The 60,288-nt window shown below is 39.7% G+C and overlaps 2 protein-coding genes and 1 long non-coding RNA gene across 5 annotated transcripts; 2 read left to right on the top strand and 1 right to left on the bottom strand.

The window, feature by feature from the left end:
* The first annotated feature begins 3,050 nt into the window (after positions 1–3,050).
* On the top strand, positions 3,051–9,471 carry sc5d (sterol-C5-desaturase). 2 transcript variants are annotated; one of them, XM_069896097.1, is made up of 5 exons: positions 3,051–3,154; positions 4,966–5,183; positions 6,098–6,230; positions 7,097–7,197; positions 8,319–9,471. In XM_069896097.1, exons 2-5 carry the CDS (start codon positions 4,974–4,976, stop codon positions 8,766–8,768), a joined length of 894 nt encoding a protein of 297 aa, XP_069752198.1. In that variant the 5' UTR covers positions 3,051–3,154; positions 4,966–4,973; the 3' UTR covers positions 8,769–9,471. The 2 variants fall into 2 exon arrangements, with proteins under 2 accessions (XP_069752198.1, XP_069752199.1); XM_069896098.1 differs by having other exon boundaries at positions 3,090–3,132.
* A 6,554-nt stretch (positions 9,472–16,025) lies between these two features.
* LOC138741840 (uncharacterized) lies at positions 16,026–59,826 on the bottom strand. Its single transcript, XR_011343805.1, has 4 exons — positions 59,679–59,826; positions 49,330–49,566; positions 47,829–47,959; positions 16,026–17,969 (listed from the first exon to the last, which is right to left on the bottom strand). It is a non-coding gene; the product is annotated as an uncharacterized lncRNA (long non-coding RNA).
* On the top strand, positions 17,755–44,558 carry LOC138741839 (junctional adhesion molecule-like). Of its 2 annotated transcripts, none has more exons than XM_069896096.1 (8): positions 17,755–17,952; positions 28,564–28,618; positions 33,891–34,060; positions 35,001–35,217; positions 38,317–38,470; positions 38,558–38,612; positions 41,290–41,412; positions 44,067–44,558. In XM_069896096.1, the coding sequence occupies exons 2-8, from the start codon at positions 28,567–28,569 to the stop codon at positions 44,127–44,129; spliced, it is 834 nt and encodes a 277-aa protein (XP_069752197.1). In that variant the 5' UTR covers positions 17,755–17,952; positions 28,564–28,566; the 3' UTR covers positions 44,130–44,558. The 2 variants fall into 2 exon arrangements, with proteins under 2 accessions (XP_069752197.1, XP_069752196.1); XM_069896095.1 differs by having other exon boundaries at positions 33,891–34,066.
* Positions 59,827–60,288: the final 462 nt, after the last annotated feature.

Below are 60,288 nucleotides of genomic sequence, written 5' to 3'. Positions count from 1 at the left end.
AGGGGATCAATTTTGTCCCTTACTATCATTTTGCTCTTAAAATATCTCAAGAAACCCTTAGGATTTTCCTTCACATTGTCTGCCAAAGCAACCATATGTCTTTATGTAGCCTTTCTGATGTCTTTCTTGAGGTTTTTCTTGCATTTTTTATACACCTCAAGTACCTCATTTGCTCTATGCTGCCTTTACCTGCTATACACCTCTTTCTTCTTCCAAATCTGATCCACAATATCCATCAAAAACCAAGGTTCCCTATGCCTGCTAACCTTGCCTTTAATCTTGACAGGAACATACAAACTCCATATTCTCAAAATTTCACCTTTGAAGGTCTTCCAATTACCTTTCACATCCTTGCCTGGAAAACAACTTATCCTAATCCATTCTAGGTGCTTTCTCATTTCCTCAAAATTAGTCTTTGTCCAATTTATAAACTCAACCTGAGGCCCAGACCTATTCTTCTCCATAATTAACTTGAAACTGAAGACATTATGATCACTGGACCCAAAATGTTCCCCTAGATCATACTTCTGTCACCTATCCTGCCTCATTCCCTGAAAGGAGATCCAGTATTGCATTCTCTCTAGTTGATACTTCCATATATTAATTTAGAAAACTTTTCTAAACACATTTGACAAACTCCAAGCTGTCCAGTCCCTTTACAATATGGTAGTCCCAGTCAATATGTGGAAAATTAAAATCCCCTACTATCACAAGTTTCCTGCAGCTGTCTGCTATCTCTCTACAGATTTGCTCCTCCAATTCTTGTTGATATTGGTTGGTCTATAATACAACCTCATGAGTGTGGCCATATCTTTCCCATTCCTCAGCTCCACCCATATAGCCTCAGTGGACAAGCCCTCTGTCTGACCTGCCCGACCACAGCTGTGATATATTACCTGGTGAGCAATGCCACTCCTTCCCCTTTCATTCGCCCCCCCAACTCCCCCACCCCCCACCGCCCACACACCCAACCCCGTTCTATCATGTCTAAAGCAACAGAAGTCCAGAAAACTGAGCTACCAGTCCTGTCCCTGCAACCAAGTTTCACTAATGGCCACAATGTCATAATTCCATGTGTCAATCTGTGCTCTAAGCTTGTCTGCCTTTCCTACAATACTCCTTTCATTGAAATAAATGCAATTTAGAAACTTTCCACCATGTACAGATCATTGACTTCTAACAATGCATGCAATTTTCACATAATCTTTTCTTCCTCCACTCAAGATAAGCCAAGTCAAGTCACCTTTCTTTATCGTTTATACCATATTTGCACAATAAAGATGAGATAGCATTTCTCCAAGACTATTAAAAATACATTAGCGATTGTTAAGAATTTTACAGAAAAATATTTAATTCAACTGTAACAAATTAAAAGGGATGGGAAGAGCAGATGGATACAGAAGAAGAGAGAGGGGACTCATTACTCAAAATTAGAAAATTCCATGTTCATAACATAGGGATTCAGAGTGCCCAGGCGAAAGATGAGGTGTTGTTCCTCTAGTAGACATTGGGATTCACTTTGACAGTGGAGAACAGACAGGTTGGTGTGGGAATGGGAAAGGAGCTGAAATGGCACCCAACAAGGACCTGAGGATTACTATTTCATTCAGGGAGGAGACTACATCGAGAACATTGAATGAAGTGGACGAGGTTAGAGAAGGTGAACATGAATCTTTGCCTCACATGTAAGGCTGTTTTGGATCCTGGATGGTGGCAAGGGAAGAGAAAGTGTTACAATTCCTGTGGTTGCCTTTCCCCATTTTTTAAAATCTCTTTTCCCAACCAATCTCCTGTCCTTTCTCACCCCCTTTGCTTTAATTCCATCTCCATCCACCACCATTTCCCATCTTGACTCTTCTGCTTTCTTCTCCCAACTCTACCCCCCCCCCCCCCCCACCCATTCCATCTGGCCTCTCTTTAGATCAGCATTTTTCAACTTTAATTTGGCTATGGACCCCTTAGGACTCTTCTCAAAGTTTATGCTCCACTCCCGCCCCCCTTCCCTGTGAAGCAGTGTTTAGTTAGTTTCTTCCATACTTCTCTCTACATAATAATATTTAATGATTTTGGTCCCTATCCCCTTTAAATGTGCCAAGGGGTTGGGGGTGGGGGTGTACAACCCCCATCGAGAATGGCTTTATACCATTATTCTCACTTTCTCTTCTTATCAGATTTCAACATAGGCAACCTTTATCTATCTATTCACTCATTCCACCCTATACGACTCATCTTCCTCCGCCTGACGTGACCCCTTCCCTCTCTCTTGCCTGACATCTGCCAATCTTCTGCCTCTGTCCATCCCTGATTCAACAACCCCACTTGGGACCCCTCACCCCTCCTACCCTGTTCTCTTTCCACTGGCTCCTCCTCTACGTCTTCCCAATCTCGATATAGAGGCCTTGAAAAGTCAACCATTCTTTTATCTCCCAATGATGGTGCTCGACCCACTTAGTTCCTCCTGCAGAGGAACTGTTTCGTTTCAGATCCCAGAAACTGCAATCTCTGAGTGACTCAATGGTGCAGATCAGTATGAGATTTTATTGTCATATACATAGGTACAGATTCACCAACATTCTTGCTGCAGCCACACAAAATACACCAACAACAAAATTATTAACTTAATTTTCATAATGTGTCATGAGACAAAATAAGTAATAAATATAAAATGATGGATAAATAAATATTCACAGATTATGGTAATTCTCAGTGCTATCAGCGAGCGCTGTGGTCCAGGATCCGGCCCTTTAATTCTAAGGTTTACTGTTCTTGCAGAGAGAGCGGCTGGTGGTTCTATTCGTGATGTAATTGGTCAGGCGACTGCTCAGCCAATCACAGCCGAAGCTGAACAAACGTCATGTGCGTGCCACCGAGCTCGACCTTGTCAGATCTGATTCGTCCGATTTGTTCCCACCCTCCTTCTATCATTGGCTACTTCCGACCCTCTTGAGCAGGCGGTGCGGTCCAACCGAACAATCAGTGAGAGGCTTGGAATGGCGTATTTCGATTGGCTGCTTCCAGCTGTCAATTTGGGACCGGGAGGGCGGGTCTTATTGTCAGCTTCGGGGTGCTCGTGGGAGGTTGGGAATTTGGTGCTCGGTTCAGTGACAAGGACGCAGCCCTTTGATCCGCAAGGTCCGAAGTTGCCTGTGGGAAGGTGGGTGTTTGGCGAGCGTGGATGGAAGTGGGTTGTAGGGAATGTGTGAACAAGCTTCGACCCGATGAGCCGAACTCCCTTCTCCCATATCGGGAGGCAATGTGTGTGCAAGTGAGGGTGCAGAGCTTTTTGTGTCGTTGCGATCAAGCCATTCGTGAGGAGCCTGCCGTTCTAACCGTGGTTACAGACACCCTTCTATTCTACGTGTGCGCGTGTATGGGTGCTCATCTGCGGGTATGGGTGCTCATCTGCGGGTATGGGTGCTCATCTGCGGGTATGGGTGCTCATCTGCGGGTATGGGTGCTCATCTGCGGGTATGGGTGCTCATCTGCGGGTATGGGTGCTCATCTGCGGGTATGGGTGCTCATCTGCGGGTATGGGTGCTCATCTGCGGGTATGGGTGCTCATCTGCGGGTATGGGTGCTCATCTGCGGGTATGGGTGCTCATCTGCATGTGCCCTGCATGTATTTTTCGTCTGTATGTGTGTTATGTCTGTTTGTGTGTCTGTTTTGCACCAAGGAGAAGTTGTGTATCTCTCTTGGATGCAATTTTTACTAGGTAGTCCTCATTTACAACATTGTGAAGTGCTGCATCAAACATGTCCTTCTGTACTCCAGGGTGGGTCCTTGACTTGATTGTAATAGTGAAGATTATGATTGACTAAACTTTGCTGCTGATGGCTCACGGCATCTAATGGATGTCTAGTTTTTATCTGCTAGATCTGATCAGTCCAGTCCTATGTGCTGAAAGATGTCTTCACTATGATGTCTATAAAGACTGGTTATTGTTCCTACCAGTGTTGAAAAGGAGGACTATATCTGCACTAGATGCATTGATGAGAATGAAGTTTACCTCGTTGGTTTACCTCTGGCCCAATCTGACAGCTATTTCTCATGACTTGACCAGCTCAGTCAGAGGCAATGTTTCAGTCAATTATAAGCACTCATGTTCTCTGCCCTCGTGAGGAGGGTTTGCAAGATGAACTGTCGTGCAGGAATCCAAGTGGTGCATGTTAAAAGTTATTGTTTAAAACCCTTTTTGGAAAGTTTTTAAAAGTCAATGACATTAGTGCAATGGTTGCAAATGCAAGACTTTTTTTTCAGATGATGTGATTAAATAAATATATGTATCACATCTATTCAGGATTTGAATTAATATGTCTGGATTACTAGTTATTTAAAAAGTGTTGCCATCAGGACAGTGCAATCTATTGTGCAAAGTAATATCGTTAATTTGCATGATAGTCAATGTAGATCACCCATCATAATTTAAAAATTGTCATTTAGTAGAATTGTCCTTACTGCATTTTTCATTGTGAGAAAAACTTGGGTAACCTGCATGAGCTGTAATTGAGACATAGCTTCCATTCTTTTTAAATTGCTAACCTTAAGTGAAATCCTACAGATAAGATCAATCTTGCTATTGTGCATGTGTGACATTCTGCAGTGTTTTATTAACAGCTTCCAGGCAAAAAATGCCTCTTGACAGTTGTAAATTTTGCAAGTTTTGGTAAAGTAATGGAATTGTTCACAGTTAGCTTAAACTCTTTGGTCTGAATTTTCTTTTGTCATTTTATACAAGGAAACTGTAAATGATAAAGTCACAGTCTTTATCAAAACCGATGTGGATGAGTGTGTCTGAAATGAACAAGTAATTGAGTTGAAATGCAGAGGGTATGTTATACAGTATTCCGATCAAGTCATTTGAGTAAACCATGGTCAACGTTCTGAAACAGGTGTGATACCTGGAATCTCCATTGTGGATTGACTCAGTACCTAATTAACTACTGAGACCTTCTTTTGATTTGCAGGTAATGCCATGGACATCGTATTACATTATGCAGACTACTACATTTTCACACCATATGTATACCCCAGCTCCTGGCCAGAGCAGGACACTCTACGCCAGCTAATTAGCCTCCTGGTTGTAACTAATCTTGGAGCTACAGCTATATATTTCTGTTTTGGAACATTGAGCTATTATTTTATTTTTGATCATGCACTGAAGAACCACCCACAATATTTGCCGGTAAGTGTTATATTCATGAAAGTTACATGAAAATTTTTGTGCAGGAAATGGAGATTTGATTTCAGACTACTGGGTATTGTCCACACTGTGTGTGGGTGTTAGACCACCCATGTCCCTCAATTATATTTTCTGATCCAGTGTAATTTGCTGTCTAAGTTGTGCTTTAAGGGGTCTCTTTCTCATTTCAAATGTGATTTGAAAACGTGGAGCAATTCTTCCACTCCTTGCTCCAGCAAATTTCTAACCTTTTGTCTGTGTTACCTCACCTGTGATGCTATTTAAATTTGTCTATCTTTATTTTGTGAGTGTTATAGGACATAAGTTGAGATATTAAAAGTTATGGTTTTGCTTATTTGAAGATTAATAGGTGTAAAGATCCATCTGCAGATTAATTAGTGTATTAATAGTTTCTGTAGTTGCAAAGATGTGCAAAAATATAGAAAGTAAACCTGAGAATCAAATTTAAATGTGAAAAGACTGTTCCTAATTGTTGAAACAGGATGAGACCATACCTAATTCCATAGAGAGAGAGAACCTTACCCTGACCCACAATTTGAAAATATTTTTGAATTGCTTGGGTCATTGTGAATTTTTTGGAAGCTGTCAACTTAAGTAGGTTTAGTGTGGTTATTGAAACAATGATGGGCAATTCCTGCATTATGGAGGGCTTGCATTCCTAGAAAATGGTCTACATTGCAATTTTACATTACTGAAGGTGCATTAACTGTGTATGATTATCTGTTGGGTAAAAAAGTTGTCATTTTATTTACTTTTTACCCATAAATTCTATGAAAGTGAATGTTATTTCATCTCTCAAATTATTGGGTAATGATTTCTCTAAGGGAAAATATCCATTACCCAATTGCAGTAATATGGGAGCAGCCTGTGATGAACTTGTTTTCTCTCTCCTGTAGAATCAAGTGCAACGGGAAATAAAGTATGCGATGCAATCACTTCCATGGATAAGTATTCCAACAGTTGGACTTTTCTTTGCAGAAATCCGTGGCTACAGCAAACTGTATGATAATATCGAGGATTCTCCTTATGGTAAGTTTGTGGTTTTAGAAAAAGCCTGCAACAGAACTGGGATATGGGCTAATCTAGAGGATTTTCCACTTGGAGCTGGATGTTTACCACTTTTACTTCATCTCGTTGCACTGTTGAAATTCATCCTTTAACAGCAAGGCAAAAGTTGACAGTTACAATGCTGAGCTTGTTGGTTTAGTTGAGGGGCTAGTTTTTCATCAGGGGCAGAGCATCAAATAAGGGGATGGGGTACAAGGCATAGCAACAGTTTTCGAACTGAGATGTATGGATTTCATCCACACAAAGGATGACAGAGCTCTACTCTCACAAGTTGTGGAGATTAGAGGTATTTCAAGAGGATGTAGATAAATTGTTAAAAATTGGGTAATTAAAGACTATGGGGAACTGACACTGAAGAGGAGTGGAGAACAGGAGAATGTCAGGTATGATCATGTTGAAAGATCAGATGATCTACTCCTGCTCCTATTTTCTTGTATGACCCTGAGTTAGATTTGATTCGACCTGTGAATGCTCTGAGATCTGGATTTTCTTTAAGCCACTCTGTTTAATGTTCAAAATAACCCTGCCTTCTTGTTGAAATGTTAGAACATGTTACCTTTCCTGCTTCTGTCAAACTCTGTTTTATCATGGTCTTGAAAGCATCCTTGAATGTTTGAGAATGAATACTGCATTGTTAAAATGCAAGTTAGTGTAACTGCAAGGAATAAGTTAAAATGGCTATGGGTATCAAAAAGGAGACTTTCATCCATAAGGAAAGTTCTTAACGCCCACTCACTTGCCAAATCTGAGTCCAAGACACTGATGTTATGTAATGATGGACCACGGTTGAGTAAAATGTATACTGAGCCTACAACCTTTCTTTTCAGGTTGGTTTGGAGTGGTGCTCAGTATGATCTCCTTCCTCTTCTTCACAGACATGTGTATCTACTGGATCCATCGGATTCTTCATCATAGGCTCATCTATAAAGTAAGAATATTGGCTTTAGATGACTAGTTTTATTTAGTTGAATAGATCTTGGGATGGCCATTGGTTGATTTATAGGACAGAAACAGACTCTTCGGCCCATATCTTTGCCCCAAACTTGATGCATGTTAAATAAATTCTCTGCTGCTTGCATATGATACATATCCCTTTATTCCCTGCATATTCATGTATCTGTCTAGAGGCTGCTTAAATGGTACTGCTTTTGTGCTTGCACACTACGCCTGACAGGCCATTTGGAGTACCTGCCACTCTTATGTTGTAAAAAAAAAATTGCCCCAAAATCTTCTTTAAACTATCCCCTCCCTACTTTAAATGTATGTCCTTGAGTATGTGACATAACTTGCCCTGGGCAAAAATTTTCCAACTGCCTACCCTATCAATGGCTCTCATAATTCTATAAAGCTATCAGGTCTCACCTCGGCTTCCACTTCAGAGAAAACAACCTTAGTTTGTCCAGTCTCTCCCCATTGCTAACACCCTCTAATCCAGGCAAATCCTGCTAAATCTCTTTTCTACACTTTCCAAGTAAGGATGACTACATTTGGAGTATTCTAAACTCTCAGTACTCCTAGTGTGGTACAACCAAAGCTTTGTATAGCAGCAGGGTGACTTCCTCACTTTTATACTCTATGTACATTTCAGAGGTTTGTCATTGGAATCAAAGTAATCCGATTTGGCTAGTTGCTATCTCATTACATAGTCCAGCACATTTCCGATTTGGCTAGTTGCTATCTCATTACATAGTCCAGCATATTTCTCTTTTGCCTATGCTTTATAGGCTTTTCAGTTGCTTTCAAACCTCCAAATGCTGCTGCTACCCTCTGGACTCCAAATTCTGACTTTTATCTATCTATAAAGCCAGTTCCCTTTTTGAAAATTATCATTGAATGCATGCCTGAAAGGATATTCTTGACTTCATGTCCCTTGTACATTCTGTTTAAATAATAAAACACCAGGGTGTCATTTTATTATTTCAACTAACTTTGCTTTACTACAAGTGATTAATGGTCTGGAGGGTAGACTTTAAGAGTGTCACAAGAAACACATTTTTTATTGTGAGCATTTAATGTGTGAATTCTTGTAACAACTGGTATTGTTTGCAGCACTTACACAAACCTCATCATATTTGGAAGATTCCGACACCATTTGCAAGTCATGCTTTTCACCCAGTGGACGGTTTCCTACAGAGCATCCCTTATCACATCTATCCATTCCTCTTCCCACTGCACAAGGTGGTCTACCTGGGACTCTACATCTTTGTCAACATCTGGACTGTGTCCATTCATGACGGTGACTACAGAGTGCCCAGAGTTCTCGAGAATGTCATTAATGGCTCAGCTCATCACACAGATCACCATCTGTACTTTGACTATAACTATGGACAGTACTTCACATTGTGGGACCGCATTGGAGGCTCCTACAAGTACCCCTCAGGCTTGGAAGGCAAAGGGCCACAGGATTACCTGAGGATCCTGAAGACCAAGGGAAAGCTGTTTGATGGAGCTTCCACTGATGCTCACTCTTCCAACAAGAGAGCCCAGAAAGAAGAATGAGTAGCTCTATTTCTCCATTGCTACCCATGCTAAATACCAGTGGTGCCCATTTACTGAGCCCAGAACAATTCTGACACACAATCTACCCAGTCATTTGCTAATATTTTCTGCATTATTGCAACAGACCAATTTGAAATGAAGAGAATAAACTTGTGAGATGTGGTGTGGATCCATATCGCTTTTCTGATTGGATATAGTTTTCTAGAAAGTATGAAGTTGGCTACATATTAAATGTAGCACAAAGTATCTGGAACTCTTGTGTATCATTCCTTTGATGTACTATTGAAACAAGTGCTTTAGTATTGCTCTGCACTTCTCCTTTTGGGTACAGGTGATTCTAGGTTGTCTATTTTTAATTATGAAAGATGTCATAATAAGAATAGTGGTTGATGAAATATCTGGATTATTGTGACTGTAATTATACATTAAAAGAAACTATGCTATAAAATTGGCCTTGCATTTCAAATGTCTTGGAAATGTACTGTTGCTGTTCAGTGATGAATAGCATTACATGTGAAATAAAATATTGTTAATTATTGGGTCCCAAACCATCTTGCTTTGACATGCTTGGTATTATCATTATGTTCTGTGCTTGTAATGAATTGTATAGTAAAATATCATGCTACTTGGATTGAAATTATTTTGCCTTTTTTTTGATTGTATATCCCAAAATGTCCCTGTATTACAAATTTTTTTTTTCCATTTAATCATTCAGCGCAGTAATAGACACTTTTCGCCCACAAGTTCATGTGCCCAATTACACCTGATAGGCCTACACCTATATTTTTGAACGATGGGAGGAAACCAGAGGAAACCCACATAGACTTGGGGGAGACAGTGCCAGATTTGAACCTGGGTCACTGGCACTGTAACAGCCTTGAGCTATCCACTACTTTAACCATGCTGCCCCTTAGCTACGGCACCTGGTATTCCCAGGTGGTCTTCCATTCAAGTACTGACCAAGCTTGAGTATGCTTTGTTTCCGAGCTCGGACGAAATCAGGATTTTTCAGTATGACACAGTATTTTTTTATATTTTATATTATGTATAGATATGTTTTTGAAAGGTAAATTGTGGGGTTTTAGTTAGGTCACAAACAGATACAAACACTTCAAAACAGATCTCATTTTAAAATGCAAGAGTTATGCATAAGGTGGTGCCTACAAGTCTGCAAAGACAATAGACTCCTGTGTTGGCGATTTTTCACAAATGGAAGGGCCCATCTCAGGAAACTGATAAGATCTCTCATGAATTGATTTTGGGGGTCAGCAAGCTGTTTTGGTGGTTTTGCAAACAGAGAGAGTCAAACAGGTTTTTTATCTAAGTGTGTGAGAAAGAGACTGATGTTTTCCTGCAGTTACTTTGGAAAGCTTGTTTGAAACCCCATTTTGAAGACGGGTTGTGAAATCTGAGTTCAGCCTGTTCAAAGCCCTTGTGGTCCATACAAGAGGCTGCATAATGTTTCACCTGAGATAAGATGAGCAGAGAAGGAACTCTGTGGTGACCTGAAAGAAAAAGGTAATCATCTGGAAAACCCTAATGGTGCAAGTTTCTTCGGGCAAGACACTGAAATGGCTGATCAGAAGGAATAAGTTTGTATGTGTCCAACGAGCAACAAATCTCTCCGAAAACCAACAAGAACCTTCCTGAGCGGTAACAATTTACCTTTCAAGCACCAAAGCCTGATGAAGATTCATAAATGTTAAATTCTGTGCACAGTATAAGGATTGCCTGATACTGGTGAACTTGGAGAAGTGAGATTGGACTGTGAATCAAAGAATTTTTCTAAACTTGCACACACATTACGTACACATGCACTTAGAATTAGGAGGGGCTTAAGTTAGGTTAAGTTAATAGTAGTAAGTTAAAAGTTTGATCCTGTTTTTACGTTTAAAGAAAATTAAAATTGCATTTTGTTTAAGTAACAATTTGTCTTGGTGAATTTTTATTGCTGCTGGGTTTTGGGGTCCTGTGGGCCCATCACATCAGGCCCATTGGCCATATTTAATGATGTATTATTCAGCACTGAAAGTTGGCTTCAAATCCAGTGCAGTATTTCCTTTACAAGTAATCCTTGAGCTGGACATCTAAAATCCAGAAAGCTCCAAAATCCGGTAAGTGGGGAGAGAGGCGGCCGGGCAGCCAGCGCTTGGAGGAGGCGGCCGGGCGACTGGGGGTGGATACGGCAGCACAATTCGGGTGGGCTATCTGAAATTCGGAACACACTATCCCCCAAGGGTTCTGGATAAAGGATCGTGTACCTGTACTTGCTTTACAAATGCTATGAAGTCAATGTTGTACAGCACAGGAAAGGGGTCCTTCAACCCACCACTATAATGTTCATGCTGACCTTGACATTGAAGGTTGTAGGGGAAACTTAACAGAATTGTGAATGAGTATAAAATAGTTTTCTTCATCAGAAAATCTTGGCCTTGGGTATGCTATGTTTACAAACTGTTGAAAATATCTTGGGCATCATCCAAGGAGTGAAATAGCTTGTGTTTGAACAAAAACTTTTCTCCAGTACTAAAAGCAAATTACATTAGTGAAGTAACCTACACTTCACTGGCATGTGGGAGGAAAGTGAAGTTTGTTAGGAAAACCTATGGATGCAGAAGGAGGATGCATACTGTACACAAACTGCAGCACTTAATCTGAAACAGGGTAACAACCCCAAATATTGACTGCTCATTTCCCTGCCTGAGCTACTGAGTTCTTCCAGCAATTTTTTTTTGTGCTGGAGATTCTGGTGTCTGCTGTCTCTTGTTTCCATTTTGCTGTCTTTACCTTGTGTATGCAAGGAAAAAAGCTATTCTCCAGTGATATCCAACTTGAAAACAAAAGTCCCACTTAATTGAATCATGGGTTATTGCACCATAAACTTTTGAAATATTTTGGCCATATTTTTTAAATATACCCTAAAACCATAGAAAACTGCAGCACAGAAAACAGGCCATTTGGCCCTTCTAGTCAGTGCTGGAACTTCATTCCTCTAGTCCCACTGACCTGCACCCATTCCATAACCCTCCAGTCCACTCCTATCATGTATCTATCCAATTTTTTTATAGAACCCCTCCAGTGATTTTAAAATCAGCTGCAATATGTGCTTTGTAAAAATCACAAAGAATGCTTTTGAAATGATTTTGCAGAACACAATTTCATTTCATCACTGACCAGTTGGGGGCAACTGTGAGCCTCAAGTTACTAATTAAAATGCAGAGGCTGGAATCAGCCTGGTTAAAGACAAATTGGATTAGAACATTACAATGCAGTACAGGCCCTTTGGCCACAATGTTGTGCTGAATGTGGGGCCCAAAATGAATGCACGCCTAGAGCATTCACAGCCTGGAACACATAGATTGATGATAGAAATGTTACTGATTTGATATTAGGCAATATTATTACCTTGCATGGCATGTGTAAACTTTATGAATATAATGAAATAGAAAATGCTAGAAATTCTCAGCAGGTAAGGAAGTATCTGTGGAAAGAAACAAAGATAGGAGTTTCAAGTCCATGGAAGATGATTAACTGGAAACCTCTCTCCACAGCTACTGTCGGATATTCTGAGTATTTCCAATATTTTCTGGTTTATTTCAGATTTTCTTTATCAAGCATTTTAGTTTTTATATGCCTTTTTAATATTTTTTTCTCCCGAGTTTAGACATACAGTATGGTAACAGGCTTTTCTGGCCCATGAGGCTATGATGCTCAAATATCACAATTGGCCTACAATCCCTGTACATTTTAAAGGGTGGGAATAAACCCATACAAATACAGAGAGAACATACAAACAGTACTGTAATAGTACCAGGGCTTCCCAAACTTTTTAACTCATGGAACCCTTTTGGGAAGCACTTGGATATCGCGGAACCCTGTAGTTACTGACCAAAAGTAGAATGACATCAACTTACAGTTCAAGCGTGGTTGTGTCTAATTTAAATTATTTTTCTTAAACAGTAAGCAATCTGAGCCAGAGCTTGCAAGATCCCATTTCTTCAGAATTTGATTATTTTGTTTCAACTGAATATTAACCAAATTGCAAATACAAATATCACCGACGTCCCAGACCCCAAATGCCCACCATCACCGTCCTTCCAGAAGCAGGTTTCCAACCCGTTCCCAGCTGCCCACAGGCTGGATCTCAGAATGCCTCTGATGCAGGTAGTAAGTTAAAGTTTGATCCTGCATGTGGAGTTCCTGATCCCTCAGATATGGGTTTGCATCCTGGCTCCTGATGCCCACAGGCCCAAGCTTCTGACACCTCCATCACTAACCCCCATCCCCACCAACCAGGTGCTGATTGAATATAGCATCTTGAGACCTGACAGTCTTCGCTGCTAAAATCCGTCTTCAGGACTCCATTTTGTTAGCATTGAGGCAACTGTTTAGAAATATAGGTAAAAAGTAATTTAAATTAAATAAAAACAGTTATTACAAGTTTTAATTATCACTACCCATTTTTTCCGCAGAACCCAGTTTGGAAAACGTTGTCCTACACAAACTATACTGCCTTTTGACTTTTTTTTTCTTTAGTTTTGAGGAGGAATTATTTGCATTCCAGTTTTATGAACCACAGACTAAAGCACTGGAGTATCTGACATATGACGTAGAGTGGAATTCCAGTATGGGACTGTTGAGATTGTCTACAGGGATCGTGACATTCCCAGTCCCAAATTTCATATTAAAGAGTGGAAGTTGCTAGTGCTGTTCAGGTGCAGTTACACCAGCTATCATACAAACTTCTCAGAGAAAACGGAAAAGGGGCTACAATAAGTGGATCCCACTACCAGACACATTTTAAGATATTTTAGATATACAGCACAATAACAGGTCATTTCAGCCCATGAGTCCATGCTGCCCAATTTACACTCAATTAAACTATACCACCAGTATGTTTTGAATGGTGGAAAGAAACCAGAGCCCCCAGGAAAAACCCACACAGGTGCAGGGAGAAGGTACAAATTCCTTACAGCAGTGCGGGTTTTCCCCCATCCACCTTCTACAGGGAGCACTCCCTTTGTGACTCCCTCATCCACTCTTCCCACCCACTGCCCCCTTGGCACCTACCCCTGTGACTGCAGGTGATACTCCACTTCCACTCACACCTCTTCCCTCACCACCATTCAGGCACCCAAACAGTCCTTCCAAGTAAATCAACACTTCATGTGAATCTATCTTCTGTATCTGGTGCTCACGTCGTGGCCTCCTCGACATCGGGGAACTGAACTCAGACTGGGCTCTCACTGCCTCAATAGTGGGAATCTCCCAGTGGCCACCCATTTCAATTCCCCATCCCATTTCCTTGCTGACATGTCTGTCCATGGTCTCATGCACTACCAGACTGAGACCACCCACAAATTAGAAGAACAACACCACATCTTCTATCTGGGCACCCTCCAACTAGATGGCATTAAGTTAGACTTCTCTGGTTTCCATTAGCCAAAACGCCCCCTCCCCCTCACCCCCCACGAATCCTTTTCTGTAGCTCTATCCCTCTCTTCCCTTTTCCCTCTGTCTCCTTTAACTCTGCTCCTCATTCACAGATCCAATTGTTCCCCCATCAATTGTCAACTTTCCTTTCTCCTGGCTTCCATATCCAATTAACACCTTTTGTCTGTTACTCCATACTCCTCCCCCTGTCATTTCTTTTTTTGCCCCAGACACTGCCTGCTCTTGAAGAAGGGCTCGGGTCAAAAACATCGGTAATATATCTATCTTCTATGGACGCTGTGAGACCTCCTGAGCTCCCCCAGCATTCCTGTGCTTTTACTACAATTGCAGCATCTGCAAACTTTTGTGTTTCATTAAGACAAGTGGAGACCAGTCTCTGCTCTGTGAGAATTAGTGGGCATACTACCTTGTACATAGACACAAAACATTTTCCCACGTATGTACTTTCCTTCACCTTGGTTCTAAATGGCTAGCAACTCATCCTGAGACTGAACAACAGCAGTTCAAGAAATACCTCATCACTCTTTGAAGACAACCTCTTGATCTCATGAATAAGTCAGAAAAATGCTTTAGAATACCTACTGTAAATTATGTTGATCTGCAGGAGACTGGATTAAAGATAAGCACCAAGTTGGATATTGGTACCTTCTTTAACCTGGATATCTACAGATCTATTGCAATTTAACCATGTTCCTAATTAAGCATCTTTTAAATTTTCCTTTGTTCGGTTTCCTTTTTGTGATGTATGAGGTGATGTATCATGCGCTTGTGATGTACTTTTACTTTAGTGAGTTGCAATATAGCTGAAAGCAGTACTGGTGTACCCAAAGCCAGCAGAAACAGACTCCTGTGGTCTACCTGTAATTTCCCCCGCTGGTAGTTCCAAACTGATTTCTTTAGCTCTTTTTCCACTGGCATCCCCTTTTAATTGGCCGTTCAGTGTCCCAGGATAGGAAGCAGTTTTTGCTGCTTCCACTGGGCTACTTTTTTTACTCATCCCTGGGGATTGAAGAGTCTACATTCGAATGGAATGGATGGAAGTTGTTCTTTTTCCACTGGTTTAATCAGCATGTTAGGATCCACTGTCATTGGGGATATGAGTTGGGGTTGAGGTCTCTATCCCTGGTATGATTTGATATCATTTTGATGCCGGTGTGTTGATTATTTTCCTTTTTCACTGGCCCCTTAACCTGTTAACTCCTTGTTAATTCCTGGGACCAGGTGCTAGTGGAAAAGGGGGTTGTAATGAGGTGTGGGCTGGCAGAATTGTTCTAAAAATGGGCTTTTTGATCAAAGAAATCCAGTCATTCATAGTCTTACACCACAGAAACAGGCTCTTTGGCCCAACTTATCCATGCAGACCAAGTTGTCTCAAGCTAGTCTTATTTGCCCATTTTCGGTATGCATCCCTCTAAACTTGTCCTATTCTTCTTAGAGAAGTTCTATGTTGGCTTGGTGACCAAATTTAATGGTCAAAGCAAGTTGAATTGTCAAGTGTCAAGCACTTACTGGCACTTCAAATATGCAATTTTAAATTGATAATAAGTAACAGCCACATTAATAATTTAATAACATGGAGCGCTGCTGTCGAAGAACAGCAATAGTCATCGAGGATCCACACCACCCAGCACACTTTGTTCCCAGTGCTGCCATGATGAAAGGGGTGTAGGGTGCCACAAGACTCGGACCACCAAGTTCAGGAATTGTTGCTACCCCTCCGCCATCAGACTCCTCAATAGTAAACTCAGACACATTGAAGGACTCTTACTTTGCAAATTATTTATTACTGAATAATACAGCTTGTTTACATTTCTTTCTTCGTTTACATTTCTCTCATTGGTACATGCATCTTGAGTACAGTTTTTTTTTTGTATGTTAATAAATCTGAAATTTGAACATTAAAATTGAGCATCCAGGCTACAATTTCCAAATTTGTAAATAACAATATCTTGGAAATGAACTAAGAGGAATGAGTCGATAGATAGCAGATCGAATGTAATGCTGAGGAAGAAAAGGCATTACACTTTGGTAGGAAGGATGAGAAGGGGCTACCTAATCGTGAGGACACAAGAACAGATAGATCTAGGGTATACATGCATTGTTTGTTGAAAATGGCAGGGTAGGTTAAGGAGGTAATAGAAAAGAGCATCCAGACTCTATAAAGAAAAGCACAAAATACAAGAGCAAGGAAATCAGGATGAATCTTTCTAAAACACTGGTCCAGCCACAACTGAAACCACATTTAGGAAATGTAAAGGCTTTAGGGAGGGTGCAGAAGCTTATTTGAATGATGGAAGAGAGGAGGGTCTCCGATTATATGGATCGATTGGAATAATTCTCTTTGGAGGAGAGAAGGTTACAAGGTGATCTGGTTGAGATGCAAGTCATGAAAGGTGTAGGGTGTAGACAGAGAAGAAATAATAACAACTGTTGGTGGAGGTCAAGAACTTTGACCAAAGGATCAGAAGTAAAATGAGGAAGTCTTTTTATTGCAGCAAGTCTTTAGCTGGGCTAATTCCATCCTATCATCATTTTCTGATACCATGACCACAGTAGAGGATCACTGAGATCTTTGTTTAGCATCTGAAAGTACATTTCACTGATTAAAATGGCCTAAGGCATAACTTTGCCATGTCAGTTCTGTACTAAACTGCACCAAAAAATACATATAAGCATCAGATATGGCTCAGTGTATCATTTTTGCCTGAGTTATATGATCAGGTCCAAGACAAGCTCAAAAATCTAGGCTGATGTTCTATGGTGAATATTGAGGGGGAATTATTACCTTGTGGGAGATCTTCTACTCCATCAGATAAACACAAATAATCACAAGGCACTATTTCAAAGAAGAGCCATTGTAATCTTGGCCTAAGGAGCATATTGTTGCAATGGGAGGATCCCCTGGCCAAATTTTCCTATTTTCTTGTAACAGGGAGAGACAATAGTTCTGCCTGTACACACCACCTCTCAGACCATTCCAATCAGCCTTGTTCTCCCAGTTGTTTCCCTTTGGTTACATATTAATACCACCTCATTCCCTCACCAGCCACCTTCATTAACAGATAATTTCTAGTGGCCAATCTAATGATCAGCATGTTGTTGGAATGTGTGGAGTAAATGCAGCACCTCTGGAACACTCACAGTCCTCTGGAAACATGCAAACTCCACACAGACATCACCAGAGATCAGGATTGGGCCTTGAAGGTGTAAGAATTTAACACCACTGCTGAATTGTGTGTCTTTCATTATTACAATAACTGATTTTGAAAGTACTTTCAATGGATGTCAACTGCCCTGATGTTTTCTCTCTCTGGTGTCTGTAATGTGTCTGATATCATAAAACATCAAAAATTTTCCACCACCTGTAAAAACTGTGAAAGGCACCATGTAAATATTAGCTTTAAATTTATTGAAATGTTTTTCTCTTAATTAAAAGGAAGATTTATCCCCAAACACCTCCACTTTTCAGAAAAGAGGCTTGTTTAAAAAGGAGTAAAACGTAACTGAAACCATTTTCTTCACTTCTGGTGTGGTTTCCTGGACGCAAGAACCAGTAACAGAAGTACAGAAGTTCAACAGACTACCTTGCAGATGGCAAATTAATATTCTGAGTAAAACATAGCAGGTCTCTGCCCTGAAGAAGAGCGGCTTCAGCTGGACACAAAGCATTGGGCGCGTTAAGATTGTGGCAATTTCGCAGCAGGATTTTTGGTGGCGAGATCAACCTCTTGTAAGTTCCTCCTTGCTCTGAAACAAAAACAACAAAACAACCTTATGGCCAAATACTTCTGTTTTGATTGTGTTTCTAATGTAATAGGTTTGTATTTAAAGGTATCAGAGTTAAAATATAGTGTGGTGGAATTTTGAGTGGGAACGCTCCAAATATTGATGTATTTCCTCTGACACTAGCAATAATTCACATTTATAATATTAGCTTCATAGTAAAATTTTCTGGGGAAGTTCAGATGTTTGTTATCAAACTAAATTTAATGATTGACAGCCTGATTGGACAGAAGGCCAGAACATTAGTGGATTTTAAGAAAAAACAGAAAGCCAAAATGATTTGAAAATATGTTACAGAACTAAGGGCCTAGAAAGTTTAAAGCACCAACTCTGATGGTGGGTAAATGAAGTGGTTTTATTTATTAATCCAGAGTAGAAAAGTTGCAGATTGTAAGGTTTCCAGAAATGTGGAAGGAAAGGCTGCAGGGAAACAGGGATAAACATATTAAAAATTCAGAAGTTGTCAGACTGTGAGCCAATGAGGAGCAATGGGCACTGGAATAAGAAATGAAGGAAGAGGCTCGATCAACTGTGATGTTGACAGGAGTGTCAGGTGAGTTTACAGAAGGCAGTAGGTGTGAGAATGGCCAGGAGAGCAATTAAACAAGTTGAGCAGAACAGGTTCTCCAATAGCTTAGTGGTTAGAGCACTGGTCTTGTAAACCAGGGGTTGTGAGTTTGTTCCTTGCTGGGGTCTCATTTCTATGAGGGGCACTGGATAAAGTGGTGACTGTATCTTCCTTACAGTAGATAAAGTTAAAGAATTTCATGTATGTTACATTCTAAATGTAGTATTTTGTGACGATAATGGATCCTTGACCTTTATCATGTCAACTATAAATAAACAACACAACACTGGGACAATGGTCAAAACCGAAGAATGAAGATGATTACAAACTCTCTTAATGCAAAGCTGTACTTAGTTAAAGACTCTTCAAAATGGGGGAAAAAAATTATACCTGTATATAAACTGAGCTAATCACCACCCAAAATTAACCAGTGATATGATGAACTGAAGGATCACCGGCTACTCTAGTTTTCCAGAGGCTATTAATTGAGAACTTGCCCACCTCCCCTCTAAAAAGTAACCACCTCCCCTGAGTGTCTGATGATGCTCTTGTGTTTGCTTAATGGTGAACTGGATTTTTGTAACAATTACATGGACAGAATGAGAGCAGACTAAATTCAGTTAAAAGATCATTTCACTTTAAACATTTTATATCCTTGCTTTCTGTCCCCACTAAGGCTTTACCCTCTCTGTCTCTGTAATCTTATCTAACAACATTCTTTGATCCATGCATTCCTGGATTCAAAGTTCATGCAAATCCCCAATTCCCTTTGCACCCACCTTTATCAGTGTTTATTTCTTCAGCTTGAAGCCCTGCAATGCTCTCCCAGATCTCTCCACCCCTCTACCCTTTGCTTGCAGAGGTTTTCAACCTACTTTGACCAATCTTCTGGTTACCTCTCCTGACATCTCCATAAGTGAAAAACTCTGTAAAGCACCTTCAAATTTCAGATTTATTGTCAGAGTACATACTGTACATGACTTGGCATACAACCCTGAGATTCTTTTTCCTGTGGGCCAAGCAGAATTTCTACTTGTTAGTTGTGCAAACTGTACCCAAGAAAAAGTCTACAACAGAAGAAAAGTGTGAACAAAGAAATTTAAGCAAACTGACTGCGCAAAAACAGAAAAAAATATTCAACAATAAATAACGTGCAAAGCATCCTTAAATGTGTCTGATTGAGTGAAGTTGAGGATTCTGCTGGTGAAGGGGGAGCAGCTGTTCCTGAATCTAGTCATGTGGCAGCAAGATCAGAGTGTTTGCTGGGTAGTGTGGATCCTTGATGATTGCTCTTGCTCTCCAATGGCAACGTTCCCTGTAGATGTTCTCAGTAGTAGGGAGAGTTTTGCCTGTGATGTCCTGGGCTGTGTCCACTACATTTTGGAGGGCTTTCCACTCAGAGGTATTTGTGTTCTTATACCAGACCATGATGCAGCTGGCCAGCAAGTCAGTAGGAGTTTGCCAACATTTCTGATATTATACCAAACCTCCTCAAATTCCTGAGAAAGTGGAGATGATGTCATGCAATCTTCATAATGGCATTAACATAATGGGTCCAGGAAAGATCTTCCAAGATAGTGACTCTCAGGGAATTTAAATTTGTTCACCCTCTCCAACTCTGATCCCACAATGATCACTGGGTCATACATCTAGTTTTCCCTTCCAAAAGTGTACAATCAGCTCCTTGGTTTTGGTGACTGAGTGAGAGATTGGAATTATAAAGCTTAAAATTATACAAAGTGTTGCTGCTACTATGACAGAGTATATAGATATGTTTTTAGGAGATAAATTGGGAAAGGTTTGATAGAGTAGATCATATACAAACACTTTAAAACAGATCTTATTTGAAATTCGGGAGCTCTGCTAATGCTAGACATATCAGCCCCAGAACCTTTGCAGAAGCTTTGGAGAGTGCCCAAGAGACTTCACTAATGGATTGTTGTTTACAAAAAGGGAACAGGTGAAAGAGCTTGTCGGAGCCACTTTCTTTCTGGAAGAGAACTTGCTGTTCTAAGAGGGTCATGTGATTTGCAAGCAGAGAAGTCAAACAGGCCTTCTCTCAGAGGGAGAGAGAGAGAGAGAGGGGGAGAGAGAGGGAGAACACATCTACAGCAGTCAGCAACAGCAGCTGAGACTGGAACAGGACAAGCTGGCAAGCTTGCGGAAAGCCCCATTTGGAAGATGGGTTGTGAGTTCTTAATTCAGCCTGGTCAAAGCCTTTGTGGTTCATCTAAGAGGAGAGGGTTGGCTGCCAAATGTTTCACTTGGAATATGAGAAACAAGAAGGAACTCTGTGGTGACCTGAAAGAAGGAGGTCATCATCTGGAGAACCCTGAGGGGGCAAGTTTCATCAGCAAGACACTGAAGTAGCTGATTAAAAAGGAACAACAAATCTCTCTCTGAAAACTGACAAGAACCTTCCTGAGCAGTAACCCCCATTTACTTTTCAAGCACCAAAGCCTGGTGAACATTATAAATGTTAAATTCTGTGCACAGTATAAGAATTGCCTGCAACCAGTGAACTTGGAGGAATGAGAAGTGAGATTGGACTGTGAATCAAAGAACTTTTCTGAACTTACACACACATGTGCTTAGAATTAGAAGGGGGTTAAGTTAGGTTAGTTAAGTCAATAGTGATTAAGTGCAATTCTGTTTTCATGTTTAAAGATAATTAAAAGCAACTTCAGTTTAAGTAACCATTTGTCTGGGTGAATATCTATTGCTGCTGGGTTTAAGGGCTTGTAACATTTTATGGGGCCTCGACCTTTTGAATCGACAATTGCAGTTTTTGTGATTTATTAGTTAATTGATTTTTTTAAGCTAATTTAAAGCTTGTGTGTGGAAAAACAGCAGCAATGGATGTTGATATATTTTTTTTTGCAACCATCACCTGCAGAGCTGCAGAGCAAGAGAAACTGACGGCTATTTCTAAGGCATTAAAACTGACTAAAGTAAGCATTGGATGAGGAAAATACAAATACAGAGGATTATAGTGAAATATGATATAGGTGAGGGAAAATTTGTTGAGAAAGACTTAAGAAGGGGGCGTGGCAAGAGATGGCGTAGGGAACAGACGTGCCTTCCAGACCTCTCCTGACTCTGATTTATTGTTTTGTCTTTAAGTGCCCGTTAAAGTTCTTTTAAAAGTTTATAAATAATAAGAGATGTTGGATTAGTGCCTAATGGTTTATATGCAAAAAAAAGGTAAAAGAAAACATCAACAGACTTAAAAAATTACATTTTCCGAAATTGTCTGAGCCTACTTGTTTACAAGAAGCCAGGACTCAGCGTAGAATGGATCCAGAGGAGGACGTGCAGAGTTCGGCATTGAAGCTCCGTTTTAAGCCGGTGAGGCTCTCTGAAGGTCGCACTCAACAGCTTTCAGAACAAGGGGCTGGACGGGTGCCAGTGTTTCGCACGGTGGCCACTGCAGGTGCTGTTGCAGAGGCTTTGACAGTTGAATCAGCTGGGGCGCCACCAGCTGGAGAGATAAAGAGCTGTCATTCGACTGCTACAGTGGTGGCGCTGAAAAATGCATCTTCAATTACAACGGTTTTTCCAGACATTGATTCAGTGAAGATGATTAAAGAGATTTGGCTTAAAGATAACCCTGATCTTCAGTCTCCTGGCATTGCTGGGGGGACTTTGAGAGGGATTTTTATACGAAGTCAAACTGCTAGAAAAGATACTAAATTAAGGGAAGGGACAGAAGATCCCATGGTCTCTAAGGAACAGCAAGACCCCATTATGCCTGAATCTACTTCTGTTGAAATGTCTGTTAAGGATCTTGAAGATAAGATATATTCTGTATTGAGTCACTTAGCTAATTTTGTGAACCTGTTTATTTCCAAGATTAATGCGATGGCGGAAGTCATTAATGGAGCTTATAAGCTTGAAACCATTGAAAGATTTGAAATGTGTGATCAAGGTTTAGTCGATGCACAGGTGAAAATAGAATAATTGAAACATTGCAGATCCAAAATAAAAATTTAGCAAAAGGTTGATTATTTGGAGAATCAATCTAGACGGAACAACGTGAAAATTGTTGGTTTGCCAGAAGGCATAGAAGGACCAGATCCAAGAAAATTTTTTACTGAATGGATTCCACGAGTGTTAGGACAGGATAAATTTCCTGAAGGTTTAATACTGGAATGTGCTTATAGAATTTTAAGAAGAAAATCTTTTTCAGGACAGAATCCAAGATCTGTTTTGATCCGTTGTTTAAACTATTGTGACAGAGAGACAATTGTACGTACGGCTATTAGAAATGCCCAGCAAAATAGATCTCCTTTGATGGTTCAGAATAATCCTGTTTTCTTCTATCAAGATTTGAGTCAAGAAATTATGTTTCAACGACGCGAATTTAATTCTGTGAAAGAACGGTTGTGGGAAAAAAAGACATAAGGCAACATTCAGGTATTCTGCAGTACTGAAGATTTTTTAGGATGGAAATTAGCCAAAGTTCTTTGACAATCCTAAAGAGGTTATGGACTTTGCTCAGTCTCTACCAATCATGCAGTTTCAGGAACGATGTAGTCCTTCAAGGTCTCCAAAGAGAGTAGAGATGTAAGGTGGGATCCAGTTTTTTAAAAGAAATGGAAGCAATGGTGACTGAAGTGGTAACATTGATTTAAAAAAATAATTTTTTAATCTTTTTTTTTGAGAAGAGTTTAAATAATGATGATAGTTTAATGAAATGGGAGTTGGGAGAGGGAACTGGGTGGGCACTAGTTTCCAGAAGTCATCAGCTACCTGTGAGTTATCTCACACCCAATATTTTGGGGGAGTTACCGCTTTGGGCGGTTTAAACAGGAGGAGGTAGTTGTGACCTCCGACCTGTCTTTTTTTTCTTTTTAATTTTTGAGTTAAGAAGTGAAGGTTTTTTTTAATTATTTTTTTTAAATAAATAATTTTTTTTTTTAACTCTTTTTGTTTTCTGATTGTAATTGAGAGGGAATTAGGAGGTTTTTTTTCTCTCCTTTTTTTCTCTTTTTCCGGTTTTTTTTTCTCTGTCACAGAAGATAATAAGTCAAAAATTGGGGCTGTTGAATTAGATGAAGAGGAAGTTGAGGGGAAAGGTGATAAGAAGAAAAAGGAGAAAATTAAGTACAAATACATTGAGGGAGAAGAGTTTAATAAAATTAAGTTAATTTCGATAGAGAATTTTGAAGATGTTATAAATGAAGAATATGGAGAATTTTATGAGTTTGAACTTTTTTCTTTTTTATACAAGGGGAGGGGAAGGGAATAAAAAGTTTATCTGATTGTTTTTCTAAGGGATGTTTTTGTTCTCTCGATGAATTATAAAGGAAACTTAGTATTAATGGAAATTCTGTATTTATGTATTATTAATTATGATTTTTTGTATAACAGATATGTGGTTGATATATGATTTTAATATTTGAACTTAGTTTTAAAGTGGATTTCATTTGTTAAATACATGTATTATGTTTGATTTAAATATATGTTTAAGGGTATTATTTTAGTATTGATATTTTTTTGTTGTTAGTAATTTTTGTTGTTGTTAAGTTTTATCCTTTTTTTTGTAAGTGGGTTTTTTTCTATTTTATTTACAACATTGTTAATTAATTCTTCACTCTTTATTTTGGGGGGGAGGGTTGGACTAATTTTAAATTAGATGATTAATGTTGTGTTATAATTATTGGGGGGGTTCATTTGTGTAGTTTAATTATGTAGTATTCTAATTTTTATTATCTTATTTTTTATTATTTCTTTAAATGTAATTTTTATTTTATTCATGTCATAAAATTTTTTATAAAGTTTAAAAAAAAAGAAAGACTTAAGAAGATTTTCCAGAGGATAGATCTGTTGAGTTGCAATTGGAATTGGAGAAATTAAGGGTGGAAAAAGAAAGAGAAAAATGGAAGGTGTTGGAGGCAGATGTGAGGCAGACCAAGCTGAAAAACAAAGAGGCTGAAAAACAGAGGAAATACAAGTTAGAGGTGGCTTAAAAATGGAGAGAAGATGATGAAAGTCAAAGAAAATATGACGTAAAAGGTTGAAAGGGATAGATGGTTTCAATTAGAGAAGTTAAAAGTTGAGATGGAGGGAGGTAAGAGAATTGAGGCTGTAACTCCTGGGGAGAGGTTTTTGGCTAGTAGAGAAGTAAATCTAGTGCCTCCTTTTGATGAGGGAGATGTATATACATATCTTCAACTTTTTGAAAAGGTTGCTGAGACAAAAGAAAAATGGCCTCTTATGCTCCAAAGTGTTGAAAGGAAAAGCACAAATTGATAACTCTAGTTTGACTACAGAGCAAGTGGCAAATTATGATACTGTTAAACAAGCAGTATTGAAAACTTATGAGTTGGTTCCAGAAACATATAGACAAAAATTTAGATGTTTGGTGAAATCATGGAATCAATCTTATATGGAATTTGCTCTGAAAGAATCTATATGCTTTGACCATTTGGTGCACCTCAGAATGAATAAATAATGATTTTGACAGATTGAGAGAATTTATATTAATTGAGGAAATTAAAAAGTGTGTTCCAAATGAGATTAAATTATACCTGGATGAGAGAGATGTGGGGACGTGGCGGCAGATTAATAAACCTATTCAGAAGGTGAATGTGGAGCAGACAAATAACTCTGAAATTAAGTCTGGGGAGAATGTTAAGAGAAAAGATGAAGGTAAGTTGGGAAAGGACAGAACTCTGGATTTGTATGTCATTTTTGTAAGAAACCTGGTCATGTTATTGCAAATTGTCTAGTATTGAAAAAGAGAAAAGAAAAGGAGGTTTTACCGGAAACATGTATTCAGACATTTGAATTAAAGGAGAGCATATGTTCCAAACGTGGTAAGGATGTCATGGATGTTTCAAAATCTTTTGCGTCAGAGGGCTTGGTTTCAGTAAAGGAGGGAGAATCACAGGTTCCAGTCAAAACTCTTAGAGATACTGGAGCTGCTCAGTCACTATTGTTGGAAAATGACTCTTGATCAAAGGACTGATACAGGGGAGACAACTTTGATTAAAGGTGTTGGAGGTGATGTTGAGTCAATATCTCTTCACAACATTGTGCTGAATTCAGAATTAGTTAAAGGACCTGTTGTTGTAGGAGCAATTTCAAAGTTACCCATGCAGGGTGTCTCGTTTTTATTAGGGAATGATTTGGCAGAGGATAAAGTTGGGTCAGTTTTGAGATTAAGGTTGAAGAGGATTGTGAGATATATCCTGCATGTGCTGTAACGAGGTCTTTGTCTAAGGAAATGATGAGAGCAGAGGAAGATCCAGTTGATACAGACTTGCCCAGTGCTTCTGAAATAGTTTTGAAAGAGAAGGGTAACCGTCAGAGTGAGGATTTCTCTTTGTCAAGGAAAGAGTGAATTCAGCAACAGAAAATAGACACAGATCTTGTTGACTTAAGGGACAAAGCAGTAACTGAACAGATTAAAGAAATGACTTGTGAATATGACTCCAAGGGTGAATTGTTGATGAAACCTTATTTAGAGGAAAAAGGTAGTGGAGAACAACCTGTATCAGAGGTGTTAGTTGTTGGCAGGGTTGAGGAAGTTATGGATCATAAGGTTATGAAAACAGAATCTTGTGAGGGTAACCTTAAAGAAACTGTGGTTCTTGTGCACCTGTCGAACTCAGATTGAAGTTCTCCTTGTATTCTGGTACCGAAACTAGATGGAACTGTTAGGTTCTGTGCAGATTACAGGAAGGTTAATTCAGTAACTAAAACAGATGCTTATCCTATTCCTAGAATAGATAACTGTATTGATAAAATTGGAAAAGCTAAATTTTTTACTAAGTTGGATTTGTTGAAGGGTTATTGGTGTGTACCTCTAACTGAGAGAGGAAAAAATGTTTTCGGCTTTTGTAACTCCATCTGGTTTATAAGTATAATGTGTTACCTTTTGGCATGAAAAATGCCCCTGTAACATTTCAAAGGATGATTAATTGATAATCCAAGGGTTAACACATACAGATGCTTATATTGATGACTTGGTCACAAACAGTGATACATAGGAAGAACATCTAAGGGAATTGAACAAATTGTTTGCAAGATTATCCAAAGAAAACTTAACTGTTAACAGCAAAAAGTCAATTTGCAAATGTCACTGTAACATACTTGGATTTTGTAGTTGGTCATGGCAAAGGTGGACCTATTCAAGCTAAGGTGAATGGAATTTCATAGTTTCCTATTCCCAATGGCAAGAAAGCAGTCAGAAGATTTTTATGAATGACAGGATATTATAAGAAATTTTGCTGAGGTTGCTCTTCCTTTAGCCAATCTTTTGAAGAAAGGGGAGAAATTTGTATGGACTAATGTTTGTCAGACAGCTTTAGAAATCTCCTGATTTTCACAGACCATTTTCTTCAGCAGTGGATGCCAGTGAGGGAGCAGCAGGTGCAGTTTTATTGCAAAAACAAAATGAAATTGACCAACTAGTTGCCTACTTTTCAAAAATATTCAATGTTCATCAAAGGAACTATTCCACTATTGAGAAAGAACTGTTATCTATAATATTTGCTCTGCATAATTTTGATGTACATCTCAGTAGCTCTTATGAACCAAATGTGATATTTACTGACCATAATCCTCTGGTGTTTTTGAATAAAATTAAGAATAAAAACAGAAGATGGTTAAACTGGAGTTTAATATTACAAGAATATAATCTTCAAATTAATAATCAGAGGTACAAATAATGTGATAGCAGATTGTTAAGATGTTAAAATTGATCACGTATAGAAATACTCTCAACATTGGGTTACTTTATTATAATATCTTATATATTGTGTATTGTTATCTTTTTAGTGATTTTAAAGAGTTTAGTTATGATTGAATTTTAACTTGAGTTAAAATTCCTTTAAAGGGGGAAAGTATGACAGAGTATATAGATATGTTTTGTGGAGATAAATTGGGAAAGGTTTGATAAGGTAGGTCACATACAAACACTTTAGAACAGATCTTATTTGAAATACTGGAGCTCTGCTAATGCTAGACACATCGGCCCCACAGCCTTTGCAAGAGCTTTGGAGAGTGCCCAAAAGACTTCACTAATGGATTGTTGTTTACAAAAAGATGAACTGTTCTAAGAGGGTCATGTGGTCTTGCAAACATAAAGAGACAGGTTTTATCTCAGAGAGAGAGAGATCACTTCTACAGCAGTCAGCAACAGCAGCTGAGACTGGAACAGGACAAGCTGGCAAGCTTGTGGAGAGCCCCATTTGGAAGATGGGTTGTGAGTTCTTAATTCAGCCTGGTCAAAGCCTTTGTGGTTCATCCAAGAGGAGAGGGCTGACTGCCAAATGTTTCACTTGGAATATGTGAAACAAGAAGGAACTCTGTGGTGACCTGAAAGAAAGAGGTTATCATCTGGAGAACCCTGAGGGGGAAAGTTTCTTCGGCAAGACACTGAAGTGGCTGATTAAAAAGGAACAACAAATCTCTCTCTGAAAACTGACAAGAACCTTCCTGATTTGTAACCATTTACTTTTCAAGCACCAAAGCCTGGTGAACTTTATAAATGTTAAATTCTGTCCACAGTATAAGAATTGCCTACAACCAGTGAACTTGGAGGAATGAGAAGTGAGATTGGACTGTGAACCAAATAATTTTTCTGAACTTACATACACATTACATACACATGTGCTTAGAATTAGAAGTGGGTTAATTAGGTTAGTTAAGTCAATAGTGATAAGTTAAAATGTGATTCTGTTTTCATGTTTAACGATAATTAAAATCAACTTTAAGTAACCATTTGTCTTGATGAATATCTGTGAGTTTATGGGTCTTCTTGGCTCGCAACAAAAACAAAACATACACTCTCTGCAAACTTTACAAGAACCTTCCTGAGCGGTAAACATTTATCTTTCAAACACCAAAGCCTGGTGAACTTTTTACAAATCAGTGAACCGGTGCGGACTAGAAAGGCCAACATGGCCTGTTTCTGCTCCGTAAATGGTTATATGGTTATATGGTAACACTACTAACTGCAATTCTTTGTGCTATCTCTAGACAATGAAGAGAGGAAGAAGACTGCACTTTCTCCTGATATTTCTCATATTCAATGGTATGTGAACTGTTTGTTAAGAACATGAATATTGGAGTGCTGAGCTGAACACTGGTATCTTGCTTAGCGATGGATTGCCAGGAACCTGAGTAATAATGGAATCAACATTAATAGGGTTATTATGATGTTATTATTAGGGAGATGCATCAGTGTGTTATTGACAGCTTTACTGTGCCAGTTTTTTTAAAAAAAGGATACAGCTATTCTGACCCATGAAACTCATGCCACCCAATTAACCTCCCAACCTTGAACATTCTTGGAGGGTGGGAGGAAACTGCAGCACCGAGAGAAAGCCCATGCAAGTCATATAGAGAACGTACAAACTCCTTTCAGAAAGCACTGGTTTTGAACCCAAATTACTGGTGCTGTAATAGTGTTCTGCTAATTGTGCAGGCCTGTGCATTCCATGTCTTCTGCTAGGATACCACCAGCAATAAACCATCCCTAGTTGAGGTTGCCTTAGGGACTGGAGGTGGGCTTGACTGAGGTGAGATGAGAGGTCACATCCTGTGCCCCACACCACTTGGCCAGTCCTGTCCAGTGCCAGACCTTACTCTCCAGACTAAGCCCCAAGTGATTCATTCCTGCAATGTCTCCAACAGTGAGCAGGGATTCTCACCATGTTCTTGGCATGGAGGCACAGAGACCAGGCAAACATCTTTAAAAGAAGAATTATGAACATATCTGTGACTGCTTGGACCGCAAGACCAAGCAGTATAATGCCGATGAGATTGAAGGTGACCATTGTGATTGGGTTAGGACAGATACTTGACCATATTCTTGGTAGGTTCAGGCATTAATCTTTTTATTCAGCCATTGGATCATTCTAGGTTTGCTCTGTGAAGTGGAGATGCCAACATTTGCTTGGTTGATCCTCATACTCAAACAGCTTTTCACTATAAAAATCCACATTTTTATAAGTTTTGAATGAATGAAAAATTAAAGAAACCTAATTTTTTCAAGTGTACTTTCTGAAGACTAATATTTAAATCTTGGAAACCAGCAACCCTAATTTGGTAAGGAACATAGTTGAGGTTATGATAACCACTAGGCTGCAAGACACATTCCTCGAAACAATTCTATGGCACCATTCTCTAATCATTTGAGCGATGCCATAAAGGTAGGTTTGGTTATATCTAACATTTGAATGTCTTGAATAGTGAAACACGTGCAAGTTGTATTTGAATTGGCATGTAAACAAGGGATTCTTTGGAAGTTTTAACATTAAAACAGCAGAGAAGAGTTGGTGATGTGATGAGGTATATTATATATTAATATGTCTTTAAAAGAAAGACAGTACCACTTCACAAAAGACATCTCATTTAAAACGCAAGAGCAATGCATAAGGAGAGACATCGTGTCCACAGTGACTTTACAGAAACTTTGAAGAATGCCTATGGAGACTTCACAAGTAGGTGTTAATTGGACTGATGATATGGAGTAAATGGATTATTGTTTTGAAAGCAACAGATGACCAGGCAGAAACTGATTCCGGTGCCAGCAATCTGTCTTCTTGCAGTTTGCTGTTCTAAGAAAGGTCATGTGGTTTTGCAGGCAGAGAGAGAGAAAAAAGATCAGACAAGATTCTTCTCTGAAAAGAGAGAAAAAAATGACCTGCAGTGGGTTTTGAGTCTGCAACATGGCAAGCTTGGTTGAAAACCCCATTTTGAAGACGGGTTGTGAGTTCAGCGTGTTGAAAAACCCTTGTAGTCCTTACAAGAGGAAATGGTTGGCTAGAGTGTTTCACCTGAAATAAGGGAGACAAGAGAAACTCTGTGGTGACCTAGAAGAAGAGATGATCATTTAGAAAACCCTGTTGGGGCAAGTTTTTTTGGCAAGGCACAGAAGTGACCAATGAAAGTAAATCAGTTTGTGTGTTTGTGTGTGTGTCCAACGAGCAACGAATCTCTCTCTGAAACCAACAAGAACCTTCCTTAGTGGTAACCATTTAACTTTCAGCACTAGAGTCTGATTAAAATTCATAAATGTTAAATTCTGTGCACAGTATAAGAATTGCCTGATACCGGTGAACTTGGAGGAGTGAGAAGTGAGGTTAGACTGTGAATTAAAAGAACTTTCCTGAACATATACACATTACATACACATGGACTTAGAAGTTAGGTTAAATTAATAGTAATAAGTTAAAGTTTGATCCTGTTTGTATGTTTAAATAAAATTAAAAGCAATTTTTGCTTCAGTAACCATTTGTCTTGGTGAATTTCTATTGCTGCTGGGGTTTGGGTCCTCTGGGCCTGTATCAGTGAAATAGGAACAGAAGCATGCCCAATGGCTCCAGGGACCAGTTTTACCATTCACTTTAGGTATATTATCGTAAACTCATTATCAGTAATCAATATCATGTCTTTTTCCACGTATGCACTTCATCCCTTTGGTCCCATAATACTCAAACATCATCAACCTCATTCTTGCATGTAGTCAACATGATTGCATGTAGTCTTGCATGATTGTGAGCCATCTTCCATGCAAGAAATTCCAACAATTTCAGCTTTTCCTCATCATTGTTCTAGGATTTTTTACTCACTCATTAGTTTTGGGTTTAGTTTAGTGCAGACTGTAATGGAGGGCTGCCTAATGAACAACATGTCTTGCTCAACTTCGTCAGCTCTTTATTTTATTGAAGGATTCAATAACCACCCCCCCCCCCCTCCAGTTTCAAATAACCGGCTAAGGGGATGAAGCCTCTCAGCTACAGGTTGGTAGCCAATTCAGCCTACCCAGAAATAAGAGGGAGAAATAGGTTGGAAAATAAACTGTAGTTATTGGAAATCTGAAATTAAAAACAGAAAATTCTGGAAATACACAGCGGGTCAGGCAATATCTGCAAAAAGAGAAACAGGGTTAATGTTTCAGGTCAACAACTGAAGAAAAGGGTTGCCTGTGTGCTATCAAGCACAAGAGAATAGGAAGTTTAGCAAGACCGTGGCAGGTGAAGCCATGCAGAGCTGAGAAATCTCAGCTTTAATATACAAGTCTGCACTGATTACAGCCCAGGCAAAAGTAAAAGAAAGAATGAACTTGCATTAATGTATCACATCTCACAACCCCAAGAATCCATTTACTGTTATAATCTATTTCCGCACAACAAGTTCCCGCATATAAATGAGTAAATGGATAAGATAATGTTTTGTTATTGATAGAATCATAGACTTACAGCACAGAAACACCTGGTTTGGCCCACCTCATGTCCACTGACTGTTGCATCTATCTATACCAATTCCATTCATCTGTATCAGGGCCATAGTGTCCCATGCCTTAGTGATTTTTAAATTTAAATGTTTAATGTTGACATTCAGCATTGTAACAGGCCAATGCAGCCCTACAAGTCAGTGCTGCCCAATTTACATCCCATTAACCTACACCCTGTACAGTTTTGATTCAAGCACTTATTTAGATACTTCTTAAATGCTGTGAGATTATCTGCACCCAGCTCTTCCTCAGGTAGATGATCCAGCTTCCAACCATTCTCTCTGTGGGGGGGAACATCCCCTTTTAAATGTACTTACTCTCATCTTAAACATATGGCATCTTGTTTAAGATAAACCAATTTGGAAAACAAAATTATTCCCCCTCTACCTTTCCTATCTCACTCATAATTCCAGTTACAAAAATTCAGATTTATTATCAGAGAACATACAAACCTAAGATTCTTTTTCCTGCGGGCGAGGCGGAATTTCTACTTATCAGTAGTGAAAAACTGTACTCAAGAAAAGGTACGTGTAGAAATGAGAGAAATGTAACAAGAAGAGTGTAAAACAAACTGCAGTACAGAAAATAGATATTCAATGATAAATAATATACTAAGCAAGAGTCTTTAAATGTGTCTCTGATTGAATTTGCTGTTTAGGAGTCTGATGGTGGAGGGGTAGCAACTGTTCCTGAACCTGGTGGTTCAAGTCTTGTGTTACCTATACCTCTTGCCTAATAGTAGCAGCAAGAAAAGAGCATATCCTGGATGGTATAGGTCCTTAATGATTGCAGGTGCTCTTTAATGGCAGGGATCCATGTAACTGAACTTATAATGGGGAAACACTGACATGACTGGAAGCAAAACTGATTTGATATCCTGCCAGATTTTGCTTACTAAAATCAATGGGAGATAATGTTTCTTTGAAGGAGGCCTTGTTTAGAAACTAAATTTATAGTCTATGGAAAAGGATGTCAAAATCTACCTTTACTGATATTTCGGATACTGCTGGCATGGTCAATCTGAAGTGATTCTCAATTAAGAAAAAAGTAAATCAAAGTTAATATTGACTTGTCGATGGTATATTATGTTAACTAACTTGATATATTTTTGAAGTTAATTATAGAGTGAAACATGAAACTCTGCAGACACCGTGATTGAAGTTAAAAACACAATGCTGGAGAAACTCAGCAGGTCAAATAGTGTACTTTATATAGCTATAAAGATACGTAACCAATATTTCGAGCTTGAGCCCTTCATCAAGGTCCGAGCAAAATGTAGGCAAGCACCTGAATAAAATGGTGTTTGGGGTGAAGGGGCAGGGGGAGGAGAACAGTCCCATAGGCAACAAGTAATAGGTAGATAAGGGAGGGAGGGCACAAGAGAAAATGGGGGAGGGAGTTTAGCTCTGTGATTAGAGAGGAAAGGGGTGGAGGAAATTGGAGGAAAAGAGAGCCAGGGACAGAGAAGAGAGGGAGAATGGGGAATGGGGTTGCAGAAACCAGAGAAGTCGAGGTTAAAGCCATTCGATTGGAGAGTGCCCAGATGGAATATTTGGTGTTGCTCCTCCATTTTATGGGTGGCAGTGCATGAGGCCATGGACAGGCATATCAGCATGGTCTTTAGGGTCTTTCACAGGTGCCTCACAAAATACCATATAATAGATATGTTAGTAATATTAAAATCCACAAGATTAAATTAAACAGTCTGATATTAACAAATAATCTGGATTTGCATTACTAACCAGATTGAATAGAGAAGTTAATGAAAATATTTAAGAATAAATTATAGACCATTAATTCAGGAATATAGGCATAAATATGGGAAGCAGGTATCTGGAAATGGAAACAGATGGAAGCTAACCATGTTTTGGACTTTAGAGTCAGAGAGTTCCAATATCAATTTACCAGTTGAAATCTAATTGGGAAGTTTGAGTGCACTATATATATAATAACCAATACTTGGTGCAATATCAATAAGATCATTGGTGGAAATTAACCCAACTCACTTGAAATACTGAGATATTTATCACTGTTCAAGTTCAGATGGTTTCTTTCTACATTCTAGATATTTGGTCAATCTCACCTGTTGGTATCTCTACCCCGGAGTATTTGGTTGTGAAACAGGGAGTAGATCTACGGTTGGATTGTATGTTCGACTACCAAGAACACATTCAAATGCACAACATCAAGCTGGAATGGTTCTACACCCCTTACAATGATAAGGAAGAAAATTCAGTGAGTGTATGTATATCCAGATACTTTCTGCCAATCCTCAGGCGACACATTTCCCCCAAAACCCACCTCCACCCCATCCCCACACAAGCTTGTAATGCTGGATATTGAATAAAGAAGTGTGTTTATACAGGATCTTTCACACACTGTTAAAGCCATCCTGAAGCACTTTACAGCCTACAAAATGCTTCTGATCTGCAGATGTGGTTGTAATATAGGAAGTGCACCAGTTTGCAAGCAGCAAGCTTATAAAAGCAGTAACTTTGTAATGACCAAATGCTTCATTTTTAGTAAAATTGAATGAGAGATTAATATTGACTAGGATACCAACAACACTCCACTTTTCCTTCTTCAGTTGCTACTAAGATATCCTCATCCACCTCAGAGAGCCCATATTGCTTTAACATCTCATCTAAAAAAAAATCTCAAAATACAAATAAGGAAGTGGAGGAATGAGTTAGCAAGTTTGCAGGAAAACACGCAACTTCTATAACCACCTGTGTACATCAGCCATGGGATTGCTCGTGCAACTTACTAGGGTTGCTTCCATAATACCCTCCAACATCTACCATCAAGGAAGAAATCATAGCAGGAGCAAGGGTTTGCCATCACCTCCATGTTCCCTTCCAAGTCAAACATGATCCTGATTTGGCAGTACATCTCCATCCTACAGAATTGCAGGGTCTAAATTCTGGAAGACTGTGCCGTGTACCACTGATGCTGCTCACCAACATCTTAAAGGATATTAAAAATTAACAATACATAGAGCACCTGCAGGATTGCACATTAAACAAGAACATTATCAGGAAATTTTTTAAAGGATAGGGTAGGGAGGATTCAACTCTACATCCAAAGAATGGAGTATCCATCGGGAAAATACAGAAATACTTTTTGTTTAACTGTTCCCTTTAAATTCTTTTTATTCTTTTATTCCCCCCAACAGATTTTCTTTTACTACCGAAACCTCAGTGTGGTGGTAGAGGACAGCAAGTTTGCCCAAAGGTTGAAGTGGGTAGGTGACATCCAGAGAAACAATGGCTCCATTCTCATAACCAATGTGAAATGCACCGACAGTGGGAACTTCATCTGCGATTTGCGAATCCCTAGATTGTGGAACAAAGTCCACAAAAACAAGACCCTTCTCATGGTTTGGTGTGAAGGTAATAAACACAACCATGGAAATTCTAAACAGTTGGAGTGAATATAAAGTAGCTCAATGCTTTTGAATTCTCTATTGTAGGACCCAAGTGCAAAGCAGTGATTGTTGTCTAACAATTCAATACAAACAAACTCAATGGGGAGGAATAGGTCTTTTGGGAGTCCATACAATAAGTGAATGGGAAGGAATTAATCTACTGGAAGCAACGAGAATAAAATCAAACAAATTTGTTTCTGGGAAATTCTACAATACAAATCGTAAGGCAATGAAAACGTACTTTGGGCCATTGGGATTCTGTACAATGGGGGTGAATGGGAAGGAATCAATCCAATAATTTTTGTTAGTGGAAGTGAACAGGAAGAGATTATTTTTGTATTCAATATAAATGAGTGAGATAAAATTGGTCCATTGGGAAAATGTAGAGTGGGAGTGAGTGGGAAGTGTATGCAGATCATTGAGAGCCTGTACATCATATGCAAATAGTAACACAGGAGCATAGAGCAATAAAACACAGGACTAGGCTCTTTGGCCCACAAAGTCTGTGCTGACCATAATGCCAATTTAAACTGCACATCTATCCTTCCATTCCCTGTCTGTCTAAATGCTTCCCATTGCATCTGCTTCCACCACCTCCTGGAAACACATTCTACTCGCCTGCATAAAAAAGAAATGTGTCATAAATAGCCTGTAAACTTTCCCACTCTCTTAAAGTTATGCACTCAAATATTTGAAGGTTTTAGTCTATTGGAAATCTAGCACATGAGAGTGAATGATATAGAATTGTGTGACTGGGGTTCCAAAGAAAGTAAGTGAGATCCAACTGGATGAAGAAGAACCAATTTAAAGGTCAGAATGGTATGGATGATTGAAATTCCAAAAAAGGAAGCTACATCAGAAGAGATTATGCAATTGGGATTCTGTTCAATGAAATGAATGGGAAAAGATTTGCACAACTTCCTGACATATATATTAATGGTCTTCCATCAACGTTTGAAGATCATAAAATCTTTTTTATTCATAAGACTGCTATCTCAAAATTATGTTAAATATTTAAAAAAATACATTTGTGTAATTCATCTACCTCCTTAAGCTACCTTTGTGTTTCCAAATTCAAGGCATATGAAACGATGCCATTTGAAAAAAAAAGGCAATTCCTCCGTATGTCTGTTCTAAGTGGACTCCAACCATGAATTTGTGTCTTCTTGTCCTCCTCTCCCACCAACTTTTCTACATCTACTCTGTCCATGCCTTTCAACATTCAAAATATTTAAGTCATTGATATACAAGGTAAAAAGAAGCACCCCCAATATTGACATATGTGGAATAGCACTGGCAGCCAACCAGAATATGATCCCTGTATTTGGACTCTCTGCTTCCTGTCAATCAGCCAATGCTCTTCTCACGCTAGAATGTTTCCTGTAAAACCATGGACTCTTCTCTTGTTAAGTAGTCTCATCTGTGGCAGCTTGTCAAAGGCCTTCTGAAAATCCAAATACATAACATCCACTGCATCACAACCACCAAGCCCACTTGGTTCTTCTTAAAAAAATTCCAAGAGGCTTGTCAAACAAAATTTTCCCTTAAGGAAACCATTCTGGTGTTGGCCTATCTTGTCATGTGCTCTCTTTTGCTTTGTCATCAGCTTTGACTTCCCTTGACAGCCACAGTTGTAACGTTTTTCTATTTGAATATTTCCTCTTTTTTGCTATGTATTTCTTCTGGACCTTCCTCATTACTGTTCTGCCATCTTCCCTACTTGTTATCTCTTTCAATCCACTTTGGCCACTGTAATACCCTTTACTGTATTGAAATATCGATTCATCTGACCTTCATTTCTCCTTGATAAATCTTAAATTGAACTCAATCATATTGTGATAACTGCCCCCTAATGGTCCCTTTACTCTAAGCTCTCTATTCACCTCTAGTGCATTACACAACACCCAATCCAGTTCAGTCGACCCCTTAGTGGGTTCATCAACAAGTTGCTCTAAAAAGCCATCTTGTAGGCATTCTACAAATTCTCTCTCTTGAGATCCAGTCCTAACCTGGTTTTCCCCCATCATCATCTCCTCAGCCATTCATTTGTCTGCAACATTTTCCTGTTCTGACCTTCCCAGCTCGTGGCACTGGGAGTAATCCAGAGATTATTACCTTAGAGGTCCTGGTCTTCAGCCTCTTTCCTAACTTTCTAAAATTATTTTGCAGGACCTCTACCCCACTCTTGCATATATCATTCTTACCAAAATCTTCCATGACCTTTGGCTGCTCATCCTCCCCTTTAAGAACATTCTGCAACCACTCAGAGATATCTTGGACCTGAACATCCAGGAGGCAACACACTATCTTGGTGTCTCTTTTGTGGCTGCAGAATCTATCTTTTCCCTGAACTATTGAGACCCCCATGACTATTCGTCTACCTAACTTAATTCTTCTCTTCAAAGGCTCATAGCTAACCAGATAGGACATCTCCTCTCAGCAGTAACCAAAGGGATATATTTGTTGCTGATGGGAATGGCCACAGGGTGAGATTGAACTGCCTTCTTTTTCCCCTTTCTTCTCTTGGTGTTCATCCATCTACTAAATGAATCATGCACTCTTTGGTGTAACTGCCTACTCAAAAGCCTTATCTATGACATGCTCAGCCTCCCAGTAGATCCTCAGTTCCAATTCCTTTATACAGTCTTTCAGGAGCTGATTACACTTCTTGCAGGTGTAGTCATCAGGGAAACCATCCGATTTCTAAGTTCCCACCTATGACAGGAGGAGCATTCTGCCAGATGAATAAAGTGGTTGGGGTGTCATCCAGGATGGCTTGCATCATTTTACACATTCCCTCGGGCAATTAAAGATCCTTAGGTTAAAGTCTCCAAATTACAGGAATCATGAATGTACAGTGGTTCCTCCATGTTATAATGAAGTGACATTGGAAAATGCAGGCTCACATTTACACAGCGCAGCTTGAATCACTGGTTTCCTCTGGAGGACTTTTGCTCCTTTTACATCCAAGTATCTTGGGCACCGTCAATATGATTGGCTCAATAGCTCCTCCATGTGATAAATTTCAAGGATTTTTGATTACTGGCAGTTCTTATCCCTACAGATAGCAATCGCTCGCGAGCCCTACAGATTCCTGAGTCCAAGGATGCGATACCAAAGAATATTATCATGTATACAACAGCCGGAATTTGCACCTTCTTCATTGCATTATCTATAATCCTTGTATTCATTTGGAAATATTCACCAAAGTGTCAGAGGTATACTCCTTCAGGAGAGAAATTTTAACACAATTGCATAATTCCACCTTTTTAAACAATGTACAAAGCTGAACTTTTTTCTTCCAGTGATCACTGTGATCCACCTAGAAGGAATGATCCTGGAACTCTTGAAAACATTGAGGTAAGGGCTGTTTTAACACATATCAATTAGGCCCAGATTTATTATCATGCAGAGGGATCTTCCAATGGTTGGCAAGCTACCATCATTTGTAAGTCATCATCCAGTCAAGCCAACTTTCTATGATTTTGTCACCTCAAGCCTACTAGTCGCCAAAGATGCCATTACAATTGAATGTTTGTCGATGTATTCAGCAGTCACATTCAAAAACTTTAGAGACCAATTAAAAAGTAAATAAGCATACTCAGCTAACTCAAAATGTACTGGGGTTGTAGGTTCATTGCTGTTCTTGGGCAGCACAGGCTCGTGGGCCAGAAGGGCCTGTTACCATGCTGTTTGTCTAATTTTAAAATGTTAATTAAATTTTAAAATTTAAATTAAACAATTTAAATCAAATTTAATAGAAATTACATACCATTCTTCTGCACCCACTTCTTTCCATTGAATTCAGTCAACCTGATAGACTACCTGGGACAGGACACGGAGAAGTCCTGGCCTCAAGAGCAGAATGTTGAGAAATTTCCAGTGACCTGTTAGATCTCTGAGAAGTTCACCAGCAATTAAAGTCAACATTCAATGTCAAAATCCAAATTTATTGTCAGAGTACATATGACATCACATACAGCCCTGAGATTCTTTTTTTGTTGGCCTAACTATAAACAGTACTCAAAGAAAGAAAGAACTGTAAACAAATTTAACTGCACAAATTCAGATGTCGGTATAAATCGACCAGATTAATTTAAAAGTTCCAAACTTCCACCCAGTTAAGTGAGTAAAAGCCAACAGATCCTTTGGGTTTTCAGCATAAAATCTGGTCCATTAAATACCCTGTCACATTCTCAGATTCTGAAAGTTTGACCAACATCTGAACAAAGCTTGAGTGTTCTTGACATATGTTCACTGAAGCCTCACCATCCACCAATCCACAACAATTCAGCGACTTCATGGTTAATTTCTACAGAAAACACAACAGTTCTACTTCATGTAGAAACAGGCCTTTCAGCCCACTGCATCATTGCTGACCATCATGCCTCTCTATACTAGTCCCACCTGATTGCAATAATTCCATAGCCCTCTATGCTCAGTACCCATTCAGATGCCTCTTAAATGTTAATATGGTTCTTGCCTCCACCGGCTCCTCTGGCTGCTCATTCCAGAAATCAACTACTCCAAGTGAAAAATTTACCCCTCTTGTCCCCTTTAAACCTTCTTCCACTCATCTTCGACCCATGTCCTGAAAATTTAGACACCCTTCCCTGGACAATAGACATTAATTATATGCCCGATCTAGGTCTTTCATAATTTTACTTGTCTATCACATCTGCCCTCAACACTCTAGAGAAAAATAGACCCAAACTCATCCCTGAAAGTGGCATCACAGGTAGATAAGGTTGTACAAGACATGGTGAGGCCCAATTTGGAGTACTGTGTGCAGTTTTGGTCACGTAACTACACAAAAGATGTCAATAAGTTTGAAGGAGTGCAGAGAAGATTTACTAGGATGTTGCTGGGACTTCAGGAACTGAGTTACAGGGAAAGATTAAACAGGTTAGGATTTTATTCCCTGCAGCATAGGAGAATGAGGGGAGATTTGTTAGAGGTATTTGAAATTATGAGGGGTATTTACAGAATAAAAGTAGGTAGGCTTTTTCCACTGAGTATTGGTGATATACCATCCAAAGCACATGGGTTAAAGGTGAAAGGGAGAAGTTTAAGGGGAACATGAGGGGTCGTCTTCACACAGAGAGTGGAGGGAGTATGGAACAAGCTGCCAGGTGAAGTGATGATTGCAGGCTCAATTTTAACATTTCAGAAGAATTTGGGCAGGTACATGGATGGCAGGGGTATGGAGGGCTGTGGACTGGGTGCAGGTTAGTGGGGCTAGGCTGAAGGACCTGTTTCTGTGCTATAGTATTCCATCCAAACTCTCCCAATAACTCAAGCCCTCCAACTCAGGCCACGTGAATCTTTTCTGCACCCTCTCTACTTAACCATGACCTTTGTGCAGTGTGGTGACCAGATAATACACATAATTTTCCAAGTCCAGCCTGACCAAACTTTTATACAGCTGTAGCATGATGTGTCCGTTCAATACCATGGCTCATGAAGGAAAGTGCAACTACCGGTGTTCTAGTTTTCAGGGAAGTATCTACTTATACCCCAAGGTTTCTCTGTTCAAGTGACTGCCATTCAATGAATAAATATTAAGTGGTATGGATGAGCCCATGACAATACTTCAAATATAAATCAGAATAATAACAGAGGTTATATATTGTATTTACAATCTATTTAAACAGGAGTAAAACATGAACGTCTGCAGACACTGTGATTGAAGTAAAAACACAATGCTGGAGAAACTCAGCAGGTCAAACTGTGCACAGGTACTTTATTTTTGCTCTTACCTTGATGAAGGGTACATATCTTTATTCTTGCTATATAAACTGTTTGATTTGCTGTATTTCTCCAGCATTGTGTTTTCACAATAATCATAAATCAAATGTGCGCATCTAATTTGACCCCAGCTGCCATAAGGAGAAGCTACTGATAGGACCCAGCACCGCCCTGGCCCACACTAACAAGTCCCCTGCTGCCTTCACTCAAGAAGCAAATCAAGTCAGGGCCAGAAGAAAATAGAATTTGAAGGAAGGAAAAACAGTTAATTAATCAAATCTATTCATAGGAAAAGGACTGTTACTTCACTGTATCCAGCCAATTAGCACTTCAGAGCGACAGAGAAAATGCACCCATGGAGGAGAAGAAAATGAAAGAACCAAAAGATGATAATGAAATCTATGTAACAATGGTAAGGTCGTTAAACATACAGGGGTGGCTTTGATGTTATCCATCCATTGGGTGCACCCAGTGTGTAGATACTTTGGTAAAAGATGCTGACCATTAGACGATTCCAATTCCATTTCCTCATATTGCCATCATATTTCTCATCCCACCTTCCTACTGAGACTCACAACGTCACCTACCCACTTTATCTATGGATCATACTCACCCATGGTACATTTTCTTACAATCTCACCCATCTCATTCAATCAAATTTAGCACCTCAATCGAGTCCTTCAAATTTCCTTCTCCAAAATGGACTTGAGGTTTCTTCAAAATTATTTATATTGTGCAATCCAAAAGCCTAATAGGTTGAATGAACATTAATAGACAATAGACAATAGGAGCTGGAGTAGGCCATTTGGCCCGTTGGGCCAGCACCGCCATTTTAGATCATGGCTGATCATTACCATCAGTACCCCTTTCCAGCCTTATCCCCATAACCCTTAACTCCGTTACCCACAAGAGTCTTATCTAACTCTCTTTTGAACATAGTCAGCAAATCCGCCTCTACCACCCTCTGTGGCAGAGCATTCCACAGATTCACACTTCTTTGGGTAAAAAAATGCTTTCTCATCTCCGTCCTAAAGGGCCTACCCTGTATTCTTAAACTATGCCCTCTAGTCCTCGTCTCCCCCATCATTGGGAACAAGTAATCAGACTTCACCTTGTCTATCCCCCTGATGATTTTATATACCTCAATCATGTCCCCCCTCATCCTTCTAAACTCCAATGGATACAAGTCCAGTTTTTCTAGCCTTGCTGCATATGACAACCCTGCCATCCCTGGAACTAACCTTGTAAATCTGCGCTGCACACCCTCTATAGCTAGTATGTCCTTCCTCAAGTTTGGAGACCAGAACTGGACGCAATACTCCAGGTGGGGTCTCACCAGGGCCCTGAATAACTGCAGAAGGGCGTCTCTGTTCCTATACTCCAATCCCCTCTTTATGAAAGCCAACATTCCATTTGGCTTCTTCACAGCTTTCTGAACCTGCATGCTAGCCTTCAGTGACCGGTGAACAAGTACACCCAGATCCATTTGCACTTCCCCACTCCCTAGCTTGTCTCCATTTAATTACAATTTATACAAGTTTCCTATGCTGTATCTTTTTATTCCTCAGCTCCCTTATCTTTATGTTCTCTGGAATTTAAACAACAATTTATGCAGATCAGCTTTTCTTTTCTTTTTACATACCTCTGTCATCTTAAGCATTTCATTGAAATTACCTCAAAGCTTTTTTTTTCTGCAAAATCAAGATGTTCCTCAAAGTGGTTAATATTTAAATCATAGATACTCCAGAACCATCCAAAAGGGATTGCAATTTCAGGTGTGAGGAATAATTTATTTGTCCATTCTGAGGATACATAGGTAAACACCAAAGACAATTCTTGCTTTTCAGAATGATTCTTCCCTAATGAAAGGTAATTGGGGCATCATTTTAACACCTCAGGCAGAAGAAGGCACTCCCGCAAAATGAACTGGAGTTCTGGCCTGAATTTTGAATTCTTCCTCAAGTATAACACTCATCCACAAACTTCTAAGGATAGCGTGACAACGATTTGATTTGATACAAGTGGAGTTAGAACAGCTTTATTGAATTAGAGACATTTATTCTCTTGTAACTGATTATGCAGTAATTTACATTTCTTACCCTCTAATTGTTGGACAGAGACTCAGAGCTGGTGGATTTATGATGGCAGCTAATTCCACTTAACTTTCTCTGACTTAGCTTGTCTCACTGAAATTCATGCTTTGTACAGTAGCTCTATCTTGATGCACAATTGGGTATATGTTTTAAAAACATTCATTCCTGGTATGTAGTCATTACACTTAGGACTATCCATGCCTAACTGCCACATTTTGAGTGGCTTGAAAGTTCAATTTTATTGTCAGAGTATGTACATGGCTTCACACAACATCAAGGCACGCTCAGCCATTCAGAGGGAGGTAGGTCCAGACCAAGTAAGGATGCTGGAATTTCTTCCCTGAAGGAAGCTGATAAACAGAGTGGATTTTTACAATAATCCAGTAGTTTCATTGCCCCCGTTACCAATACTAACTTTTTTACTTCATATTTGTTTAAGCACTTGGAATTAAATTCACTGACTTATGTGGTGGGAATCAAATTAATGTCTCCATCAATAATCCAATCCTCTGGATAACATTCCAGTAACAGCCATATAATACCATACACATACTCTTCAGTCCTTGCACTTCCTTTATCTAATCACCAGAACCAAAGGGTTTCTCACTTTTTGTTCAGTTTAATTGGTTTGTTTTTAATTTAGCCATTTATTTGTGGCAGCAATTTACACACATTCCCATTGATATAGTGTGATGTCAATGGAATGTGAAATGGCTCCTTGGATTACTACTTAGATCATGTAATTTGTAGTTCAAAGTGTACACACAATGCTAAAGTTGTGTAGCAATTGAAAATTCCACAATTTTCTTACTCAAGGTCATTTGGAATTTATTCATAATTTATGTCTTGGAAGTGCATGATCATTTATTGTGATTAACAATAATTAACCCAAACATCATTTAAGATAGAGTTGATTTGATTCTATTATCACTGGCCTTATCTTATTTCATACATTATCTTCCTTTGTCTCTAGCATGCATTCTTAGGAACCAAGAAATCAGACAACCAGCTTCCTAATCCGATCATACAACAATAATACATCAAGAATATGCCTAAACCAGGTATTAAATAAAATCACAAAAAGCAACATACCAAAAAACCCAGCGATGGACGGAGCACAAAAAAGATTTATTATGATAGCCCTAGCTGTAGCAAAAAAATGTATTATGTCAACCTGGAAATTAGAAGATAGCCTGAGAATACAGCAATGGTGCATAGAAATAAATAAATATATTCCATTGGAAAAAAATAACATATAATTTAAGAAATAACACCACAGTATTCGAACAAATTTGGGAACCGTACCGCAGACCTCCACCACCTAAAATGACAGAAGGAGAAGAAATGAACTGACCCAGTATGTAAAAGTAGAAGACACAAATTTTTTGTTTATTTTCATTGTGTGATGACATTGTTTAATGGGTTTAATGTATCATATATGTTGAACGTTGAGTGGGTGTGGAGGGGGGTGAAGGAGGGAGGGGGGAAAAGGGGAGAAAATGACACTGTATATTCAAGAGGGAAATGTTTGTGTGTATTTTGGTCAGTATGGTTCATAGTGTGAAAAATAAAAAAAATTTAAAAAAAAAGAATATGCCTATCAAGTCTAGTGTTTCATCCTTACATTTTCTTGTTGATTGTTGGATCTTTGAGGTGTTATTCATTAATTATTTTTGTCTCTGAGGAAACGTACCAACAATTTTTCAAGAATACACCTGTCAGGTCTAGTTCTAAACCCTAGTTCCTCAAACTTTTGTATTTCATTTTCGTCACTTTGAGTCAGACCAGTTCTGTTTTACTGCTTTAAAAAAAATTCAAGCACTTTTGGGGGCAATTTTTACAAACATTTATGATGGTATTTGCAAAGAAATAATTATGGATGAATTAATGCTTTGTGTTTCATCTATTTCTTTAGAGTGATTTTCATCTCTAAAAAGTGTCAAAAATAGTTATTTTATTGTGTAGAATTTGGAGAGAGAGCAAGTTAACTCAAGTTTGTATATATTACAATAACATTTTCCAATCCACTTCCTATTCCATTGGGCATTTTAAAACAAGTAACGGTATCCTGCTGGCACTCATTAAAATTGTTTTGTGATATAGTTTTTCCATTGTTGTCTCAACCTATGTGGATTGTGAGTGTAGACCTCAAAGAGGAAAGGTTTTTATTAATGTCAGGGCTGGTTTATAGCCATTTGTCTTTAGATGTCTCTCCTACCAGAAGGGAAATACTTCCTGTTATGTGACACTCATTTTAACCTTGCTTCATTTAATCTATTTGATCATCAAAGAAGAACATTTGAAATTTATGCATTGCTGTGATATATAAACTTTCTGTACAAAAAACTGTCTGTGATAAGGTCAAATAATCTACACCTCAATAATTCTGAATCCACCATAGGTATTGGCTAGGACACAAAAACTGTGACATGCTTTAAAATATATCAAAGCTTTTCACATGAACACTATCTATCAAAGTAAAACATGAACTGCCATGTTTCATGCCAAAAGTTTGGTTAAAGAGACAAGTTGCATTTTAATTGCTTTTAGGTAGGAATATATAGGTCAGCACAACATTGTGGGCTGAAGGGCCTGATCTGTAATGTTCTATTTTTTAATTGGGGAGAAAATGGTTTTGCCAGGCACCAAGTATTCGGAATTCCAGTGAACTGCAGTTATCTTAGAAGATTCTTGGCAGGTAGAGATTGCACATATGAAAAAAATAGGAAGCTTTGCAGTCGTATAAGAATTTAATGACAAGAGTTAAGATGTTAAAATCAAGACTTTCTTTAAACAGAAGTCAACAAAGGTTAATAAGCAAGGGGTTTACATGAAAGGGAAAAGCCCATTTCCCTGCCTGTTGGGTCTTGACATCATTTATGTTCACATGAATGTGTAGGAAATGTCCTAATTTTATAATTGGGTCTACAAGATGACATGCCTGATAGTGTAGCACCACCTCACAATAACACTGGAAGTGTTTTTCCTCATCTCTAGAACAGGATGAATGCAAACCTCTTGTCTGAGACTGCTCTCTGCTGCACCATAAATAACTTTTCTGGATACCTTCCTTTCCAATAACTTTCTAACTGGACAGCAATCAAAGGCAGTATCTCTGTCTTTCAAGTACATTGATACTGATGCCATTTGTTGCTGTCAGATTTCTGGTTTAGATAAATCAATGTATCTCAGCAATCAGAATTTCTGGTTTATAGATAATGGCTGGAGTGAGAGCAAGGGCATATCGAGAACAATAAGGTTATAATTATCGAAAAGGAAATGATTCTGTAAATAATTATTGGGAAACATGGTGGGCAGGTTACTGAGGTCTGACCATGTGAATGGAAAAGGCTGGGGAGAACTATTAATTATTTACACTATATTTTGGAAGAGGACCCAAATGATTTTGGCCAAATCCATTATTAATGAGAATTGAACTGTAATGACCATCAACTTAAAGAGTCAAATCAAAGCCAAACAATTTCAATATATTACAGGTTTTTAAAAAATGTTCACAAAATTCAGCAAGACAGTAGCGACAGTGGAAAGGACAACAGTTGGTGTTTTGCATCTCTGACCATCACAAATGGGACTGAGTTGTCAGTTAGCTTTGTATGATGGAAGCTGTATCTTTCTATTGCTCTGGACTTGATTTAGGAATAAAGAGCATTGAATTGAATGATCTTTTGTGGGAAGCAGGTGGATTTCAACTGTGAGGAGACTGACATTACCGAAATTGCAGATAGGAGGGAAATGGAAATTGTCATGGGACACAAGACATTTGGGGAAGAAAAACAAGTGATCGGAATTAGACAGTGGAGGGAAATGGCATGGATTATCATGAGTTCTTATACTGTACAAAACTGTTGGTAATCATTAAAATGGCCAATTCTAATAAATGGGCCACATAAAGTCAATGAGGTTAAATCTGTACAAAGGCACAGTCAGTCACTTTAGTATCAATTATAGAACGAGCCATACAGAATGCACAGGATGGTACTTGGATGTATCCACTTCTGCAATGATTTACATACCCGCAAAGAAGCGGAGTTGGCTCTACTGATGAGTGGGGTTGGTGGAATAAGCAGGTGAAGACTATGGAAGGGGGGGAACGTGACCAATGTAGAGTGGGAGGAAGAACATTCCAAATACTGTATGGAATTAAGATCCCGGACAAAAGGGACCAGCTATGCTCCATACGTTGAGAGAAGGGCTTCATAAACGAATATACAAAGAATAATTCTCAATGGAAAGGAAAATAATTAGTTCGCTTATATTCATTTCAAAATGTATAAAATACGACACGACAAATGATCTCTTTACCCACACCCTGCATTTAACCCCATCAACATAACCTTTCTATGTATGAATATGGACATCAATATCAATATTGGTACGGTTTCAATGGTTATTTTTCAAATCAGGTCAAGAGCCCAAATATGGAGATGCAATATGTGCAGAGTTAAACAATGGGAGCTCCCGGACACAGCATAGCCCGTTCGCAAACGGACCCAGTTTGCAGACGTGTTGCTTTCTACCAGGTTTTTCCAGCCTGCGCCCCGCACTGCATTTCATTGCTCAGTAAATAGAATTGTTCTTGCCTCTCGCCTCCTCCACAGCTCAGAATGAACCCCTTTCCACCCGTGCCTACACACATCCAGCCATATTGAACACTCGGACCCAAATCCCCCCCCCCCCCACCCCCAAATCCTCTGCCGAGCTGAGAGGTCCGTACCTCGCTTCAGCACCGCTCCTTCCTTCTCCATCACCATCCAGGGTCTCCATCTTTGGGAAATTCACAATGAAACGAACAGCCACCCCGGCTCTTCATTTCGGCTTGATTGGGCTGATGTTGCTGTCCGGCGACTGGGGTAAGTTGCAAACCATTCATTACATTTTATAAGCGTTCTAGCGAAAATACGCACAGAATCAACGAAGGGGAGGGGGGAAGAGGGGTGAATAGACTGGGGAGGAAGTGTAGGGGGGGGGGGGGGGGGGGGAAAGGAAGAGTCTGAAATAGCTTCAACACAATGAAAACGTACCACAAAATAGATGTCTCTCAATCTTATTGCAAAACAATTAAAAAGGGTTGCATCTAATCTTGGAACATTTGAATGTTCTATTCAGATTGCAATACCTTCATTGCTTCCCAATTTCCATGGTTTACATATTTATTATTTTTAGACTATGGCGATCATTGCACATAAAATATTTGTGTGCTGTGTTCTGCGAGAGATTGTTGGTGTGAACTCTTTCAGTACTCTGATGCTCAGACAGAGGGTGAAATGAAATGCCAGCCCTGGCTCAGCCTATATGAGAAAATGTCTTCATCTCTGGTCACCATCCTTCCTCCAGGAAAGCTACCAAGGGCTACAATTCAAATAAATATACCAATTGTTCTCCCTGAATTAATATCTTCTCCTGAGTGAGAGATAATCATTGTATGCCTTAACAAAGTCTCTAAAGAAGGAATTAAACATGAATTCCTGTCAAAGCTGACATCTGAAATAAAGAGATTTTAAAGCAGATATGAATTGTACCTTACCTCCTCTCCATCATTCCCTTCCTTCCCCAATTTTTCTATCTTTGGGAAACCAGAGTGGAACTAAACCTGGGGCTATCCTGTTCATGGGCTCTTCCTTGGCTCATCCACTCTAAGGGTCGTCGATTTTACAGGGATTCCTGTAGTCCATTCTTCAAAGGGACTAACTGTTTTTATGTCTTCTGGGGAATTTATGATGTTTCATAATCTGTAGCTCTCTTTTTGGTTGTGGAGTTATTACATCAGGTCCTGCTAAGACCTTAATTTTACTGGGAGGATTTAACACTGAAGACTGTGGACCAGCTGAAATTCTATCTTATTCCATATGGTTGATTCCTTCCAAACTTGGGAGGGGTCAACAAGGAGCAGTGCTGCCAGCAGATCTGGGCTCTTATAGCAAGATCAATTTTCATCACCCCAGCTTAGCCGTAGCCTGCAGCAGTTACCCTAAACTTTCCCTCCTCTTTGACTCAGCTTTTGGTCAATTGCCATTGTATCTCATTAATGATGTTAAATGTTTAATATTATTCCTAGGAATGGATTAAGAATGCGAATGCATTGCTGCTAAAATCTATCAGGCCTGATAACAGGCATCTTGTGACTAGGTTTGTCTGACTGCCCAAGTGATCAATTAGTCCACAAATAAACTCTTATAAATGACACCCATTGACTTGAGCAAAGAAAAGCTACTCACTGTCATGTTGTTCTGGTAATATGAAAATATTATAGTTTCTAGGCAACTGTTTGTCATTTATCACACTCATGTCTGTGTAACCTTGCTGTGAGCAAATTGGCTGCTTTCTTTTCTCCATAAATTACATTGTAAGGAGTAAACCATTCTGGAATCTCCTGCTGTCACAGAAAGTGCTATAAAAATGTTGATCCTTCCCAGAAGTTGATAGCAGCTCCACCTGTTGAAGATATTCAGTATCTGTGGAGAGAGAAATATAACATTTCAGGTTGATGGTGCTCAGATTTCCAGAACGATTGTTTTTTTTTTCTTTTTCTATTAATTGGATTCAAAAATTCCTAATGTGCTCTAAGTTGATCAAGAACTTTTAGGTCAACCAACCTAAAACTGTCATGGGGTTGTACATTTCAGTGGGAACTCTGAGACCAACACCTGCCTTCTCAGGCACTATCCACAGGAAATACAAAGTTAAACAGCAAAGTCTGCCTCTATTGTTATGCATTGTAATTATTCAGGTGCCTGTCTGGTTTCTGTTCACAACTTGATAAAGTGCTCAGACCCAAAATGTTGGTTATACACCTTTTTTTTCCCATGAATGCTGCATGACCTGCTGAGTTTCTCCAGCACTTTTGTCTAGTGCCTTTTTTCAAAACTGTGTTTCAACAGAAAGTTGCAATGCAATTTTCCATTGAATGTTGTTCCTATTTCAGCTTTCAATAATTCAATAAGCAGATGCAAATTTGTGTAAAAAATACTAAATTTAGTGCATATTTTCATTATGTTGTACAGATTATAATTGAAGAATCTGATTCGATTATTCATTGGCAAATCTATGAATGCTTTATGAAAGCTCTGCATTTTTTTTTTTTCTTTGGCTTGGCTTCGCGGACGAAGATTTATGGAGGGGGTAAAAAGTCCACGTCAGCTGCAGGCTCGTTTGTGGCTGACCAGTCCGATGCGGGACAGGCAGACACGATTGCAGCGGTTGCAAGGGAAAATTGGTTGGTTGGGGTTGGGTGTTGGGTTTTTCCTCCTTTGCCTTTTGTCAGTGAGGTGGGCTCTGCGGTCTTCTTCAAAGGAGGCTGCTGCCCGCCAAACTGTGAGGCGCCAAGATGCACGGTTTGAGGCGTTATCAGCCCACTGGCGGTGGTCAATGTGGCAGGCACCAAGAGATTTCTTTAGGCAGTCCTTGTACCTTTTCTTTGGTGCACCTCTGTCACGGTGGCCAGTGGAGAGCTCGCCATATAATACGATCTTGGGAAGGCGATGGTCCTCCATTCTGGAGACGTGACCCATCCAGCGCAGCTGGATCTTCAGCAGCGTGGACTCGATGCTGTCGACCTCTGCCATCTCGAGTACCTCGACGTTAGGGGTGTGAGCGCTCCAATGGATGTTGAGGATGGAGCGGAGACAACGCTGGTGGAAGCGTTCTAGGAGCCGTAGGTGGTGCCGGTAGAGGACCCATGATTCGGAGCCGAACAGGAGTGTGGGTATGACAACGGCTCTGTATACGCTTATCTTTGTGAGGTTTTTCAGTTGGTTGTTTTTCCAGACTCTTTTGTGTAGTCTTCCAAAGGCGCTATTTGCCTTGGCGAGTCTGTTGTCTATCTCATTGTCGATCCTTGCATCTGATGAAATGGTGCAGCCGAGATAGGTAAACTGGTTGACCGTTTTGAGTTTTGTGTGCCCGATGGAGATGTGGGGGGGCTGGTAGTCATGGTGGGGAGCTGGCTGATGGAGGACCTCAGTTTTCTTCAGGCTGACTTCCAGGCCAAACATTTTGGCAGTTTCCGCAAAGCAGGACGTCAAGCGCTGAAGAGCTGGCTCTGAATGGGCAACTAAAGCGGCATCATCTGCAAAGAGTAGTTCACGGACAAGTTTCTCTTGTGTCTTGGTGTGAGCTTGCAGGCGCCTCAGATTGAAGAGACTGCCATCCGTGCGGTACCGGATGTAAACAGCGTCTTCATTGTTGGGGTCTTTCATGGCTTGGTTCAGCATCATGCTGAAGAAGATTGAAAAGAGGGTTGGTGCGAGAACACAGCCTTGCTTCACGCCATTGTTAATGGAGAAGGGTTCAGAGAGCTCATTGCTGTATCTGACCCGACCTTGTTGGTTTTCGTGCAGTTGGATAATCATGTTGAGGAACTTTGGGGGACATCCGATGCGCTCTAGTATTTGCCAAAGCCCTTTCCTGCTCACGGTGTCGAAGGCTTTGGTGAGGTCAACAAAGGTGATGTAGAGTCCTATGTTTTGTTCTCTACACTTTTCTTGGAGCTGTCTGAGGGCAAAGACCATGTCAGTGGTTCCTCTGTTAGCGCGAAAGCCGCACTGTGATTCTGGGAGAATATTCTCAGCGACACTAGGTATTATTCTATTTAGTAGAATCCTAGCGAAGATTTTGCCTGCAATGGAGAGCAACGTGATTCCCCTGTAGTTTGAGCAGTCTGATTTCTCGCCTTTGTTTTTGTACAGGGTGATGATGGTGGCATGAAAGCTCTGCATTACCATTAATTCAAATCCTTTCCTCGGTCCATGTGAATTGGCTGCAATTATTCATTAACCAGTAAATTATATCTCTTGAAACCTTTCTCTCCCAGAAATAATCAAACCTCTTTAATCTCTCTCTCTCTCTCTCTCTCTCTCTCTCTCGATCACTCTTATCAAGAATGGAAAATAATTGATCTTTTGATCTCTTTCTAACTTGCAATAATTCCCTTCCAGGGACTAATCTAATCTCTTTGATGCCTCCATGACACTATCATTCCCTTCCAGAAGTAATCTAATATATTGATTTCTCTTGGACCCTCTATAACTTTTATGATCTATTGGCATCTCTCTGTCTCATTTATCTCCCTGAACCCCAATCTAGTAATTCATGAAATCTTTGGCTTGGCTTCGCGGACGAAGATTTATGGAGGGGGTAAAAAGTCCACGTCAGCTGCAGACTCGTTTGTGGCTGACAAGTCCGATGCGGGACAGGCAGACACGATTGCAGCGGTTGCAGGGGAAAATTGGTTGGTTGGGGTTGGGTGTTGGGTTTTTCCTCCTTTGTCTTTTGTCAGTGAGGTAGGCTCTGCGGTCTTCTTCAAAGGAGGTTGCTGCCCGCCAAACTGTGAGGCGCCAAGATGCACGGTTTGAGGTGATATCAGCCCACTGGCGGTGGTCAATGTGGCAGGCACCAAGAGATTTCTTTAGGCAGTCCTTGTACCTTTTCTTTGGTGCACCTCTGTCACGGTGGCCAGTGGAGAGCTCGCCATATAACACGATCTTGGGAAGGCGATGGTCCTCCATTCTGGAGACGTGACCCATCCAGCGCAGCTGGATCTTCAGCAGCGTGGACTCGATGCTGTCGACCTCTGCCATCTCGAGTACTTCGACGTTAGGGATGTAAGCGCTCCAATGGATGTTGAGGATGGAGCGGAGACAACGCTGGTGGAAGCGTTCTAGGAGCCGTAGGTGGTGCCGGTAGAGGACCCATGATTCGGAGCCGAACAGGAGTGTGGGTATGACAACGGCTCTGTATACGCTTATCTTTGTGAGGTTTTTCAGTTGGTTGTTTTTCCAGACTCTTTTGTGTAGTCTTCCAAAGGCGCTATTTGCCTTGGCGAGTCTGTTGTCTATCTCATTGTCGATCCTTGCATCTGATGAAATGGTGCAGCCGAGATAGGTAAACTGGTTGACCGTTTTGAGTTTTGTGTGCCCGATGGAGATGTGGGGGGGCTGGTATTAAAGGTGGGGAGCTGGCTGATGGAGGACCTCAGTTTTCTTCAGGCTGACTTCCATGAAGTCAGCCTGAATTCATGAAATATATCAATACAAAATACAGCAACAATCTAAAATAGAAACATAAAATCATAAAATGCTGGGAAGACTTCATACTGTAGCCATTCTCAATGGGAGCTGTCTCCCCCCCCCCCCCCCCCACCCCCCAACCTTCCCAACTGAGTTTATGTTTCAGGTTTGTGAAAGAATGATTTCTGGTCATTCCCTTCAAGCAATTATGTTGATGTCACTCCAAACCTCAGTTACCTACCACTTCAAAACCTTTCTATTTAATTGATAATACTCAATTATCTGTTTCTTTTCTCCATTTCCTGATGCTCTTTTTTTTTTGTTTTCTGACAATCCATTTAATGCACTTACACGCAATAAGTAAACCCTGCCAGGATTTATTCATCCTTGCTTGGAAGAAGTCCTTATCATGGACTGCAGAGATTGCTGGCTGTGTTATTTTTCTATTCAACTCCAATCACTTGTACCAATCAAATTCTTCATTTAAAAGACCTCTTGAAGAATAACATGGCAACAATTTCTTCCATTTATCAATTTACATTTATAAACCACCTTTGATGTCATAAAATGCACAAAGCTACTTTACAAGAATGAAATTGGATAAAGAGATTAATTCCATTGGAAAGATAAACAGTTACAAGAGCAGGTATGACTTATGAGTAATACAACTCCACACTCCTATAGAGACTTTCAACCATGTATGAGAGGTAAGTCAGGGATGTGTGAGAAAACTCTCTACTTGTCTCATTCAGTCCATTTCCAAACACATTCAAGAAAATTGTTACAATTCAGAAAAAAGTCTGTTTGACTGCCAGCCCAACCAACATCTTGAATATTATTTGTATCTGCTACGGACAGCGTGTGTAGAATCTAAAAAGTGCATTCCTGTTACTGCCTACTTTTTGCTCATAGTTCAGGCTCCAAACATTGATTAAATCCCTTTGCCTCCAATAGACACTGCATGACCTGCCTGAGTTTCTACAGCACTTTTGTGTTTTACCCAACAATCATAGCATCTACAGACTTCCCTGTTTCATTCCGGTTACTTCCCAAGTCTCTTTTAACACTACATCCCAAACCTGTAACCTTCACCTGAAGAGCCTCAAGCTCATGGGAATGATCCCCCAGTGATCCATCATCATCATTTGGAAATAAATTGTCAACCCTTTATTGGCACTGTGTCCAAATATGAAACTCCTTTTGTCCCACCTGTGGGATAATTGTCAAGATCCAAGTACCCAGGATGCAGGAAGAGAAATCATCATCAACTTCTCAAAGAAAGTTAAGGATAAGCATTAAACACAGGCCATGTTAGTGGCGTCTGCGACCAGTGGAAAAAGATAGAATGCAGTCAAAGTGGTCGATTTTTAATCAGGTTTTAAAGAGTAGAGAGAAAAAAGTGAGGGAGAAAACTTTAGGAAAATATTCCAGAGCATGGAATATTCCATGACAAATAAAAGCTGCAATCATTAAAATTAATCCAGAAATCATAAATAAAGAGATTTAGAGTATGAGATATGGGCCTACAGAAAGGAAGAAACAAGACCATGCAACGGTGGGCGGGGAGCATTTGCACTCCATAGCTCATCATTTTCAATCACCCTAATTTTGTGAGGCATACAGGGGATCACAGTCTCAAAGATGAAGGATCCAGTTCCACATATAGCAGCCAATCATTACTAGCAATACCTCAATCAGTCCACACAACCAACACCAATCATCCTTAATGGAAGATGTTGACAGCGCTAACTCACCAGAACCCTCTCACCAATACCCAGTTTGGGTTTCACTTGACCTTCAGAACTCCAGACCGCTCACAGCCTTCACCAAAACATGAATCAAGAAGCTGGAGACCATAGGTGAGGTGGGAGGAGCTAACCTTGTCATCATGCAGCCTGGATAATAGGCAATGGCCACAAAAGTGAAAACAATCCCATGGTTAGAGCCATAGATTGCACAACTGAAGGATGCGGTTAATTGTCCTACCTCCACAGGATATTGTTACAGAACCACTTCAGGCCCTTCATCCAACCAGTTTCAGCTGCTACATAAATGATTGTCCTTTAGTATTGGCCTTTTATATTGCAAGGATGGATGTTCACTGTTGAATGCGCAATGTCAAATTTCATTCACAATTCCTCAGCAAAAGTATGTCCATGATTGTGGGAATCAAAGTCCAGCCAATAGCAGTAGTGGGCTGATACATGGCAAGTAACAATGGTCATCTCAAACATTCACCCACATTTCTATTATAGTCACTGAGTTCATCAGCATCAACTGGTGTGTGGGTCAACTAGGGATACCAGCTTCATAAATATGATGTGTGTGTGTGTGTGTGTGTGTGTGTGTGTGTGTGTGTGTGTGTGTGTGTGTGTGTGTGTGTGTGTGTGTGTGTGTGTGATATATACGCACAAACGTGTGTGTTTGCAATGGGATACTCTCCACTTATCTGAATTGCAACAGCTCTCAAAAAGCTATGGTATATCCTTGTCACATTCTGTAGTTACTTGCTGAATCATATTAAAAGTTTTACAAGAAAGTTGGCAGATGCTAGGGTTGAGTGCAATGCATAAAAGTGCTGGAGAAACTCAGCAGATCATCCAAAGAGACAAAGGGTAACTAACATCATGTTATAAGATTTTTTACTCATCTGCTCTGGATCCTACTCTGTGGCCATCTTCCATCATGGCAAAATCCCATTTCCTGGAAATGCTAAATGTTTACTGATGCTTTTTCAGAAGGCAGTGCAATTTTTACAGACATATTACTGTATGTTATAGTGATGTGTGGTTTCCCAGTTACAGAGGAACAGAGGGATCTAATATTGTGAGGCATACAGGGGTCAACAGGGGGGATTCTTGGAGTAGGATATTATACCTACAGGAGAAGGGTTGGGTAGGTAAACCTCCTGGCCGGATTGTCCACTTTCAGGTGGCCACCTGACAGCCGCATAGGAGTACAATCGGCTGCTTTACAGTCAGGTATTGTGGTCACCTGAAAGTGGCTATAGAGATGAAGGATCTGGGTATGACAAAGAGGGAAGCCCAGTTATAGTGATGCAATGGGGAGGGGATGGGACAATTACCAGAATACAGTATGTCAAAGGATGACCCAACTACACTGACACAAGGGGAACTTCATTACATAAGGATAATAGACCGCAGTTAGTGAAACTGGTGTTATTGCTTTACTCCAGGATTTTAAAACTCTAGCTCAATGGAGATTACAGTTATGTCCTATTCTTTTTACACACTTGTAGGTCCCATAAATTCATCAAAATGTCTATATTTAAAGCATGATATCCTTCATATTAGAGACCCATTGGACAAGGAATTCACTTGCTCCATGTTGAACTTCCTGTCCCCGCCCAAGCCTTTCTCAAATGAAACATGTGTTGCTAATTTTATTACATAAACAGGATACAGACTATAATTAGTCCAATACTGGAATCAAAAAGTGAATACACATTGGAGTCTAGCCACAGAATCAAGGGAAGTTACTTTGGCCTCCGTCTCTTCCTCTCACTCACTCCAAAATAGATTGCACCCAACTTTCAGCCTCACCTCCCTCAATTTCATTCCCCCCATGTTCTCCCCTGTTCCTGCCCCAGGTTCTCTCCCTCCATCTCACCACTTTTCTCACATTCACTCCCCCATCCTTACCCCAAATCTTCACTGCAATCTATCTACCTCACATTTCCTCTTTTGCTAACTCCTTGCATCCCCTCTGATTGCACTAGATTTTGTTTACCTCTCTCTCAGACTCGCTCCCTCCATCTAAATCTCTTGTGTATTTCCCCCTCCCCCCCTCACATAAACCTGCAGCATGAAAACAGGTCCTTCAGCCACTGAGTCTGTGCCAGCCATAGCACACCCATTTATACTAATCCTACATTAATCTAATTTTAAAAATTTATTTCACATTCTCATCATCTCTCTGCAGATGCCAGTACTCATCTAAACACCAGCAGCAATTTACAGTGCTAATTAACCTATCAACCCACATCTTTGGGATGCAAGAGGAAAGCAAAGCACCCACATGGAGAATGTACAACACATAGAGAACACCTGAGGTTGGGATTGAACCTGGGTCTCTGGAGCTTTAAAGCAGTAGCTCTATTAGCCTTGCTACCATGCTGCCATAAAAGTTCACCCCATCATAGTCCTTTACTCCAGATCTACTCCTTCCTTCCCTATACTAGGATGATATGCAGACTGGATCTCTACATTGTTGCCCACAACAACCTTGTGTAAAACTAGTGGTTGACTTGAGAGAGATCAAACAAATTGGGGAGAGCTGACTTTGAGATGTTTCAACATATTGGGGAATACAGATTGATGGGTTTAACTGGGATGCGTCTGGGTTTGTCCTGGAGTCTGTGTAATCTTTGAAAGTCCCTGACAGTCTTTCTGTGATATCCAGGTAACTTGACATCTGACTTGTCCTGAAGCCTGTGCTTGAGGCCAATAGGTCAGAGGTTTCAATTGGTATCTGAAGATCAATTCCAGGACAGTGGCCAATCTGCTCCACCAATCTGCAAGGTGCCTTCATCTGCTTATAGACAATGTTTCCAGCAAATCTAAAGAACCTAAATATACTTAGGAACAATTCTCTAACCTGTGAATGATGAGAATATGAAACTTTCTCCCACAAAAATTAATTCAGATGATTATGGAATCAGGAGAAGATTGTTAAACGTGCAGAGTAAACCCAGTAGCGGCAGCACAAGGAGACTTTCCCAGTCACTGCTGTGTACATGTTTGTACCTGGAATTTGATAGCTCACTTTATTGTCGGCTTTTAAAGGCCAGCTTCAGTGCTTCTGATCATTTTCCTGCTGTTTATTTTTACTTTGTTGTCAATTCACTCTATTTATTGTAAGAAAATGCCAGTACCCTGGTTTATATTGGTCTAATAAGTGGTCCTGAATAGACTGAAATCATCCTTTCCTTTGCCAATTACATTTATTCAATCTTTACCAGGGTTAAAGTCATGTACCATTACTGCATTTCATTTCTACAAATCTTAACTTTTGCTTAATTTATATGCTATCCCACAACTTTGTTATTGTTAGGAAGCCATGGGCTGCCTTCTTGATATTTCTTATCTTAACCAAAATTATTTTGACATCTTGATCTTGCTCCACCACTATGCTGGCCATTTCCTTTATTAACCATATCTTTCCCAGTCAATCTATTCTTGGAAAATGCTGCATATTCTGAAATGCCATGTATTTAGCCATCCGATTTCTTAACCTTATAACCACACCTCTATCATTATTCCCATTTACAGAAATATTCAGACATGTTTCGAATTCTGCATGCATTCAGATGAAGAGCTTTTGACTTTGTTCTCCAACTTTAACACTGTTTTTAGGTGCAATTTTATGTCTGCCCACTCTGTCCTGGTTATCATAACTCACTTTGATAACTCATACTATCATCTTGTTCTTTCTCCTTAATTTACTTTCCTATCACCTTAAAGCATGATAAAGGGGACCCAGTGGTTTTTCATTGCGATGGAAATCAGAATTAGTGGGGATTAAGATAAGATGAGCATTACTAATTCCCAAGCAAAATTGTGGAGAAATTCCATTACTCAGAGGGTGGGGGAAAAGTGCAAATCACCACTTGAAGGTAGACAGCGTTAATAATTGTGGCAAGCCAAGGGATGGCATACTGCTAAGATATGTGGTTATGAATGATTGGGTGCAGAAATGTGATCAAGTCAGGACTATAACATAAAAAAAGGCTCTGTGCTGAGTTGTGTGGGCAGTCAGTGACTAGTTCTTTGATTGCCACAGTTTTTGTTTGCAAATAAAAGTTGACAACTTCTTGAAGAAAAAAAAAGGTAGACAGCGTAAAAGGAAGAATGATATCAGGAACGACATATTGGACAAATTTCTATGTCCCTGATGATACTAGTTAATGCTTCGCTAGACACAGAATACAGCAAATAGAGTGATACAAGAAACTGGCCCTTCTGCCCACTGAGGCTCCACAGATGACCAACCATGTATTTGTGCCAGTCCTACCCCAACCTATTTTCATTCTCTTCACATTCCAATCAACTCTCCCTTGATTTCATTACTAACCTACACACTAGAGGCAATTAAACTCCCAACCTGATCATTTCTGGGATGTGGAGGAAGCTGGAATTACCAGAGGAAACTTGCATGATCATAAAAGAGAATGTGCAAACTCCACACAGACAGCACTAGAGGTCAGAATTGACTCTGTAATATCCTTCCTGTAAAGCTCCTCAATCTTCTCAGTATTCACTCTAATTATGCTACAGTCCTTGATTATCCCAGAAACTCAGTTGGTTATGAGTTCAAGTCTCTGTCAGGATATTCAGTAAAAACAAGTTAATGAGTAGTGAGTGGGAGAGTAACTAGGCAGACCATTGGTTAAGAGATCACTAATAACAAAACTTAATAACTCTTTATTATTATAAATGACTCTTTAGCCTTTACGGCAATATCACACATACCTTGGCATTCCTGCTCTACCGCCACTTATTTAAAGACACACACATCAGCAATGGATTCTTTTGACTTACTTGAGTTTCCACAGTCAGCTGTGACTGGGCTGGGAACACCAGAAGGGAAGATGAGAGGAAAGTAAGACCATTTGTTCCGTGAGTCAGCTTTCAATAGAGACATAATTTCCTTAGAGGACGCTTTCTGCTTCACTGTCACTTAACTCTGTCGACTGGTCCATTGTTCAGCAAACATGGAGATGAATCGTGGCAGCATTTCATCATTCAAGTCGTTTCTTGTGGTTTCCTTACTGCGCATTCATTTTTGAATCTGAGTGTTGAAAACAGCCTGCATGTTTCTATACAGAGTTGCTCTTGACTCTCGACCATCTCCATTCTCCCAGTTACGGGTAATCCATTACCTGTCCTTTATTTTCCCTTCTGTCTTTTATTTATCCATACTTTCCTGGGAGAATACAATGAATCGTCTATAAAGTGCATCCATAACTTCTCAGGTTGTGTGAAAACCAGGTTCCAATACTTAACATGCTGGTTAAGGACATTCCTACTGCTTAAAGAGTTGCTTTACAGATGACTTGACCCCCGTTCATCCAAAGTCCGTGATCTTTCATTATTTCTACTTCATAAAAGCATGAATATTGACAGAATTTCTTCTTAATATCTCCAGGGG

Source organism: Narcine bancroftii, chromosome 8 (genome assembly GCF_036971445.1).
Source record: "Narcine bancroftii isolate sNarBan1 chromosome 8, sNarBan1.hap1, whole genome shotgun sequence".
Taxonomy (NCBI): Eukaryota; Metazoa; Chordata; class Chondrichthyes; order Torpediniformes; family Narcinidae; genus Narcine; species Narcine bancroftii.
This window is presented reverse-complemented; position numbering and strand designations above follow the sequence as displayed.

Coding starts and splice junctions, on each gene's coding strand:
- sc5d (XM_069896097.1), top strand. CDS start 4,974: ATGGACATCGTATTACATTATGCAGACTACTACATTTTCACACCATAT. Junction 5,184..6,097: donor ACCACCCACAATATTTGCCG/GTAAGTGTTATA, acceptor TCTCTCCTGTAG/AATCAAGTGCAACGGGAAAT. Junction 6,231..7,096: donor TATCGAGGATTCTCCTTATG/GTAAGTTTGTGG, acceptor CTTTCTTTTCAG/GTTGGTTTGGAGTGGTGCTC.
- LOC138741839 (XM_069896095.1), top strand. CDS start 28,567: ATGAAGAGAGGAAGAAGACTGCACTTTCTCCTGATATTTCTCATATTC. Junction 28,619..33,890: donor GATATTTCTCATATTCAATG/GTATGTGAACTG, acceptor TCTACATTCTAG/ATATTTGGTCAATCTCACCT. Junction 38,613..41,289: donor GAACTCTTGAAAACATTGAG/GTAAGGGCTGTT, acceptor ATCTATTCATAG/GAAAAGGACTGTTACTTCAC.